At 38.5% G+C, this 68,663-nt stretch overlaps 2 protein-coding genes across 5 annotated transcripts; both read left to right on the top strand.

Moving 5' to 3' along the window:
* Positions 1-17,777: 17,777 nt before the first annotated feature.
* Positions 17,778-22,375, top strand: LOC113119573 (protein L-Myc-1b-like). Its single transcript, XM_026289150.1, has 3 exons — positions 17,778-18,116; positions 18,640-19,223; positions 20,223-22,375. Exons 2-3 carry the CDS (start codon positions 18,665-18,667, stop codon positions 20,867-20,869), a joined length of 1,206 nt encoding a protein of 401 aa, XP_026144935.1. The 5' UTR covers positions 17,778-18,116; positions 18,640-18,664; the 3' UTR covers positions 20,870-22,375.
* A 2,490-nt stretch (positions 22,376-24,865) lies between these two features.
* Positions 24,866-67,692, top strand: LOC113119571 (tRNA dimethylallyltransferase). 4 transcript variants are annotated; one of them, XM_026289148.1, is made up of 11 exons: positions 24,866-25,053; positions 40,398-40,490; positions 43,837-43,929; positions 44,751-44,899; positions 45,780-45,922; positions 46,001-46,112; positions 51,131-51,243; positions 57,908-57,985; positions 64,838-64,947; positions 66,367-66,484; positions 66,570-67,692. In XM_026289148.1, the coding sequence occupies exons 1-11, from the start codon at positions 24,907-24,909 to the stop codon at positions 66,695-66,697; spliced, it is 1,284 nt and encodes a 427-aa protein (XP_026144933.1). In that variant the 5' UTR covers positions 24,866-24,906; the 3' UTR covers positions 66,698-67,692. The 4 variants fall into 4 exon arrangements, with proteins under 4 accessions (XP_026144933.1, XP_026144932.1, XP_026144931.1 ...); XM_026289147.1 differs by having other exon boundaries at positions 40,398-40,538; positions 43,831-43,929; positions 44,754-44,899; XM_026289146.1 differs by having other exon boundaries at positions 40,398-40,538; positions 43,831-43,929.
* The last annotated feature ends 971 nt before the right edge of the window (positions 67,693-68,663 follow it).

Genomic DNA, 68,663 nt, shown 5'->3' with positions numbered 1-68,663 from the left:
GCACTTAATAAGTTTATATTGTGATACTGCAAATGATGCTGTGTTCAGCTTGACAAACTAAGAAATCTCTATTACAATGGTAACCAACTGAGTATCTGGTTACTTGCAGTTGCAGTATGTTGGAGCTGTTTGCAAACATCATGCCTGTTACCTGTGACTTTAAACACCTCCAATTCATCTCCTGTTACATCAACGGTATCTAGATGTGAGAAATGTCACAGCACTGAGAATAATGCAATCACAGTTGACATGCATCTTCTTAAATGGGTTCTAGAGACAGAAAAACACAGAGTCTCAAGCCACCCACTCCAGACCCTTCACACATATCAGTGCTGGAGAAATCAGTGCTTAGCAGCACAGATGGATCTTACACAACATACCCAGGAAATCAACTTTCAGAAGACTTCTGTCAAGAACTGAAAAACCCTACTTGTTTTTGGTTTATCAATAGACCTTAGTCAGGGTAAAGGCATATTTATTTTTTATATGTAAATATATATTATATTTTTGACAGTAATGAAAATGAGGTTGTGAGGGATAGAAGTACAGTGTGTTCATTGGATTGTATTATGCCGTTTGTTGCTGAAAACTCTTAATAAAACTTGTGAGTCATGGCATTTACGTGATCTAGGACCTTAATACAGTGTATGTCATTGTATAGACTAAATGTATTCCTCACAGCCTCATTTACATCTATATTAAATATGAAGTCTAACCTGACTGAAGTCTATTAAAGCATTCTGCCCTTCAGATCATTTTGTCTATTACATGGCTCTTGGAAATGTGTGGATCATTTGATTGTATTCTTACTTGACATAAAAGTTCTGATAAATGATGTATGTTATGAATGTTACATTAATGTTTAATAAATGTTGGTTACATGATTGTGTCGGACCCCACACAGAGTGAGAGTATAGGCTGGTTGTAAGGAAATCCTTAGGGGCTGAAGCAGAAGAAGCAGTTCTTTGATGAAAGCCTATGGACAGATGAGCAAGTCCAGCTGTCCAGAGCTGCTCGGCATCAGTTTACAGCAACCTTAGTGCCTCCCCAAGAGATCCCAGAGCAAATGGACCCACCACTACCCTTTACCATATCATATGGCACATACTGTCCTCATAAAAGCATGCTTTTCATGCAGGCACATATGCACACACGCAATTCTTAGAACAAACTGTTCTTTCTCCATGGAGTATCACTTTATTTTATTGCTTTTATGTCAGAAGTGCAGGGCAGTAAAAGCTCAAGCCCTCTCCGTAGACACTCAAACAAACGCATGCATGCTGCAACAGCTGATTCTCTCTCCTCCTCGGGGGGTCTCCGCCTGGTGCCATACCCGACGGCTGAATGTTGTAATACTGTTATTCTGTAGGACTTAAATGCCTCAGCTGTCGAAAAAATTCAACTCGCCTGCCAAACATCCTGGGCCTAGTTTGATCTTCAGGGATGTTTTGGTGGTGACCTCTACTGTCTTAACTGAGCTCTCTTTCTACAGAAAGGTCTACTAATTAATTTGCTCAATATCTCACTCAGCTACACGTAAGATAGTACAATCACAAATGATAAATGACTTATATAAAATCACAATTGTTTCTCCTAGACTGCATGTGGAGAGAGAAACAACAGTGAAACCCTGTTTCTCAAACTGTTTCTTTGATCTCATCAGTTCCTCAAAATGAAAGGAAAAAAAGGTTAATCCTCAGACTTCTGAAGAACTAGAATTTAACAGGGTAATAAGCAAATGATCTGTCATCTGACACACTCACAAGTATGTGAGTATATGGCCCGTTACAGCTGTGGGAGGTCAGGTTGTATAGTTCTTGTCATGGTTTCTAAGTGGACAGAAGGTCCTCTTCTCCACCTCACCCCTGCCCTCTTCCTGTGCCTGATGAATAATGCTTTGATCAGCTCGAGAGGGATGGATCAGTGTGTGTTTGACTGATAGAGACAGAAAGAGAGCAGGAAAAAGAAGCATCTCCAGATGTGTGTGTGTGAGGGTGGAAAGTTGCAGAAGGATCAATCACATCCGTTGACAGTTCTTATCTGGGATGGGGGCTCACCCAGGGATTCCCAAGAGACTCATACAGTGGTCCATCATGCTGCTGGCAGAAGGGGCTGATGGGATGCAGTGACCGTCCCATCTGTCAGGACATGGAAATCACACCTATGACCACACCTCCACTATCTATCTATCTATCTATCTATCTATCTATCTATCTATCTATCTATCTATCTATCTATCTATCTATCTATCTATCTATCTATCTATCTATCTATCTATCTATCTGTCTGTCTGTCTGTCTGTCTGTCTGTCTGTCTGTCTGTCTGTCTGTCTGTCTGTATTTTTATGCATTAAATATGTTTAAGTATTTAATTGGAAAAGATTACAACTGGACTTTCAGTTTCAACACTCACGGCAATTTGTGAATATTAAAATTTTTAAAGAATTGGTGGAGTATTCATTTGAATTCATATGATCTCAAATTCATACATTTTATACAATGGGTCAATCATCATATTCTTGTTTTTTTCTAGGAATTGTATGATTTCATACAAATTAAATCATACATTTATACAAGATCATCAACTCGTACAATAGTTATGAGATTTATTTATTTATTTATTTATAAATAGTTTTCTACCCCATAACAAAGCATTGACTTTGACATTACCAATATTACTGGGAATTCTTTGGTCAAAATATATGCAATGATGTCACTTCCTCACATATTATGTCAGGAAGTCATTATTTTTTACTGGTGGCTTTTTTAATATTCTTTGTAACTGATTACGTGTATTCAGTGGAATTGTGATAACAGACATGTAAACTGAAGTTTTTTCTTCGTGGTTTTTTTTTTCCGCATTACACATTTAAATTACAGATGAATCTATCAAAAATCTGATTATGCTCATTATCTCTGTATCATACTCTACAGTATGTTTTATAGTTTATAGTCTTTTATGACACATGACGGTAGGAGGAGAGACAGGACAATCTCTGTACGCGCGCACACACACAAACACACACACATCAGTAGTAGAATGGGAGACACAATTACACAGTTTCCTAAAATGACACATTGCTGAACATCAGCACTTTGATTCCTCTCTCTCTGTGTGTGTGTGTGTGTGTGTGTGTGTGTGTGTGTGTGTGTGTGTGTGCGCGCGCGCCCTTGCAGACAAAAGACAATATTTTTCATGTCTCATCCTTTTGATACATCTAAAAGCGTCCGATAACAACACATCAGAATTACTTTATGCAGAACCAATCCACTGGGCTGATTTGTTTCTGTGCTTATTTTAGCCTCATGGCATAAATTCTATATGGGTTGAACAAAGAAAGATTTACTGTCTTTGTGAGGACTGTTTCTGTAGAGTGCTTGCTCAGCATCTGCTCATTGCGTCTTCATTAAACACTGCTGCTGTGTATGGATATTCATTACAGTCAATTGAATGTTACTGATACTGGATTCAGCCAGTAAGCCATCAGGGCTGTGATTTATTGGTGCTTATTAGAGAGCATTGATCAGAATTGAGCTGAGAGCTGGTGGAGCCGCATGTAGCTGATTGATCATGCTAGCTGCTCTCCACAGCGGCCTGGGAGTCATTAGCAGTGCAATAATAATTTGCTTTCAATGAGTGTCTGTCTGAATCAAGACTTTTCCGTCAGCCTATAAAGAACTCATAGATTGAGCGTTGCTTTTTTGCATAATGATTGACAATCACACAAGTACACAGCAATTTACTGAATTATGTTACAGTAATAAAGCCATGAGCGATGCTGCTGAAGTGTGCATTTCTTTACAATTGAGTGGGTATTTTAGTTTTAATTTTAATGTTTTCTTGTGCTCACCAAGACTACATGTATTTGATTAAAATACTGTAAATATTGTAAAATATGTTTACCATTTGAAAGAAATGTGTTGTATTTAAATATATTTTGAAACTAAATTAATTTCTATGATGAAAAGCTATATTTTCACCATCATTACTCCAGTATTCAGTGTCACGTGATCCTGCAGAAATCTTTCTAATATGCAGATTTTCTGCTCAAGAAACATTTCATATTGCCATCAAAGTTGAAAATGGTTAAATATTTGGTGGAAACAATTTTCAAGATTCTTTGATGAGTAAAAAAGTCACAATTTCTTGTGATAAAATCAGGAACATTTCTTTTACAAAAGCCCTGATCTTCTTGAGTGGCGTTAGAAGGTTCCATCCATCCCCCTTTTTACAACACCACGTGCATTTATTGGGCTATTACCGAGTGATTGATTGGTGTCCCACAAGATGCATGACATCAGTCCTCCTGCATCATTGATGTACAGGGCCTCTGGCATGAAACGACGTTCCTGGAAAAGGCTGGTCTGAGTTTTTGGAGGAGGTGTAGGCTTGAGTGCTTCACTATGGGTCAAGAAGCTATTGGCTATTGGATGGTTTTTGAACTAAGAGAGCATTCTGGGACTGGGATCGATAGATCAATGCAGAGGATTGTGTGGATGTCTTGAATTCCTGTAGAGGGGTCTGCCCCATGGGCCCACCCTCTCCTGCTGAGGTGGCCCATCTCTCTGGGGTGACTGGCTGCTAATGTGCTAATGTGCCCTGCTTGACTTCTCCATAAAGCCAACAATGCCGTCTTCTCCTCACTGTTTCACAGACATATGCTGGAGAGACAATGAAGAAGTTTGTGTGGGTGGGTGGGTCGTGGAGGAGTTGAGGCATCTTCAGCTTGAGTTAACCTGGAGGGCTTTTGGGTGGGAAAGACAGTGTTGTCAGTGTTAACCATTGTTAGGACTCAAATGTGAATGTCGGGACTATGAAACAGAGGCAGGCCATGGGAGGAGAAGGAGAAGCTCCCCTGGTTGTCTGAGAGGCCAAAGGGCCCGTCATTCTCTCAGGCTATAATGAATATCACATAAGAGCAACAGATTGTGGGGTGTCTCCAAACCGGTGAGATTGTCACAGAAGAGCACAAAACACAATGCAGAAAGCTTCACTGACTCCACTATTCATGAGTTTATTCATCCTCTCAAGAGACCCGCATCACTCATGAATGTTAAAATGATGTTAATCAGACAATGATGTGTTAAGGAATGACTAGAGATTTAATAGTCACACATCTATCTATCTATCTATCTATCTACAGTTTTGTTTTGGAAGGTCTGTCTTAATTTTATTTGTCCACACTAATAACACCAAGGTCCAGAGCTGTTCTTAGCTGTTTAGAAGATAAGCCACTTCCAGTCAAGATCCGCCGCATGGCTAAATGTTTATAGCACAGCAATTTGGAACTATTTTGGTGTAATGTAGATTATCGTCATGACTTTGATCTTCCTTGGTAAAGTGCTTGCACACACATTTCCCTTATGTAAGGATTGAGTCTCTGGCAACCAAATAGTAATTTTATCCCCCTGTGAGTACAGACAGAGGAAGCAATAGTCTTTTGGCAAGCCACAAGCTGTTTTCTTTGGCCTTGTTGTGCTTGGGCTGTATAACAATGAAGGCAACCCTCTAACTTAAACAAATGGAGGGGTCAGGTGGAAGCTATTCTTATTCTAATATGAGGGGACAAAGCAATGCATGTGAAACACTGTGGAGAGGAGATTATAATGTTTCTTTCAACTGTAAAAATGTGTGTGCCCTTGTTGTTAAGGGCAAGAACTTGCGGTTACAGCTAAAGTGAGAGACCAGATTTACCGCTCTTTTCTTTCATGCAATTATTATTTGCAGTACTGGCAGACATTAATTTGATTTATTCATATTCTTTACTGTCTGTAAGAACACAGTGTTCAAGATATAAATATAAAATTCAGCTGCATGAGTAATACTCGGTACTGGTGGACCTTGTTTACTACAAATAATTTAGCATGCTTGTAAATTGCGAGCATAGCTCAAAATCTTTGCAAAACATCATTGATTTGTTCATAATTTTGAATCCATTTTAATTTAGGCTTAGTCATTAGTTTATACAACTCATTCTAGTTATTTTAACAAAACCTAATCACACTCAGTTTATTGACGTATGCACATCATTAGAGTTCACAAACGGCTGGGACATGAGAACAAAAACACTGGGCTTAAACTGGCTTAAAGCTCTTTCCAACTGGCCCCGGGCCAGCAGGACATCCTTATGTTGAGGGGTGTAAGTTAACAATTGCATATATACACTTTGTTTATAGAATGTTAACGTTTCTCAGGCAGTGCTTTGTTACAAACTGACATAGAGCTGATGTTTGTGGACACTGATGAAACTCTTTATGTCATTCAGAGGCCAGACTCCTCTGCCTTTGTGTGCAGCGTTGATGTACAAGGGTCCTGCTCTTTGATGAGGGCATCTCCATCTACAGGTCATGTTGGGTCAACACCAACATTGGGTCAACGCCGCTCTTTGTGAAGGCCTGCTAATCTTGATTTGAGCAGACTGCAGGCCGGGATGTGCAGCAGCTTCTCTGTTAACACCCGCTGCATTTGGGTATGCCACTGCTGAAAGACTATTCTGCTGAAATGGAGGCTATTTATCCAGTCAGCTGTAAAAAGAGACCACATGAGATGAGTAAATGGGAAATAAGAGGTTTAGAAATATTCTGGGATAAATTGCTTGTGATATTCCTCATATTCCTTAAGTGTCTGTTTAATGAGTGAATGGAAATAGGGGGCGAGTAAATGATGACAATGTTAATAATTTTAAGATTACTTGTTGTTTTTATGTCATTTTGAAGCCTGTATGAGTCATTAATGTGTTTACAGATTAAATTGTGAGGTTCTGGCCACTGGTTTGAGATCTCATAATATATAACCATGACCTTCACTCATATTACCATGTGTATGATTTCTGGACGCAGGGTTGTTAATGAAAGTTATTCTGACCTTAGTAGTTTTGTGGCTCTTCTGCAGGCAGTTTGATTAATTTTGTCAGGTCACATGAGGATCTCTGCAATCCATTTGTAAATGAACTGCGGTCTGTGTAATCAAACGAAGATGGCATCAAATCAATGATGTGATTATTCTTTCTGGATGCTGCATGGATTTCCAGGAATGCTGAAGAAATGACCAGGAGGAGGAAGATTCCTATCATGTACAGATGCACCAGGGGACGTCATTTAACCCAGTCTCTGTCTCAGATTCCTTCCTGTCCTTTTTTTTTTTTTTTGTTTGTTTTTTTACATTTAGAGCCTTATCATGTACAAACACATATAATGTAGTCTACACATTATTTGGGTGTTAAAAAAAAGAAAAAACTTATGAAAAAGAACTGTATACATAAACCAAAAAACAAACAAAAAACAAGTCTTGTGAAAAATAAAAAATAAAAAGAATAAGGAAAGGTGAATTAAAAATGGAGGTGCATAAACAAGAATAAATACATATACACTCACTGGCCACTTTATTAGGGTACACCTGTTCGATTGCTTGGTAGCACAAATTGCTAATCAGCCAATCACATGGCAGCAACTCAATGCATTTAGACATCAAGATGTGATGAAGTTGACTTTCTGAAGTTCCAACTGCGCATCAGAATGGGGAAGAAAGGGGATTTAAGTAACTTTGAACATGGAATGGTTGTTGGTGCCAGATGGGCTGATTTGCAGATTTCAAAAAGTGCTGTCTAATTTGATTTTCATGCACAACCAACTCTGGTCTGAATGACAGAAAATGGAGGCGACAATTCACACACAAAATTGGACAATAGAAGATAAGAAAAAAGTTGCATTGACTTATGGGTCTCAATTTCTGCTGCGACATTCAGACGGTAGGGTCAGAATTTGGCGTGGATCCATCCTGCCTTGTCTCAATGGTTCAGGCTGCTGCTGGTGGTGTAATGGTGTTGGGGATATTTTCTTGGCCCACTTTGGGCCCCTTAGTACCAACTGAGCATCATTTAAACACCACAGTCTACCTGAGTATTGTTGCTGAACATGTCCATCCCTTTAGAACTACAGTGTACCCATCTTCTGATGGCTACTTCCAGCAAAATAATACACCATGTCACAAAGCTCAAATCATCTCAGACTGGTTTCTTGTATATGACAATGATTTCACTTTACTCTCTCTCTGGCTGCCCCTTCCTGGTCAGGTCTTACAGGGGGCTGGCTATTGAGGAAAAGTTGGGGATAAAACATCGGTAATAGCCCGCCAACCCCAGAAAAGCATGTACCTTTTTTCCCAGTGGCATGATGAGTCCCCTTCCAATCCTGTATACCCGGTACTTGGCTTCAGTCAGGCCGAGATGGCATTTTCTGGTGTTGGCTGTGTGGCCAGCCCTTCTCAGTTCCATTAACACTCAACCGGGTTGAACCATCATCTTCGGCACCATGACAATGGGACTGGCCAAGGGGCTACGAAACGGCTCGATGATCCATAACTTCAGCATCTTTTGGACCTCCTCTTCTATAGCCGGCTGATGTGCCTTGGGGATCTGGTAAGCCCGCTGCTGCAACATAACTCCCAGCACAGTGTTAATTTCATGCTGTATTACCAAGGTCCGTCCTGGGGTTTCACTGAAGACATTTGAAAATGGACTGACCTAGACTTCCAGTTCTTTCTTCTGTGGCCCGGACAGCTGTGAGTTCATTTCTACAATGGGAGGCTGGTTTAGAGAGAAAGCAGCGAGCTGCTTAGAGCACAAAGCCCACTTTTTAAAGATGTTAATATGGTAAATTTGTTCCACCTTCCTCCGTCCCAGCTGTCTGACATGGTATGTGACCGGCCCCATCCGTTCAACAACTCTTTAAGTTCCCTGCCAGGTGGCCAGGAGCCTGGAGGCGTCAGATGGAACCAGGACCATGACCCGATCCCCGTGCTCGAATTCCCTTGCTTGAGTGGGCCAGTCATATATCCTCTGCTTGGCACGCTGCGCGGCCCCTTAATGTTCTCGAACTAGTGGCATGACCAGATTGATCCTCTCTCTCATTTCCCGTATGTGCTCGTTGGGGTAGCGATTTGGTGTATGCTGGGTTTCCCAAGCCTTGAGAGCTACATCCAGGAGCACTTGTGTTTGCCTTCCAAACAGCAGCTCTAACGGTGTGAACCCAGTGGATGCCTGAGGTATTTCCCAGACCCCGAGCAGCACGTAGGGAGGCATAATATCCCAGTCATCATCGGCTACTATCTCCAGCATCTGCTTCAGAGTCTTATTAAACCATTCCACTAATCTGTCCGTCTGAGGGTAATAAACAGGCAGACCGGCAGAGGTCAGTCATGATCCGGGACATGAAGGGGGTGCCTTGGTCAGTCAGGATCTCCTTGGGTACAATGTTCCTAGCCATGGCTTTGCAAAGGGGAATGGCCTCTGGGTACTGGGTGGTGTAGTGGACTATAACCATAATATGTTCGTGACCCCGGGCAGACTTTGGCAGCAGGCCAACCAGATCCATCAAGATCCACTCAAAGTGCACCTCAATGACAGTCAGCAGTATTAATGGGCTGGGGGGAGGGCGACGTGGAGCCATTTGCTAGCACATAGGGCAGCTTTGACAAAAGCATTTTACTTCTGCGTTCAAACCTGGCTAGTGGAAACAATCTCTTATCTGCTGGATAGTGTTTCAGCTCCCAGATAATCAACCATAGGATGAGAGTCTGCCAGCTCGATGTTTACCTCTGTCTTGGTTTTAGGTATCATCAGCAGTAGTTTTTCCTCCCACTGCCTGGGGGTGACGCAGTACAGCAGGCCCTTTTTTACAATTAAGTAAGGGAGGGGGTACGGCACTGGAAAGCATTCCTCATCTTCAATCTGCCAGACTTGTTCCCAGCAGTGGCAGAGCCGCTCATCCTCATGTTGTTCTCGGCCAAACAACCCCCCAGCTGTAGCCTGTTGGAACACGTCAAGAAAGACATTAGGCAAAAGGGAATTTTGAGACTCACCCTACCTTTCGCTGTCGGTGGCCAGCAAGATGGACTGTCTAGTGGGTGGTCCTCTGTGTCTCCTCCCTTGGGGCTCCTGGTTTGGGGTGGATGGCTGCATGGCTTTGGACAACAGCTGGTCAAACCTTGGCCAGTCTCCCCAGTTGGGAATGGCGCGATGATGTTAGCCCACTCTTCTTTTGCCCACCCCTCCCATGAAGCAACGACATCAAATGTATGGAGGTAAGCCTCAACATCATCCTGGTCTGTCAGTTTCAACAGGTACTGTTAGCTTTGCTGGCAGCGTCTGGGAGGGGAAAGCTAAACCGCTGCGCTGGCCTGTAGCTGCTCGATTACCCGGTCAGTATATTCTTACCACGCTGCCAGTCTCTACCTGAATTGCAGTTGGCAAGCTGAGAGCTAGGTGAGGCGGCAGATAATCTCCTCCAGAGAGAACAGCAACCCTACAGGCAAAAAAAAACATAGACATAAAATCTTGTGTTATCTTCTCATGTCTTCACCCTAATATGCCCGCATTCTCCACCATCTGTGGTGGGGTAAATGAGGACACCGACACAGAAGGCATAGGTGACAGCCAAAATATCCCCAGAGGGTAATTTATTTAAACAAAGAAGTGCAAATACGGTGCCTGTGAAGGTGCTCTGGTCCTGGCACCAGGAAGTGTCTGTGGTCCCTTGCAAGGTGGTGGAAATAGCCAGAAGCTCAGTCCATCTCTGGAAGAAAAATGGAAAGAAAATACACATTAGTCTCTCCTTTTCAGAGTTTGTTACTCCTTGAGTGTGTTTTCTCTTCCAGCTTTAAAGGCCACTTGAACGAGCTCCAGGTGCGCTGATCAGTACGCCCAGGTGTTCGTGGTTAGTGATTAGTGCAGTTGCGGCGTTTCCAGGGTGACATTGATCTGCCCTTGGAATACTCGTCACAATATATGTATATATACTGTACATACATACTTACACAAACACACACACACAAAATGTATATGATAATATATTATATCATATATCAGAAAATATTTGACAAATATATGATACAGAATACATATGACAAATTTAAGTTACCATCAATTTTGCGTGTGAGGAAAATTCCAAAATTGGAAATGTAATACTTCTTTTTATTAATTCTTTTAATCTGTTGTTTTTCACAGTTTCTACATTTGTTTTCCACAGAAAAAATGACAGCAAACAGGTCTGGAATGATACGAGGGTGAGTAAATACTGACAAAACATTCATTTTTGGCTGAACTGACCCTTTCAAATCAAAACAGTAATTTCACAGTCAAATTATACGGTATGTCTCCAATAAGCTGTGAGTATGTTCAAGGGCTTAATTTGTACATGTAAATCCGTATGTGTAAGCAGGTGTGTGGGTAACTGTCTGGCACACTGCAAAGACCAAGATTGCAGAGCCAGCAGAAGATCTCCGAGATGAGTGGGTGGGGATCAGCCTGAAGACCAGCCTGAACCAGGATATGCAGGAAAGGGCTTTGGAATCATGCCGTACTGTATACTGTTACAAACACGGTCAATTATACATGGAAATAATCCTATTTCTTAAGGCTTGGATACACTACACTAGTTTTAAAATCTGAACAGAAGCATAATAAACTGAATAACTGAGCATCACACACTACCAGACTTCCAAGTTCGAACTAGGAGATGGGTGACAAATGAAAACATTATGTTTGATATCCTCCGACTTGATGGAACCATAGTCTGAATCTAAAGAGTCTGTGACCATCATACACTATGTGATTTTCTATGAAATCTGTCAACTCAAATCTGCAGACTGGCTTAGACTTTTGGCAACTAGCATCAACTTTTCAGTCAAGTCAAGAGTATCCTATAGGCATTACAAGCATGAACATGCACAACCTTAGAAAGTTGTTGTATGAGCAAACTCTCCCAGTCGCAAGTGTTGATTCAGATGCAGATGGTGGGTGTTGTTGACTACAGAATTGAAACACAAAAGAAAAACAAAGTATGCCTAGAGACAAATACAAGAAAAGACTGGACGAGGAAAGGCTGTATATGTGAAGGGTTTAAATTAAAAATGCATTATACAAATAAAACAAAAATGCACTAAAATAATGACAACAAAATATGTGTTGACAGAATTAAAGTCTATGGGTCATTCATAGAACATTTGATGACTTCTGCCAACACATATTTATGTCTTTATAATACAACTCATTCATTCATTCATTTACTTTTTATGTATTATGTTTTATTTAGTGGTAGCATTTGCTTATGGTGGACACTTTGCATTGACTAATGCGATCTTATAATTATTTATATTTTTTATATCCCCAACCCTGTATGTTTAGCTGTAACATAAACCTTTTATCTTCATTAGGACAATTTTAGTATATTTATTGTTTATTAAGATGTTTTCCTTATGGGAACTGTTGGCCTGGTCTCCACAACATAATGTAGGTTTTTTACTATCCTTGTCGGGATATTTCATCTGCAAAATGTAGTCAAAACCTGAGCCATGAACACACACGTTAAAAACAAGGTTATGAATAATGAATATGATACTGTGTTTCCTCTTTTGTTTTTTATATGGTGGAAAGAAGATGTTTATATTGACCATAACAGAAACGAATCCTGTCTCAACTGTTTAAACACCATCCCATCACATTCACAAGAAGATCTAAATGGTATGTTGAGAAATATCCTGAATGATTTGTATCTAAATAACCCAGGCAGACCCTCACGTTTGTCTCAGATCATGTGTTCCCATGCAAATATCAGTTTTGTAGCTAATATTATGTAATTGAAAAATTGACATGCAGTGCAAGTTTTCAGTATCTCTGCATCTGCTCATATGCAAATACGTATTTCAGTGGAACAACATGCAAAGCTGCAATGAACGGTCAAATAACTGCTGCTCACTTTGTTTATTTAGAAGCGTTTGCATTTCTCTCATTGCCAGATAGTGGTTATGAAATCTTTTCACTCTGTGGCTGTTGTTGTGAAATGCAGCACCTCTCTCTCTCCATCTCCAGCTACCCTCTCTCTCTCTCTCTCTCTCTCTCTCTCTCTCTCTCCCACCCGATTTCTGCTGCCAATGTGCAGTTTGCAACAAGTACATGCCGTACCCAGAACTGAGCTGACAGCCGGCTTTCTCTCAGGGCTGAGTTTCAGAAGAACGCAGTAAAAAATCCCACCCTTTCCAATTATTGAGCATCTATCAATCAAAGGGACCACGTGACCCTCCCACTCACATTCATCCCTGCTGGTCAATAGTTACCGCTGGACAAAACCTCTGTGCCAGGACCTTTCGTTTAGCTGCTTATATATTCATGAGAAGCATGGGATTGTTTCAGCATTTCAGTCTTTTTTAGTGGAAAAAAATCACAAAGTATAATAGAAAAGAAAGGGTTTAAAAGGAATGGTGGTACATTTGTGATTTACATACAGATGCTATATAGACAACACTAAATGTTCCTGCACTATCAATGGCGGTTTTGTTCTCAGATGCTGGTGAATAATAGTAAGCCGTGACTATTTCTGAAGTCACTGATCACTTTAAAAGAATGGTTCACCAAAATATTTTATTTACTTATCCTCAAGTTATCCAAGATGCAGATGAGTTTGTTTCTTAATTGAAAAAGATTTGAAGAAAGTTATCATTACATGACTTGTTCACCAATGCATCTGAATGAGAGGCCATACATTACAATAATCCACACAACTTCAGTCCATCCATGGTTTAATGAAGGATTTGTTTCTTACAAACATGCTTTTCCCTTCAAAAGAAGTTAACTGATTTTGTGTTTGGATTACTGTGATGTTTTTATCAGCGGTTTGGGCTCTCGTTCTGATGGCACCCATTCACTGCAGAGGATCCATTGATGAGCAAATGATATAATGCTTCTCTAAATCTGTTCTGATGAAGAAACAAACGCGTTATGGCCTGAGTTATGAGTATATTGTCAACAAAGTTTCTTTTTTGGGTGAACTTCCTTTAATGTTTCTTCTGCAAGTATCATGCAAGCACATGTCCATAAACATCTGTGCATTTGCTGTAAAGTGCTAAGTAATTCAAAAGCATACGCAATCCAACAATCATTTCCATATGTATCTCACACATTCATCTTCATGTATCACCCTCTGAATCATGCAAATGTGAACTAGCACCTATTAAATTATGAGCTATTAATCACAAACGCGGGGTAGGAAAAATATAGCTTAATTTATGTATAATTGTATTACAGGCTACTTAAAATTCCAGTGGAATGTATAATGCATAAAGACTAGAACCTTGTCATTAAAACGACTTAATTTACATATGGTACAAATAAAGAATATTAAAACATATAACTGTTTACTACCAGAATCTGCTTTCAAGCTGAGAAATCTGCTTAGTCTTGGCTCTCACTTGTGCTCTGACATCAATCTCACATACATTACAGAGTGATGTCAACTCACCCACAAGCACCTCATTGGCATATGAGCACAGCAGGCGACGGATTGGCTGGGATTGGCTTGCGCATTTTTTAAAATCCAACAACTGGGAAACAACAAAGAGTCACCAGGAGATCTATTTCACCTCAAACTCTGATTCACACACTCCCTTGTGGGCCCTTCCTGGACAAGCGATTTGGGCATAGGCCTATATAATGACATTTTTTAATGCACTCATATCAAGTTATAAACATGTTTCCTTCAATCAATATTTTTGAATAAAGTATTTAATAGGAAAAGACTGTAACCCTCCCACCCCCTCAAAAAATAAAATAATACTTTTTAAATGTTAAATACTTTTAAATACAAGCTTTTTTAATTATACAATCATTTTAAAATATGTATAATATTTATTTTATCAGTGTTCCTGTAGCTCAATTGGTAGAGCATTGTGCTATCAAGCGTAAGGTTGGGGGTTTGATTCCTGGGGAACACATGATAGGTAAAAATTGATAGCCTGAATGTACCTTAAGTCGCTTTGAATAAAAGCGTCTGCTAAATGTATACATTTAATTTACATTTACATATACAATATTTAACATATATATGAATATTTAAATAATATTAGAATTATATTTTTAGTAAGTTAAAAATATGAATTATATTTTTTATTTTATATGAATTATATTACATGAACCTTAAAATTTCTTCAGGAAGATTTAACCCTAGAATTCCCTCACATTTCTGGATACTATGTCTTTTTTTTCTTTTCTTTTTTTACATGCTAATAAGTCATATCTCGTCTATACATTGTTATTGTCCAGTGCAGTTTTTTGGGCTTGTCTGTTGCTGCCAGTTGTTCAGATTTAATTATAGTATTCTGGGTGGTGCAAAGCGTGCAAGATACTAATAGATCTAAGGGACAGGTCTCCACCCATTTTTGTGCATAGTGGTCAAGAAGATCCCGGGACCTTGACCTTTCATTAGACGTTTAGGGATAGATACTCCCTTCCTCATCTGATTAGAAAGACATCAGATATTATTCAACCTGCTCAGTCAACCCATTCCCTCAAGGGTCAGGCTACTGGGAATTCATGATACCCGCCTTAGATATATTCACTTCAGTAAGTAACAAATAGGTTTAGATATCCAGAGAATATTGGAAGACATGATTGCATTTTTTTGTATTTATCTCATCCTTTGTAACATATTAAACCCAGCACATTTCTCACAGTTTGCTCTCCACAGCAGGATTTTGTTCATTGACTTCTCGGTTCAGTTTTTATGCCAATAAACCTTCATAACCTGAAAAAACAAAAGCGCTGTCATGGAAACAAGAACTCTCACATCATTCACACCAAAGACATCTGCTGATGATGTAGATTCTGCTGTACGTCATCAGATCTAACAGTACAGCAGCTGTAGGAAAAAAAGAAAAAGCTTTTAAGCGAGAGCAATTACACTAGCCCTATAAAAATAAACCTCAAATAACTTCAAAACAAAGGTACAGTTGCTGCTTTGAATTTTGAAAGTATAATCAAACTGCCTGTACAAGACATTTAAACTCATTTAATAAATTCTTGTCTTGCTGAATCCTGTATAACTTATCTGGTTAAATTATTTTGATGAGTAAAGTAATAGAAAACATATGTTGCCATGACTTATTGATCATTTTTTTACAGCATACATTCCGCCCTGTTTGGCTATGAATTGTCAGAGAAACTTTAAAGTTTCTGAAAGTTTGTTTCAGAAAGCATATTTGTGTATGTTCATGTAAAACATGTCAAAAGAACAAGAAATGGCCTGGGTCTCTCATTCAGTGTACATTCCATTTTATGTCCCACAGAAAAAAGAAAAAATGTTACAAAAATTAGTGTTACAAAAACTTTTTATTTCTAATTTTCTACTTTTCCAGTGCTCAGCTTTGAAGGCAGACTTCGTAATTAGCACCTATATGATAACAGCATGCTAATGTTCAAAAACCTTGTTTACACACACTCACAAACCTCTTCAAGTATTGTGCCCCAGTGCCACATCCAATGCTTTTCAGTTCATCCGTTAATATATAGCTACTGAATTGAGGAGGATTCATTAATCCAATCCACAAACCAATCAAACTCACTCAGCCTGGTGTCACTGACCAGCCTCCTACAAACCCTTGAACATTTGTATGGGACAACTGGATATAAAGGTTGGGTCAAAAAAGCAAAGCAAATTTATAAAAAGACCATAAAGCCATAGAAAGAAAGACACATCTCTCCAGGGAGATTCGTCAATCACTGTGGGAAGAGCTTTTGTTCTAAAGTCAAGGTTTTAAAAGAAAGGAGAGGATAGACACTGAACTGAGATACTTGTCAGCTAATACTTACTTCCTAATGCACAGATTTGCCATATGGGACATTGTTGGAAATGAGGACATGTGGTATATCCATAAGAAACACTATTGTCACAAGTAAAGCTTGTGCACTGCCAGCAATTCATTGAGCTGTCTGGCATTTATTATCATCTTGAGCTAAATTAACACAGACAAGATGTATACTATAGTCTGGATATGACTTGCTCTTTCACTCACAATAATAATAAAACAGTGTGTAGTTTAACATGAATACAGTGTATGTATGTAGGCAAATGCACAATAATTCGCTAACATTTTGCATTGTGAGACGTTATTATTATTATAAATATTTTATTATTGGACAAAATCTGCTCCCTGCTATTAGCTTTCTTGGCTTTTTATTTTATTTTTATAAAACTTTTTTTTTTTTTACCAAAAATCAAAAACTAATTACCATTTATTTATTTATTGATAAACATTCTTAAACCAAGATATTTTTATATTACCATTTTATTTATTGCAACATTATATAATATAATTTAAATACATTATTAAATGCACTTTGGTAGCTATTATTATTTGCATATATATATATATATATATATATATGTGTGTGTGTGTGTGTGTGTGTGTGTGTGTGTGTGTGTGTGTGTGTGTGTGTGTGTGTGTTTATGTATGTATGTATGCATTGTGTGTGTGTGTAGTTTTGAAGTGTATTTCATTAAATTAATCTTGTTTTAAGGGATGTTTAGATGTTTGTGTAAATATATTTATGTTCAAAAATTCCGTTTTTTGCAGATTAAATAATAAGCAGAACATTACAAAACAGTGATCTACATTTACATTAACGGATATCTTAAATATCTGGAACATCTATGTCAATTTATGGGGCTTGTTTGTATGAGCCATTCTGACAATGGTATAACATAAAATGCATCTTCATATTAAATTCTTGCGTATGTTAATTGGTTGTTGAGATGATAAAGAGTATATCGTCTTAAAAGTGTCTCCCACTCTGAAACAGCAAAACATTTTTTCTCAATCATCATCCAAATTTATCTAAACCATCTACACATCTACACCAGACCCTGTCGCTTTAAGCGGTGGGCGTGTCAGCCGACTGCACCTCCCCTTCTATGCAAATCCTGCCACTACTTTGGCTGGGTAATATAGTGCGGTACTCGATTCAGGTGTCCATAGTGAGCGCGAGCCGCGGTTTGAGAAGGGATAGCACGAGCGCTATTTAAGCGAAGTTCTCAAGAAAAAGCGGACTACAAATTAGCAAACATCCTCGCAACTCAGCTTATTAACAACAGCCGGATAACACAAAACCACACTCCAGAAACCCAACACAAGACAGGATTATTCAACACACAGCTGACGACGCTTTTCTTCACTTGTTGACATGAAAGCTTTTTGTGCAAAACATTTAGCTCGAGCTCACCGGTGAACCGCAACACCTTATTTTCGCGTCTCAAATGACATGCAGCGCTGTCTCCCGGCTCTGTATTACGGTAAGTGAAGAGCGCCTCATTTATTTGGTTTTTCTTAATCGTTTTTTTTTTGGGGGGGGGAGTAAGACATTTTTCGACAAATAGAGCAATTCTTTGAGACAGTATTAAATCGTTTTAGCATATGCACTTACATGAAGCATGTTGCGTTATGTAATAAAGTAGCCTATGTTGCGAAACTTTTAAGTTTTGTACTGTATAGTGGAAGTGCATGCAGGCCAAATACTCTATAGTAGCGTGTTATCTGTTAGGCGTCTGTAATACATTTGCATGCATATTTGAATAATTAATTAATTGATTCATAATTTCTTTCATTTGGGATAATTGATATTCAATTTATTTCTTAAAATTTCTGCAGGGGTACAAAAACATTAAACTGTGATTTTTTTTTTTTTTATATATATATATATATATATATATAATATATATACCCGAAGTTAATTGAAAATAAAAATGAAGTGCTTTACATTTTTTAGCAACCTTAAGATCGGATTGTTGTTAAAAGAGGATCACTTGTGGTTTTCAGATCTTGATCTCTGAGGAAGACACTGATGCCAGGAATTATTGCAAACGCAACGCGAAATAAGAAGTGGGAGATGGAGGAATACGACCAGTATCAGCACTATTTCTACGATGACCTCAACTTGGACGAGGACTTCTTTTTCAAATCGACCGCACCAAGTGAGGACATTTGGAAGAAATTCGAGCTCGTGCCAACCCCGCCCATGTCGCCCGTCAGGACGCTGGAAGGGACCGGTCCATCTCCAGGGGACAGACTAGAGTGGATGTCCCAGTTCTTGGGGCAGGACGACGAGCAGGAGGGACCGTGCAAACTGAATGCGGAGGAGACTCTGGAGAACTTGAGCTCCATCATTATTCAGGACTGTATGTGGAGCGGTTTCTCCTCCAGTCAGCATCTGGAGAAAGTTGTGAGCGAGCGCTTGTCCTGCTCGGCGCAGTCGAAGCTCTCCAGCAAGGCGCAGTGCGTCTCTGCGGACAACGGCTTGGCGACTGATTGCGTGGATCCAGCAGCTGTCCTTACCTTCCCCCTGAGCAGCAGCTGCAAGAAACAGGTGTCATCCGGGTCAGAATCTCGCACCGACTCCTCTGGTAAGCTCGAGCACGTTGACTTTTTAAAAGCGACAGAGCGCTAAAACTCACTTAATTGCTTAACCGTGCAGTGCAAGCTGTGCTGACGCCTCCTTTGACACCTGACGGATCTCAGTGTCTAGGGTCGTACAGTGCTGTAGTCACCATTCATTTGTGCGTTAAGTAGAACTAAGTTAGAATCTGGCATACCTGAATAGAAAATTGCATTGGTGCCATGGGATTTAGGTTGGCGTTTCATCTAGATTAATATGTTTGGAATGTAATGGTGAGCTGAGCTTCCACATTCCTCAAGTGGAACAAAAGGAGAAATTGTTTTATTGTGGGTGGTGCCAGCAGCATAAGGATGCTTGAATCCTGAAGTGTCCAGGGCCACTCAGTTGTCCACGAATGAACGGTTAGTATCCAAAGCTGCCACTGGCATTGTAAGGGCACTTGCAACTTTTACCCAAAATGAAAATTCTGTTTCATTCTTGCCATTCCAGACCTTTTATATTTTAATTTCTTCTGCAGGATACAGAATATATTTTTTAGAATATTGATGAAAGTCAAAGGTGTCCAAAACAACAATAGATCCCATTGACTTTTAATTGAGATATATCTTTTTTTTTCTTTTTTTTTTTTACTTAAATATTATGTTTAATTGTGAATTTCTGGTATTGTGAAAAAATGTGCATTGTGCTGTATGATTAAAGTACTAGCATAGTGAAATCAGAGCAGACTTGAACTCGGATCAGATGCTTCTCTTATCAAAATGCACATCAGAGGTGACTCCAAGTTCATTATTGCAGTTCAAAGCCTCATCTACTCTCCTCTTGCTGAGAATAGGGAACTAATAGAAACCTAATATTCATCTTGTAGTTTTAGGACCCATCTAATTAGGTCTTCCATTCTGAGTGGCGTTTCTAACATGATGGGATGTGTGAATGGAATGGTGTTGGAGTTGGCGTTACACAACATATGCCTACATTCAATCTACATTTCTTTTTGTTCTCCTTTCAGATGATGAAGAGATTGATGTTGTGACAGTGGAACATAAGCAGAACAAGTCACGTTTGGTGAACGCCCGTAAACCGGTGACCATCACGGTTCGTGCAGATCACTATGACCCTTGCATGAAGCGTTTCCACATCTCCATTCACCAGCAACAGCACAACTACGCTGCCCGCTCTCCCGACAGCTATCCTGAAGAGGAGCCGCCTCGCAAGAAGATCAGGCAAGAGACCTTGCAGCCACGACTGGGTTCCACAGCCCAAACCCCAGAAAGAAAAAGCCCCTTACCTTCCCCCTCAGTCCCCAGCCCATCACCGACTATCTCCGCTTCTCCAACACACACATCCTACCACCTCAATTCCCAGCCATCCAGCCCTCAGAGTTCAGACTGTGAAGACACTGACAAGCGTAAGACACACAACTTCTTGGAACGGAAGAGACGCAATGACCTACGCTCCCGATTTCTGGCCCTACGGGATGAGATCCCAGGCCTGGTTGACTGTCCAAAGACACCAAAAGTTGTGATCTTGACCAAGGCCACAGAATACCTCCATACACTTCATGTCCGCGACAAACAGAAGAACCAGGAGAAGAAACAGCTGAAAAAGAGGCAACAGCAGTTACTGCGGAGACTCGCTGAACTGAAACGAGCTTAAACCTTCATAGTCCAGACATATTTTCATGTAGAACTGTGTCTTTATTATTATTATTATTATTTTTTTTTTTCAAAAGTGGGATATTTAATGGAACGGACTCTATATTTTGAGATTTAGTTCTTCAGTTTTTGTTTTTTTGCACACTTTGCCTTCGCAACAGGGGGAGACGAACTGGTGGAAGCTGTGGAACTGGTTCAAACATTTTCCAAAGAGGGTCATTATTTCTGGTTTTCATTTGAAATTTGAAGATTTAAACAATGACTGCGTGCTATCTTAAACTCTTTCGTGAAAGCTGTAGTATTTGGGCGGGGGAAGTATTACTTGTATCATTGAATAAGCATGCCAAATTAGGCATTATTTGAAATGTAGCAATTTATATGCATGTGTAATTGATCTTCTAAATTATCAAGCCCTGTTTTTGTGGCGGAATCTTGAATTTATCTGGGTAAATATATTTAAGGGTCTTAAATGATCAATGTGACTGCTCCATTAATAGTGCTTCATCTAAATTAACCTAAATTTAAGGAGAGCTGTGTGCCCCCATTGCCACACGTTGACAGTGTAAGTTTAACAGACAGGAAGTTGCATCACTGTTCCTTTGTTGCATTGTGTTCCATCTTTTTTTTTTTGTTATTGTATATTGTTGTTATCTTGAACATCCAGGACCGGGTCGAGCACAGCCTTTCAGTGTATATAAACTGTGGCATATTCTTTGGACATATGTACATAATTTTAGTGGTGTACAGGACATTGTGTAATAATACATGCTTTGTGTTTTGAATATGAAAATCAGCACTGTTTATAGACTTTATTTTCTATTTTTCTGTTGTTTGTCCTTGGTTGGCCCACCAGCCTTCCCTGGAGATCTCAAAGTTTCTATTTTTGTTAAGAAAAGTTGAAAAAAAAAAAATCAAAAAGTTAAATAAAACAACACTATCGACATTTCATTTTCATCACTAGCCACTTTATGCTGTTTTCACTGCCTATTCCTTTTGTGTTCGGAAATTTCTTTGGTTTTTTGCTTTTGTGGCAGAAAGAAATTGTTGAAAAAATTTTGTACTAATTATATTTTCTTACAGAATTAATTGTATCATTGTTTGATTTCTATTTAAATATAAAGTTGTACTGGTGGCATATGCATACCTATCTCCAAATATGACCAGTTAATTTAAAGTTTATGCACATGGTCATTTGTAATGCAATTATTTGTAAAATAAATAAAATACAAATAAAGGCCATGTGCGCACAGCAATCACCAATGATTGATTGAGGTGACTTTTGTTTGTCCATTCAGCTTCGAAATTGGCCAAAAGGGTAAAATATGCATATGCCATCAGTAACCTGTTGTTGTTGTTTTTTTCACTTTTGTCCCTTGTTATCAGGTGTCGTAACTGGAGGAGAATGGCAGCAGCATTGTCTAAGCACTTTTGAGTTCTGTACCTCATAAGCCTATATACATAAACTCAAAGTTGGGTAAACAATAAAATAAATTCAGTTCAAATCATGTCAGCATGCTTGTCTGTCTTTGTTAATTAGCATTTTAGAAAATAATTTTAAGCAAATAAATATTCTGTCATCATTTACTCACCCTCATGTTGTACCAAACAAGTATGATTCAGTCAACATTCAACTTCTTTGTATAAAAAAGATGCAATGAAAGTGAATGGTGACTGAAGCCATGGTCACCCTAGTCTTTGAGCTTGTGAAGTTTCTTCATTCACTGTCATAATATGACCTCAAGCCCTGCAGTATCTTTTTAAAAACGTAAATCCAACACAAACAAATGTAAAAAAAACAAAACAAAAAAAAAAAACAGTTCATCTACTCCACTTTCCTTAAGCACTACACTTTTACATTTTTGTTCTTCTGAAGCTTATTGATCTGTCAATAAGTAATTTCTGGATTAGAGGGGCAATGACTGGTTATGAAATGCACCATAACTGTTTAAACAGTATTATCCTTTCTCAGCTATGCCAGCAAATAGGGCAAGGTTTTACTATGTGTGGCATAAGAGCTATTTCACCCCATCAACACCTGTACAAGTGTGTGTGAACTCGATTTGATCGTTTCATTAGCGAGAGCCACTTTTAGTTGACACGTTGTAGTGGCCTTCTTTGTCATGGTTTTCCCTGGCGCAGAACGCTCAGTTGCCATGGAGATCGAGGAGAGCTATTCATACCCGTGTTCTTCCTGAAAGTGCTCAAGTCGACCGGCTAAAGTCAACAGTGTTGTCAAAGCAAAAAATGGAACAATTAAAAACTGTGCTAACAGAGCTGAGTAGATTACTTACAAATTGTAGTCCATTACTGATTACAGATTACATTATGAAAACTGTAGTGAGTTTAGGTAAAGTATTCTTCACTACATCCTAGATTACGTTTAAACTACTTTTGTGATCTAACTTGTTTTAAACTTAGAATTAAACAAACCGTACTGATATAAAAAAGCAAAGAGAAAAAATATAACTATATATATATATATATATATATATATATATATATATATATATATATATATATATATATACAAGGATTTCACAAACTGGGCTTTGTGAGTTGATAATAAGCTAATTATTAATTAAATCATAAAAAAAAAACTTTAAACCTTTGAACACTAAAACTAGAAATATTTAATTTGTTTACCTGCACTCCATGTGACCATTTAGTGAAATCAAACTGTAAACATGCAAATGTTTGATTAAATTATTAAAACACAAACTTCCTCTGAGATATTTCAAGTAAATCTGTCATGTCAAAGGAGTATGCTTTTTCACCCAAATCTAGAAGCAGTGTACTTACCATTTTATACTATGAATATAGTGAACGCTAAATGGTATGAATTTTAGAGAGAACATTTTAAAAGAGAAAAAAGAAGAATCAGGGGTTAATCAATAAATTATGAATGAGTTACTGCCATTGAGTGAATAATAATCATGTAATCCATAAAAAGTAGCTGTAAACTGAGTATAAGCATTATAAAATGTAATATACACTAATTACGAGTACTTGATTTTTGGAATCTATTTACGTAATCCTGATTACATGTAATCAATTACTATTCAGCTCTGTGTGCCAGCTCATCAGATATGTGAGTGAATCTCAAAGCTCTCATTATTGCATTTAAGAATACAGATAAGATACTAATCTCACCATATTACTAGTAACTCAGTAATGGGTGACTACTTGCAAATTGTAGTCTGTTATTCAATTCAATTCAAGTTTATTTGTATAGCGCTTTTTACGATACAAATCATTGCAAAGCAACTTTACAGAAAATTACGTTTATACAATATTTTTATTGTCATATGTCACATGTCATATGCACTGATTATGTGCATATGAAAGGATTTTTCAGAAAAATTAATACAAGACGTAGTCAACCAGATGATGAAAACTATTAACAGCAATTATTATATGATCAGACTAATAGCAATATTTGTTAGTTCTGTTTGTTGTTTCAGGATTACAGTCTGTTACTGATTACAAATTACACAATGAAGATTAGAGTTAAGGTGGGAATAATTTAGGGAGAAATAATAAATTATGAATAATTTAATGCCATTGTGAGGATAATATGTAGTTATGTAAATCGTAAAAAGTAACTGTAACCTTATTATGAGCATTTAAAAATGTAATATAATCTAACTACAAGTAAATGAATGAATAAATTAATACATTTTTGGAATCTGGTTACATTATACAGCACAATGTTATTAAAGCTAACAGGATTTTGTATGAATGTGATGAAAACCTGAACATTTTTAAACGTATTTACTAGCTTCTTCCATGTTTGAAACGAGCAGTGCTTTTTATTGTCCATATATATTACAATTCCTGTTTTCCAAGCACTTTTGTTCGACTGTTGAACTTAGTCCTCTTTCTGAATGAGACACCCTTGCTTTGCCGTATCTTCTAGCATCGAATCCTGCAATCACGTTTCTATGGAAACAGTTTTAGTTGCTTGGATACAGTTCCCGCCTCCGTCGCGGAATCACGGCGCGTGCTCAGATCGCTCTACAGCCCTGAGAGCTTGCTGTCATGGCGGCCGCCACGCGTGTGCTCCAGAGAGCCATCAGTCCGTCTTTAGTGGTGATTTTAGGAGCTACGGGAACGGGCAAATCCAAACTGGCTATCGAGATCGGGAAAAGACTTAATGGGGAAATTATAAGCGCCGATTCCATGCAGGTGAGTCGAGCGATCCGCTGATTTATCTGTCAAACAGCGGCGCACGTGAAAGGGCATTGCGATTAATAAACGAAAGGTCATTTTAAAACTGCAGTCCTGTGGAAGTAAATATGTTATGCTTTATACTAGAACAGGCTGATTTGTCTGAAAGCCTTGTTTTGGTGTAGAATTAAAAGCAGCAAGTTTTATATTACATTAAACTAAAGCACCAGTAGGCCAAAAGCATTTGGACTCCAAAATATGACTAGTAACGTTAACTTAATTCGTTTCCATCTCTAAAATATTTAGGAGCAAAGGTTGTTTAACGGTTTTGCATAGCGCATCGTATAAGTTTGAGTTTTTAGAGTTATTTTATTTCCTCGTGTCCAGCATTGGTCGCCATTTTTGACAATGCTCCACACGAATTCATAAATTTGACTTCACGTTAAAGCTAAGATTAAAGTCGTGTCTCTGACCTCTGAAGCTGTGTGTAATAATTGGTTTCATATTTTAGTTGATTCGGTAATTGCATTATATGCATAGATAATCTAAAAGTGATCATTGCTCCGTTTTTTGACTTGATTAATTTAGATTGGTTTCATTAAATGGATAGAAGTCACCATGTGCAGTATAGCTTGTAAGTCTTTGGTCATGTATGGATATTTCTGAGCAAAGTTGGAGATATCTTAAGCATGACAGGGCATGTTGCATAACAGTATGAACGGTGTCTTATAAAATACCTGTCCACCTTCTGGTGCCAATTCTATATCAAGGTCTATATAATATTTGGAGAAAGCTGTCCATTAGGATTCCTGTGAATCCTAGGGACATTTACTAACTGGCACAAATAACCTAGTGAAGTAACGTTACACGATCAGAAAGTCTGCCATCTTTGCTGGTTGCATGTGCACTTTGCCAGGTTGTACTGAGCAGTTCACTGTGAACTCAAAAGCAGCAAATAGACAAAATATATTTTGGTATTTATAGAGAACCTCGAAAAAAAGACCTGAAATCTTATGTTAGTAGCAATGTAGTGAAATATGTAATTAAATGTTGCATGCAAAATGTTCTCCATCAGATTACACATATTTTGAGTGACAAACAGTGGAGAACTTGTTTTTTAATCCCACCAGGAATTAACAATTTTTGATTGATTTTGTGGTGGTAATTTTCAGACCTCTGTGGAAAATAGTGACGTTAACTAACTAAGTTGTTATTAAAAGCTGTTCTTCCGGAAGATGCACCAGCAAATTAAATGATTTAAACTGTGCCAGCTCATCAGATATGTGAGTGTATCTCAAAGCTTTCATTATTTCATTCAAGGAAACAGATAGGCTATTAGTTTCACCATATTACTAGTAACTGTAGCACTCAGTGCTGGGTGGATTGCTTGCAAATTGTAGTCTGTTACTGATTTACACAATGAAGATACATAGCTGGTAACAATCTATTGGATCATTAATTTTAAGTAATGTATTTTGATTTTTGATTACTTTTAGATGAATTTACACCTAACTCGTTCCCAATTTGGGATTATTGTGTGCCATATTGAGATTTAAACGTAATCTGATTATGAATAGGGCTGCTCCGATCACGATCGGCCGATCATTAATGCGCATCTCGTCAGTAAAGCCAGTTCTCTAATCAGCGGTAAATTCCATCAGGTGTGTGATTTCACACAGAGCCGTTGTTAACTGAGAAGATGCGCAAATAAACGCTGAAAATGAATGTGGATTTGCGCATCTTCTCAGTTAACAGCTGCTCTATGTGAAATCACGCACCTGATGGAATTTACCACTGATTAGAGAACTGGCTTAACTGAAGAGATGCACATAACGATAGACCGATCGTGATCGGAGCAGCCCTAATTATGAACATTTTGAAAGGTAATGTAAAGTAATTACAAGTGAATAAATTCTTTTTTTTATGTTTTATTTGATTAGGCCAATACAATAGGTTTGGGCTGATAGACAATGAAGGGAAGAAATATGAGATGGGAGCAAAAATATACATTTAAATATATTTCGATACTTTAGCTCGCAATTATATTGTTCAGTAATTATACTACTGTACATACATTTTGGGCATCAGGGAGCTGCTATTTCAAGCATTATAATTACTTTTGAATGCACACACTTTTTACTTTAGTAAATAACCCCCCCGTAGTACTCTATACGGGGTGGCAGTACTTACCACACACTGTTCTAGATTAAATGTTTGTCAGTGGTGCTACATGAGACTTATTCGCGATCACAAAAGTATTTCCACGTGCTTTAAAGCTTTGCCGGTTAAACGTTTCATTTGCGTGTTGTTCTAACATTCAGAGCGCATACACCCGAAGCGTCCATACACTAAAAGACACGCTGAACACAAAAGAAGATATTTTGGAGAATGTGGGGACCAACAGTGACCAGAAAAGTTACTTGGGACCAGCAACTGTTTAGTAGAGGTCTTCACGGGTTCAAAAATTTTTGCCCGACCCCGAAAGAGACCCGTAATGTACTACACAGAACCGACCCGGATCCGTCTATTATTTCAAAAGCTGGACCCGGACCCGTGTAGATCCGAGAAATGCCTACCCGGACCCGTATATTATTTGAAAGCTGGACACAAACAGCTGTGCACATGTACATTCTGACTCGAGTTAACTCGCATAATAACTTAGACTGTTCGCTCTTTTGAACTATAATAATGCCACTGACATTATTTATTTGCTATCATCTCTGTGCTCTCTGCTCTGCGTCCAGCCTGAATCTGACCAATATAACTTTAAGATTAAACGGTTTAATTATATTATTATAAAAATGGGAGAAAATGTAAAGCACGGTTTGGCGGTCGAAGTGTCTCTCACTGGTTGTCATAGAAACATGAAACATGCTGGAGACTGCACATGTGTGCTAGCTGGATCAACCTAAAATAGGTTTAACCCAATTTGAGCGTCATAGAAAACATTCTTGTGACAGTTCACCTTAGATTGTGTTGCTGATTTGAAATATATTAAATATAAGTGTGTCAAACCTGCAAGCATTATTACCGTGCGGGCACTTGCATTAACTCTGAGTCTGCGCGCTCCGCTTCTAACGTTAGAGAGAGAGAGTGAGAGAGATTGCTTTTTTTGGGCTCACACTTTTCTTTTCCTAATTTTACAAGTTGCAAGTTACAAAAAACACAAGCAGTGCCTGATCACGGCCAGGTGTTCTCCGAGTCCGATGTCTCATGTGCACTGTGAAGACCTCTAATGTTTAGTTTTCCACATTCTTCAAAATAATTTTTGAAACTCATTCAGGTTTAAAACAACTTGAGTAAATGATGTCAAATTTTAATTGAACTAATCCTTTAATGTTAATAAACTAAAACAGAGAGAAAAATATCACTCAATGCACTTGATTGAAGAACTTTAATACAGTTGCTAAAGTTCTGCATTAATAAAATATCTTTTTAAAATTTTCAGCAACTTTCCACTTCATATTTTTTTTTCACCAAATTGTATTGATAACAGTATTGATAAGTATCAATATCGATAGAATGTTAATGATACCCATCCCTAGTACTGGTGTAGGATAACAATCTACATTTTTAATATGTGAAATATGAGGTTTGAATCATATTTGAATATGACTGTAGCTTTTAAGTTCCTCCGTGTGCCGATAGTCAGTAACAGATGAAAAAACCTTGGCTGCATGGACCCCATTTGTGCTCCCAGGGCCCTGGGAAAAAAGTCCTGGGAACTCAGGGGGTTGGCTTAGTGAAGGTTTGGTACTGCATTTGCATATAGGCTTTCCTATTATTCTCTGTAGAAAGGGACTTTCCTGCTGTTGAATTTGGGTCAGTTTTATCGTACATTAAAGCCCCATTCAGGATGTGAACATTTGGCCCAATCCAGCACATAGATTACATCATTGGAAAAGTATTCTTATGTCGATTGCTTTATGTAATTTTCCTTAGAAATTTGAAGTCTATCCTTAGAAATGTGTCTAGCATTTTTGTATAAGTTTCTTTATAAGCATTTTTGTATATACTTTATTAGTTGTGTTTGCCAAGCATCTATGCTGTTATTGCACACTCCTTAATCCTTAAAGGGTTAGTTCACCCATAAATCAAAATTATGTGATTAATGACTCACCCTCATGTCGTTCCAAACCCGTGAGACCTCTATTCATCTTTGGAACACAGTATAAGATATTTTAGATTTAGTCCGAGAGTTCTCAGTCCCTCCATTGAAACTATGTGTATGGTATACTGTCCATGTCCAGAAAGGTAAGAAAAACATCATCAAAGTAGTCCATGTGACATCAGAGGGTCAGTTAGAATTTTTTGAAGCATCGAAAATACATTTTGGTCCAAAAATAGCAAAAACTTCTTAGTCCCATAAGTGAATGATTTACTCACAATGTAGAAGGCTGTTCAAGGAGAGACCGAAGCCATATCTAGGAACAAGAATATCATTGAGATTTGGGTACAGTACTCAGTATGTTTTACTAAATACCGTATTTTCTGGACTACAAGTCACACTTTTTTTTCATAGTTTGGCTGGTCCTGCGACTTATAGTCAGGTGCGACTTATTTATCAAAAGGAATTTGAAATGAACCAAGAGACAACATTACAGTCTACAGTCTGCTTTAAGCATTCCATTGACTCCCATTTATTTTGGCGTCACTTTGATAGCGAATAACTTTACATCTGAGGCATTTAAAGTCTTAATTTGTCCATTCATTATTTCTAAAGAAACATGAAAATGTATAAAATACCCCATGGGCTAGGTGCACAAGATGGTGCGGTGAGCTTAAGCGACGCAAGTGTGTGCATACTTATTTCCTGTCTTGCGATGCTCGCATTGACTGTAAGGGAAACTTACATGCGAAACTTGGCTAGATGTTATAATTAATGATTCCCTGTCAAGGGAACTTCGAACTGCGTCCTCTGAAGGGACACTATGGGGAACACCTCGTCGTGACCCGTGTCTGAAGCATACTTTGAAAAACGCCAATGTGTTGGCCGGCGACAGCCTCTGACGTCGCTACCGGCGCGACTATAAATACGCGCCCGTAGGACCCGTCACTCATCTTCTTCGTCTTCATTGACTGTTTTGTTTGAAGCGTGCATCTATTCTTCTCTTGATTATGTGGATCAGCATCAGGTCAGGTCCACAGGGATTTCTTCTTTCAAACACAAACCACTCAAATATGCAATACTTTTCATTTTCGAAGAGCTGGTTTTGTTCTGACTGTTATGTAAGATCAATGTTTCTGATTGGCAAACAAAATGCACAGAGATTTCTGATAAAGCATGTTTTATTAACTTTATCTGATAACATAATTTATAACTGTTCAATTAAACGTAATATGGTAGGTTTGCATTAAATAAAAGATCGCTGTTTGCATTAATGTGTTTTCTATGTTTATTTGTTTTGTGAAAGATCTGCAGCATAAATCATTATCTGTCTATGAGCAGCCATGTTTATTGTTATTCTTCTGCATTAATTATCAGATTAAACAGATATTAAAATTAGTCATGTATTTTTTTCTGTGTAAAATAATAAAATATGTTGTGAAAATAACGATGAAACAGACTGATGTATGTAAACAATTGAGAAATGGATATACTTCTGAAGATAAATCGCAGCCCACGTCTCATGAGGTAAATATTTAATATATAAAAAATAATAATGCAAACGTTTTCGAGGAATAAGTAATTCGTACATTTACATATAAATTACAAAATACATTATATAGCTGTGTATACACACCATGAGTTAAACTTTCATCTCGTGAACATTAGTGTATTTAATTCATTCGCCAGACCCAAACATACGATATTCAAATCCACTGGCTCAAATAACATTTATAGTATAGTGATAATAGCAGTTTATATCTTATTTGCATTGAAGTGATATTATAAATCCTGTAAACATATAGAAGGTAATATTTGGACTTCTCCGGTTCTCTGCACTGACGTTTAGCACAACCGGAAATATCTACGCACACACTCGCAAGACCAAAAATCCAAAATGGCGGAGATATGCAACTAGCCCATTACCTTGTATCTTGCATAGTGGCCCCGTAGAAGCAGTTTTTATAAAAATAGGCTAACGATTGCATCATAAACTGCAACTCTCTGTCGCACAGTAGAGAAATTACCATATGGACAGGAGGAGAAGCTCGCATGCAATCTTTTACTGTCTATGAGGCAGTCGTGGGGGCGTTGAGACATGAAGCCCATAGAGAGTAGATAGAAGCAACGGGACAAAATTGTTCAACAACGTTTGCAAGATTCGGTGGGTGATTCAGATTTCTCCTGGCACAGCTATTAGAAGACTTAAAATTGTCCGACAGGTTGCTCACGTGACCTCTACGTCTTCAAGCTCAGTTTGTGTCTGCGCAATACACTCGACCCCCAGAAAGTGCCTGCTTCTAATTGATTTTACTTGTCTCCGTTGAATCCAATAGGGTCGCTGTGTCCATTTTTTTTACTGTCTATGAGTGCTCCTGTAGCCTACCACTGAAAATATAGATCACCCTCTCGTGGGTGTAGACGGTAATGTTTTCTCTTGGTTATAAATAAATGCGACTTATAGTTCAGTGCGACTTGTTTTTTTTCCTCATCATGACGTATTTTTGGACTGATGTTTAGGTGCGACTTATAGTCCGAAAAATACGGTAATAATAATAACATGATTTGATGATGATGATGATGATAATAATAATAATAATTATTATTATTACAAAATGAACAGATCTGAAACATTACTAATTTAATATTTTACTGTTAAATAAATAAATTGCATTTACATTATATGGTAATAAAAATAATGATAATAAACAGCACAACTTTCAAATTCAAATTCTTATATTCTAATAAATTCTTAATTTTCAAACTTTAAACTATTAAGCTTTCATTTTGATGAATACCACAACCACACTACAAGGAGCATCTAAAATTTGTATTTTATTAACTTTTTTTTATTTTATTGACCTTAAAGCACTTCTAATTCCAAGTTTGGGAAGGTGATTGATGCCCAAATACACAGAAACCATCCTCAAAAACCATGTGTGGCTGAGTAACTGTGAACAGAGCCATTCTGAGATACTGAAAACACTGGATCATAAATGGATAAACAAACACAGTGCTGTGTTTCACTCTAAAACATACAGAACAAATTTAGTTTTAATTACATTTCAGCATTTATTTTATAAACTTATTTTGAATGCTTTAGAATACTCTAGCAATGCCCCTTGGCGACTTTTGTAATTTCAACGGTTACTCATATTTTCCATAGAAAATTAGAGCCTTTCGTTGTCCTTCCCTCATGAGGCCTCCTTGGGGATGTATTGCTCTATTGAGAGTGGCATGGCTGTCACCTGGTGCAGTTAATTGGGTTACACTAATAAAATTCCTCCCCTTGTGCTGCACTGCAGTCCCATCCACTGCTTACACACTGAGCTGCAAGCTGGCTCCTCCAAGACCCCTCACTGGTGTAACGCTTCATGAGAGAGACATAATGAGAGCTTTGGATTGACCCAGCAGAAGTAAATGTGTGCTTGGTTTATCTGTAGACCTATATGGAAGAGTATTGCATTTTTTCATGGATAGTAAATGCATGTTTGTGCAAGAGTGAGTTGTGTTTTCTTTTTTTGTTGAGTTCTGCTCCGGGCAGGCTACTGGGAAGCCGTTATTGAAGTGCTGAATTGGTGCCTCCACGCCTATTATGCTTTCATTGGACATTCAGCAGCCATCCGGCTTACACAGAAGACTATTTACATTTTGAATGGCAGTACTGTACGGAGGGCTAGAATGGGACTAAGCCGAGAGAGCGACTGATTGTTCTTGTGGTCAGGTTAGGATTGAATATTTGAATAATGGTTTGTTGATGTCTGGTACCAGAATTCTTGCTGTTGGAGCAAGCTGTGACATGAAGGGTCAAAGAGGGCAGGGTTCAATGGACCTTGGGTTGACAAACTGCTCATGGGAACCCCGGCCAAGGTCACTAAGGCTGTAACTGGAGAAAAGTAAGAAGGGATTTTAGATGCTCAGGGCATCCTGCCTTTCACACGAGGTCTTCAAGATCCCAGCAGTCTTTTTAATGGGCCATTCACAAGAGTGAAAGACCAGGAGACCCTAACGCAAACGGTTATTAATGGCCTTTAGTGTGTGTTTGTGTCCACTGATGCGGAACCAATTCATATTACTCTTTGCTGGTGTCAGCTTTTGATCAGTATAAAAGCAATCCAAAGGGTTTAAGGGTAACGTGGATAACAGAAAAATGAGACACCCCGCAACAACCTGTACAAACACCCATGCCATCTATTTGAGCTTCAATGACCTGCTAAATGACTTTAGCCCAGTTATAATGAATGGTAACTAATAACACCGTGCAGCCGTTGGATCTCTATAATGCGGTGATGTTAGTTAATAAAAGGGAGATTATATATTGGTACAATGCAAAGCTCTTTCTTATTCGGTCAGTTGACGGCACAAATTCAGCATATGACAGAGTACAAGATGTTTGGCTGTTTTGGGGCTTTTTTTCTCTCTGATTTTTGACACCGCAATTGGAAGATTGTCTGAGAAACAAAAATATACGCAATATGAATGTTTTAATATTCTATATCAATGTCAATCTTTCTGTCTTTACACATCTGCTAAAATGTGGGGGAGCCACTTAAAAAATTCAAAGAGACCTAATCATTCAGGATCATAGGCACAGTATCAGACGTTTCTCAGACTGGTTCTCAAGAACTTTAGCACTTCTAATAATTGGACCTTTGCTCACAGTGTAATGCTCCAAAACTGTGGCCCATGAACCCAGGTAATGTGTGAGTAGTTTCTTATGACTTTTTAAAACTGGAATAGACTGACGTTGAGATGCACTTAAGAGTTTTTATCCTAATTTTGCTTTTAATTAGATTTTTCATAATCAAAATTCTCTTTTGCAAATGTTTCATTATCAGTAGAATCCAGCAGACATTTGCCCTTTAGGAAATGCAGTTTGACTCAGAAGCGTTTTCTTTTCTCTTGATCTCCATTTTTCTCCTGGTGACCAGTTTCAACCGACTCTCAGCTGAGAGCAAGAGCCTTGAATGTCCATTCACATACTCAATAACTATTTACCTGAAATTTGTTTAACGTTATGACATGATGTGAAGGCTTTCAAAGGCAATGGACTCAAAAAATGTTCTGCCTCTCTCTCTTCCACTAACTTTCCCCACATGACAAATGACAGGCCTTGACTTATCCGTGCTCTCCTGTTTCACGGGATAACCGTAATTCAAAGAGAATCATTTATCAACCTGATCTGAATACTCTGCTGGCCTCATGATCTGCTCCGTTTTTCCTGAGCTTTTTGATAAGGTGTTGTACCTATTGTACCCTAGTACTTCTTAGTAAAGTTTAAGTTTGTTGGTTAATATTTTCTCTGTTTATTTAATATTTCTATTTAATTTTGTTGAGATTTCTTTTGAGCTATTTTTAATTTAGATTTTTGACATTTCATTTTTAATAGTTTTGGCAAAATACTAACAAGTTTAGTTTCTCTATTTGTTATTGGCTCTTATAGCTGACATATATTTATAGGCTCCTTATTTCTTCTGTAGAACGTAACTTGAAGAATGTTTATGCAGCTCTATTCCATTCAACATAAGTTCTTAGTGACCAGGTTCACCATAAAAGCATGGTGTCAAATAGTAAATAATGACAAAAAAATCTTGGTTCTCTATCAAAAAATAAAATAAATAATTGGTTCCACAGCCAAAAATCAACAGCATTCAGGTTTGAAACAACATGATTATATAGTGACATAATTGTTATTTTTGTCAGAACTATCACTGTAAACATCTGTCAAATGATTTATAACCTTATTTAAGGATATAGACAAGGGAAGGGTTAATGTGGCCTTTTTTGCTTTGAAGGGGCGAGTCAGTTTGTCTGCGTTTGCTCAGGCGCTAAATGCTTTTGGTAGGAACCATTTCCCCCCTTTTGCCAAACACACCAGAAGCTAAATTCAATTTGGGCTGAATGAATGAAAATCCAATTGTGTCAGTCTGTCTGGCTGCCTAGGACTGGCGGCAAAACACATGCCCGCTGTGACGTCTGCATTCATCCTGAGAAACCTTGACAGAGCTCAAGATCGGCCTGATGTCCAGTTAAACTCCCGCTCTGGTCTCTTGGTGCAGACTGAAGCGAGAAATAGAAGTGATGTCTCTCATTTATTCCCCATTGATCATCTCCTCTGGCGCCGTGTTCGGTCCTCCTAGAAAAGCCTAAAACGAGGTGCGGAAATGGGTTAGTTGTGGGTGGGGTGTTGAGTGCGGCACGATTCAGAAAGCCTCCCCAAATGATGACTTCACGATAGCACTAAAACGATGACAAAGAGTGACATCGTGAATGATTTATTAGCTTGGCTTCACGAACTCATTCCTGGAGGAGAGGAGGAACGGTTTGGAAAGATGCAGGAGAGTGGGGCAGCGTGAATGACTCCACGATTGGGGCTTTAAAGATGTGTAGTGGGAGGTACACTGTTGGAGAAACTCAGTTTGCAGTTTCCACCTCGAATACAGATGCAGGCTTCTCATTTGTTCTAATTGCCATCAACATGTCATAGATCCGTACATTTATTTATTTTTTTTTTTAAATATAGACTTTGTTTACTAGTCTTATATATGAGATTTTACAATATTTATTATACTATATAACCAAAGTAGATTTCTCCCTCTTTGTTTATTTAGGTAGCTTGCATTTAATTGCTTTGTGTAGTAGCTCAACACACTCTTTGCCGATTTGACATCAAATGAGGTACTTATTCAGGCAGTATGTGATTCTGGATTCCAGCTTTTATCATAATCAAAAGTGTTACTTGGTATTTAGTTAATTGTCTTGACTTGCTGTTGGTGGTACTGTCACTTCTCCCCGTCCCTCCCCCTGTATGAATAGTGGGGAGCAGCTGTCTCGTGCGTGGCCTGAGGTGCTGTGTGGATCAGCCGTGGCCGGCTCTAACAGCTCAACAACACTAAAACCATTGTCTGGGGACTCGTCTGAGTGTTTGCGGTTTGGGTCACTGGATTCACTACACCCTTTTTGCTCATTCACCCCCTTTTCCCTTTGCTTTCTGTCCTTCTCTTTTTTTTGGGTCTCATATATACACACTCTCTTCACACACAAAGAAAAATGGTCCCCGCCCCGTTGGGCTGTGGTCAACAACACACAAGACTGTGTCAGCCGTCTCTTGCTCAGTTCTTGTGTATGCTGAGCGCTTGGATTCTCTCACCCTGCCGCAACTCTTACTACCTCATAAATGCTGTTATTGTCTTTTTTTACAATTGGAAAATGTGAAATTGTCCTGTTCCTGTTTCCACTCCTCTTTTTCTATCTCCCACTCTGTGGACCATTTGTCCTCATTAATAATGAGTTTCAATTAGACACTCTGGCTCTCTAGGACACACACACACACACACACACACATATAGGCAGCTGCATGGGATTAGATGCCTGCTATTCAAGTTATGGAAGGGCATGAGACCAAACAGCAGGACTTCAGCACTGCGACGTCAACCAGACAAAACGCGGCAAGCGCAACAAAGTCTAATCATAAAAACGAAACTTCAATGGCTTAATCAGTCAAATTGAACATGTCTATATGAAGAGATAAAAGTCAGTGAAACTTTAAATCTTTCCCCAGATTTTCCGTTGACAAAAAATCTCATCCAGTTTGAACTGTTTGTTTGTGGGAAATTTTGTCAAAGAAAGTTTGTGCCAAGTGTTGGCAATAATTTTATTTACACATTTTATATGCTCCTTAATAATCGACAGAACATTGAGGTGTTTCTCCCCTTATTTATTTTAACAGAATATTCCAGTTCCAGTGTTCCTTCTGTAAAATGATTGAAACAACACATCGAACAAACTGTACTTTCATTAAAGTTGGTCGCACAAAAAAATGTTGCGTGAAACATGGGGCATTTTTTTACATTATTTTTTAAGCGAAATTCTGGTTCTGAATGAGATTTAGTTTTTGCAAGAAACTTGCCAACAATATCCTAACATGCAGGGTTGTGACCATGTGCATTAAACGATAGCCGGTTACAGATGTTTCCCCATAAAACAGTCTTTTATATTTGGCATTTAAAATGACTCCACAGATTTTCAGTGGACAAAATATTCCAGTTTCATTTGTAAAATGATTGACACCAAGTTATACACCAGCATGACACATTGAACTTCCGTCCCTCACAGCCACGTATGCATTTGTGCCAGATTAAATATGCCTTCAATTAAACCACTAGAGCGAATAAGGGGCGCACTGGTCATTTGAAGCCTGGAGCGCAGGGTGGGCTCTGTATCAGTAGCTATCTTTCCATCCAAAGATTCAAATTAATATGCGCAAAACTGGAATATTACATAAAACATAGGCGAATAAAGCACAGTTTCCATCCAAAGAGTCAAAGAGAACAAAATTGCCTCTTCCTGATAAACTGTGGAGAAGCCACTGTATATAATAATTTTCATATATGATATAAATTACTTGCACCTCAGAGCGAGCAGACGAAGCACAAATGCTGTCAGTGCTTTCGGAGGTGGATGCCGCTGTTGGGAATGCAGTTGTCAAAGACAGTTATACAAAAATACTTTGATGAAATAATGACCATAACAATATATAGATGCTGTGAACAAGATCTGCCTCATAGCGCAGAGTCACGTGATTTTTTTTTTTTCGATGTGCATAGAGGAATTTATTTGGATAATGTGTTTCCATCGTAGTTTATGCACATTTTTTCTTATCGGATAAGAAGTTCATCCTACACAGATGTGCGCATAAGTTTTTCTTTATGCATATTTTTTGAATTTATGAGCATATTTGTGTTTCCATCCAGTGTTTTATGCGATATTCTAAAATGTGGATAAAAATAGGTGGATGGAAATGCAGCTAATGAGAGGCTTGTGCGGAGCCTAATTAAAGAGGGTAACAAACGGGTGTAGAGAACAAAACCTGCTAATGCCTGCAGCACTTAAGAAACATGGCCCCAAATTAGAGCCACATGACCAGGGTCTGCATTCACAGGGCCTTCTCTCATACTTTGCCACACACATGCACCCCCACCTCCTATTTATTATCTCTTTTATGTAATTTTAGTCCTATCCTGGAGGGTAGCTCATATATGCTAGGGGCCCTATATAACCTCTCAGAAGAACACATGCATTTTTTGTTTTTGTTTTCTGTGGTAGTTGCAAGGTTTCTTGGTTTTTGGTTATATGACATTTTAGTTTTGTCAAATTCAATGTTTTTCTCTCAGATCTAACCTTGATGGTACGTGTTGCATCCTTTATGTATATTGAGATTCTTTATCTCCCCACCTCTTTATTGCAACTGTATGCATTTCCTACTGTGGAAAATAATGAGGGGAATGAGGCAATAAACAAACACTGATTGGTTTCCCTCATGTTAACTGTTTCAATAATTAAAATTACATTCTGAAACCATAATTTGGTGCATATTCTTACTAAACATTTCACATGTTTTGCCAAAAAAGCAAGAGGATCTGTTAAGATCCCAACTCAGTCTACCTACTGTTAAAATGAACTTTGTGGTAGATTTTCATCTATCTCTCATCTGTTGATGCTTTTATGTAAAAGGGATAATTCACTCCAAAATTAATATTATGTCATTAATTAATCTCCCTCATGTCATTTCCAAACCTGTAAGATTTTTGTTCATCTTCGGAACACAAATTAAGATATTTTTGATTAAATCTGAGAGCTTTCTGACCCTGTATAGACAGCCACACAACTGACATGCTAAAGGACCAGATACGTAGTAAGGACGTCATTAAAATAGTCGACATCAGTTCAACCTTACTTTTATGAAGCTACAATAATTCTCGCACTCGCTGTGCACAAAGAAAACAAAAATAATGACTTCATTCAACAATTTCTTCAACGTCAGTAGCACAGTTAGTGTTCTTTTCTGTCTTTTTTTTTTAATGAATATTTAAAATTTCCACCCACCATATCGGGTGCCATTTCCATCATCTGTAGAACTTGTCACCATCCTCATTTGTTTGTCTGTCACCTGACCTGAAATGCCCTCGCTACAGAGCTGTGGAGTTCCCAGCATGCTGCTATCTCAGGCCATGTGATTTGCTGTATCGATCCCTCATAATGCTACATTATTAGCTGAGTATCTGCAGTCTCAGATTCAGTCGTCGTTTTTCTAGTGCTCTTTTCATAGGTAACTCATGAGGATTTGATGCGAAATTAACATATGAACACCTACCTTTACTAATAAACGTATTGTCCGGACTTGATGAACTTCAGTTTCCCCACATTGTTTTTTGGCAACAGTGTTACAGTTACCAAAAATGTTGTGTTTTGTACTCGGGCTCTGCATTTGTGAAAGTTTTATGTGGTTTTTGGTAAAGTCCTTGCTATGTTAGTCTATCTTAACAAGCTTAGCGACCCAACTCTGTGTTTTCGTTTTATTTCAAGATCGAAAAACAGCTGTTATTGATTCCAAGATTTCACAGAGTTAGAGGCCTGTAAATTCGCAGTATTGAAGTTCAAGAGGACTGGCTCCAAAAAACAGGCATTTTACTAGGGCAGTAAAAAACAGAACGGCAGTACCTTGCCAAGTACTGAGGCAATTGTTAAGACCTTCTGCGCCCATTTATTAGTGTTTCCCATTCTGCTCTGGAAAGAATGGACTGAATTCCTGTCTCTCCTCCTATGCTGTTCTCCCCGTTCACCTCACCAAGATTTCGCTGGCAGGGATGTCCTGTGGAGAGCACAGGGGAAAAGATCTTAATAATTCAGGAGCATTTCTTCCTAACTTGCCGAAATCGGCACGCAAGGGCAGAGGAGTTACGGTACGCTGTTCTGAATTTAGCCACAGTGATGCATGCATGCCCTTGATCTTGAAACCCTGCTGACACCCCTGACGTGTTCCTTGAATGACCACAACACTTTATGGTGTCTACTTATAGACCGATGGCACATAACTGGGGTTGAAAATTCAGATACATTGTATACTGGAATCCAATGTTTTCATTGAGGCTCATCAAATATAATACATCTTTCTGTTGGGGTCCACACACATGTCTTTTTGCTGCTACACAATAGTCACACAAACACTACAATCCTCACAAAGAATCATGACAATAGTTATTTAGGACGGAGTGAAAAAGTGCTTGTGACCTGTTTTGCTTGTCTCACCAGGATTCCCTTTAAGGATTCATGTAGTTATCATGTCACGTTGAATTAAGCAAAACAGTAATGTGGTGTATGAAGCACGCAAACTTTACTGCATTCCTCCATACTACTGTGCATAAATGTATTCTTGCTGCTTTGTTTATTATATCTCGTTTGTTTCTCACTGCAGGTGTACAAAGGGCTGGACATCATCACCAATAAGGTTACAGAGGAGGAGCAAGCCCAGTGTCCCCATCACATGATCAGCTTTGTGGATCCATTGGTTAGTGGATATACTGTGGTGGACTTCAGGAACAAGGCTCTGTCTCTAATATCCTTTATGAAATGTCCGACCCTTCATAGTGAAATTCCTGACTACTCCAGGTCGAATTAAATTATTTAAGGCATTTTTCCATGTCTGTGTTTGATTCATGAGCAAGTGACTCTTATAAACATTTTTTAATGGGTCAGTCACAAGATTCACACAGCTGTCTCAAACCTCGCTTGTGTCTCAAGGCTTGTTCACTCCAAGGATAGTAGCGCTAATATATATATATATATATATATATATATATATATATATATATATATATATATATATATATATATATGAACTATTTACTACTTCTGTCTACTATATAAATATAACTAATTAAATATTTATTTATTTCTTTAAATAAGGCCTTTGATACCAAAATTTGATAGAAAATAAAACTGTAAATTAAATCTACATGTTGTCTTATTAAATTTGCAATAGTGATTTAGTCAAGAGCAGTGAGAGATTTTCTGTCTTTTTAACATGAATGACAGATAGCAGGAATATTAGACTGCTGTCACTTTAAGAGCTGCCAGGATCATGTGTTTTTACACGTTTTCTTTTCCAGCTGTTTGCTTTCACTTAAGACCTAAATTACTGTGTTTACAAGGATACTTGCAAAGATGGCCATTTTGAAACATACAAGTGTGTATTTAAGCATTCCAGGCATATAAATGGGAAAAAAATTAAATACTCCCACACTCTGTGAAATTGAGTCAGAATTAGTTCTCTTATGCAGCTGATTGCTTTTCAACCACTTAAAATCACTTGTTTTTAAACAGCAATGCTTAAAAAAGCATTCGGATGGTAAGTTTTCATGACCACGTCACACAGCAGCATCTTTATTGGTTGACATTTCTAACAGTTATTCGGGTCAACAGATATTTCGCCCACCTATGCTATATAGTTATTGTTTTGTTATCTTTCTCCATGTGAATGGGTCTTTATCTGTTTGAATCATGGTAATTAAGTTTACAATTGACTATCTTACTGAACAGCGAGTAATTTCATGATTATTTTGTCATTTGAGGAGCCAATTACTCCTTAGTCCCCTCTTAGGGCTGCAGCTATCGATTATTTTAGTAATCGAGTATTCTACAGATTATTCCATCGAGTAATCAGATAAGTAATTGTTCTTAATTAAACAGCAATGCTAAATATACAAGAGTTTCCTTTTTAGAAAAATGAAAATTTTTGTTGCTGAAATTGCATTGATTAATAACTGGGAAAGCTAAACCTATTTAATGCATTTAATTGGCAAGGTATACTCAAAATACAAATACAAATATCAATATATATTTTAAAAAGGTAAACGATACAAACTAAAACTAAGGCATAAGTCTAAATAATATTAATAAAAAATAATAATACCTAAACATGGCATTTGTTTTTGATGTCTTTCATATTCTGTGTTCTGGTCAGTTCACATCAGTTATAGAAATTAATCTGTTCTAATAAGTAAATTTCTTTTTGTGGTATTTTTTTTTTGTATGGGGAATGTGTGTGTGTGTGTGTCACAGAGAACATGAAAATCAACATGGATGACGCTTAGTCTTTCACAAAACATAGCTAATGTAGGGACATCATAACTAGCCATCATATTTATTCATCAGATTTATGGTCTTAATTATGTCCAGTGCTTTTTTTTTTATACAGTCTATGGTCCAGTGTTTATCGGGTTGTGTGTCGGGAATAATAATAAACACTGTGTTCCGTGTGTAGTTACAGTAAATGGACTAAATGAAGCCTCGAGGCAGATCATTTGCCTCAACGATTTTTTTGTGTTAGACTTACCCAAGGTATTTGAGGAATCGTTTCAGCCGTAGTCTCCTCAATAGTCTGAAACCTTGTGACTAGGTGACTGGGTGACTAGTTGGACACTTTTGCCCAATCTGTACTCCCCATAATTAACAGCTGCAGAGATCAATTTAGTCAACATGTTTAGTTGATAGGCCCTTCTAAATATAAATTCTTTATATTTTGTCTCTGCAGATGAAATTAATGGGCCATTACTCAGCCTTTTAAGATATCATCTGCAAACTTCTTAATAATCGTTCAGAGTAATTGTTCTTTTAAAATGTCATCGCCTCCCTGACATCAGTGACACTGCTTTTGAGAGACGGTGCCTTGTTTGAATGCAAATCCCAATATTTTAATTTCTCGTCTTTTGTGGAATGTGGCATTTCCCAGCGAGCCACATGAATGGCTGTGGCATTTTCTGAGTGGGTGCTGGGTTGTACTCCCTCGGCATGCTCTTTCAGTAAATGCAAAGGCATAACTGGAAATGCATGTACCAGAGACGGAGAGCGAGACGCGTCGCTGTCCTCGTTTTCCCCGCCCGCCTTCTGCAGATGTTTGCTGAGAGATGAGGAGGATATTAATAGCTGAGGGAGATGCTGTGAGGAGGTGGGGTGGATCTCAGTGTCTAGAGGAGCGATGCCGCAGACACCTCAGACACTCACGCACAAGAAATAAGGAGTGGCAGGTGATGAGCCATCTACATAGAGCTTTTTCTATCAAGATAGGATATTAGATAAATAATGTCGTCCCCACCCCTTTCCTGCTTCTTGCTCTTCTCTCTTCCTTTCTTTCATTTTCTCCACCTCCCTCCCGAGGGATCACATACTGATGTGGGTGGGGTGGACAGTGTATGGCCAGGCTGCTTTGATTTTGATGCATGTGACCTGGAAGTGTTTCCGGGAGTGTGTTTGTCCGTCTTGATCGAGGGGGAGTGCTGATGCTCCTTTTCTTATTGAAGCAGTTATTGAATTGCTCCATGGAGGCATTCTTGGATGCCTTTTATTACAATCTTTGTTGCAATTGCTAGAGCTGCTATAGATCTAGGAATATGATATGCAATGTTTACTGCATTAAAAAAATAACAATAAAGTAGCCTTAGTGAGCATAAGAGGCTTAAAAAGGAAGGGGGTGGGAGGCCTTGAGAAATGGGGGTTTTCTGACAGAAAAAGTTTGGGAATCACTGGCCATCTCAAATACACACACTGGAAATACAATGGCACAATAATAATAAAAAAGACTGTCTATGTCCAAGCCCTCACTTTTTCTAGTTATATAAGGTTAAAATATTTTGCATGTAATTTCTTTTCCCCCTCATATCGCAATATAATATCGATATCGCCTGGACAGTGTAAAATATCATATGAATTTAAGCTCATATCGCCCACCCCAACAATGTGGTTTCACAAATATGATCATTGTGCATAATTTATTTCTTGCTTTTAACTATACTGTCCTAATCTGAAGAATTATTTCATTGTCTGGGAGTTTGACTTCCTTAATATCACACATACAGGATATGCATCATCGGCAAAAGCTGCCCATCATTGTCGGAGGCACAAACTACTACATTGAGTCCATTTTATGGAATGTGCTCATCAACTCTGGGGTAAATGTGAATTTTACTGTTTTATGAGTGTAAACAATTGCTCTGTTCCATAATCTATTGTGCTGCCTACGTGGGCAGGATTTTGAAGTGACAATGACAGTACGAAAGTAGTGACCAGTCTTTTCTTCTGACATACAGGTTATATGCATTATCGAAAAAGAACAAAAATTATGTGGGAACTGTGTATTGGTTGATTCGCATCGAGGCAGATATAGACTTGAACTTGCAGTCCATTGTAAAAAAGGATGGGATTTTAAAGAAACTGATTGACATACGTCACCAGAATACAAATTTTGATTTCTTTTGAGTAAAAATGAGATGTTCATCCATTGAATTATTCGCAAGAAGATCAGTAACATTCATTTAAATAGAAATGGTCAGTTTCATGCCATATGCGTGCCTTTCACAGGAAGCCTGTTTCATTAGGTAGGAAACCTAATTATTTTGCCTTTTAAGATAACTTAAGAGAGAAGACAATTCCAGAATGCATTTTTATGGTATTTGATCAACGTTTTTTAAATACTCTTTTTATTAAAATATAATGCTGTTAGCTTAGCAACATGCTAATTGAAAACTATTGGAACCAATTGTTGGTCTCACTATTTGTGTGGCACACCGGGTTGCTGCCTATATTGAGCTTTTTAAATTGGTCTCTTATGACATTCTGTGATATTTTGAGTGCTGCTTTAAAAGGCAGTAGACAATGTGGCAGCTCACTACATTTTGAAACAGCGCTAGCAAGTCTGAATTATATTAAAAGGTGTTCTATGCATCTGTTGGCAGATCTATTCTAATCGAGTCCTCCTCTGTCTGCCCTACAGCAGGGGAGTGAGTCAGAAAAGGGCGTGGCTTCTGAATCCAAGACAGAGCTTGAGAAACTGGGTGGTCCTGAGCTTCACAGATGGTTGAAGGAGGTGGATCCTGACATGGCAGCCATATTGCACCCTCATGATGCACGCAAGATTGCAAGGTAATTTAGTGGTAGCACAAAACATGGAGACAAAGCTTGTCCCAGTCACAGGAAAAACGACATTATATTTCCATTTAGTAATTATTTCTACCTTTATCACAGATCAGCATGGGATAATTTAAAAGTATTTGCTAGAATTCAGTGTCTCTGAAAATAGTATACAAAGTAGTCCAGTTTTCGAAAGTAATACTGCAATAAATTCAGTGTTTAAGTTACTTATTTTCTTAATTTGTACTTATTTTGGGGCATTAAAATTCAAACTATCGCGTTAAGTTCCTTAAATGCACAATGGTGAAAGTTAATTGGGCTTTTTAGATACCAGTCACTCTATTTCTTTACCATTTATTCTTCTTTCAGTGAATGCCGTTTTTTGTTATACTTATGTTTTTTTCTCCCTTGTGCATTGTTAGAAAAGGAGCGGAGTTGACTTGAACTTGGGTAGAAACCTTATCGTATTGTCATGCCATGTTACATTTTGGCATTTGTTGGGCATCTATTTTTGCATTTATTTTTTTGCACTTGTGTGGGAGAACTGCTGATGGCTCAGGATTCCTAGCGTGTTACACTCCAGATTTCACATGCCTCAATTGGTGTTTGATTGGTATCAAGGGGCCGATAAGCACCTCTTCTGAGCACTGTTCTCGCGTAATTGATGCCAGCCTGTGTGCCACTGCGCCTGCAGTGTTGCTCTGGTGGAAGAGATCCTATCCCACAGTTCGCAGTGCTGCTGATATCATTTCATTTCACACATTTCACAGTGCTCCTGATATCAGCTCCTTTTGAGGAACTGACGAGCTTGAAAAATCCCATGCACCTCTGTAACTTCATTGTTCAACCTTTGTTGTTTGTCACAAGTTGATGGTAAGTTGATTGATTACAGGAGTCTGCAGGTGTTTATGGACACTGGAGTTCCACACAGTTGTCTTTTGGAGGAGCAGCGAGGACAGGATGGAGGAGGTTGTCTTGGTGGTCCCTTGCGCTTCCAGAACCCTTGCATCTTCTGGCTCCACTGCAAAACGAATGGTAGCTTCATTGTAGATTGGTACTTTAAAATGTATGCAGTATCTTTTATTCAATTTCCTCATTCATCCTCTCCTCTAGCTCTAGATGAGAGGTTGGACAAGCGTGTGGATCAGATGTTGTCGCTTGGGCTGATTGACGAGCTCAAAGATTTTCACCAACGCTTCAATGAGAAGAAGATCAAAGAGAACAGGTAGATTTCACTGTTGTGAATCAGAATTAAAAAAAAAAAAAATTCAGTGAATGATTTTTGGAACTGAACACTTTTCTGACAACAAATTATGGCTGGCATTTATATAGAGTTTGTACGATATATATATCAATATTTTCTTTATAAGCAATTTGGTATGAGGCAGTACAGTTTATATCGATATACAGTCGCTGATAACGAGCACAACTGAAAATAAAAGCAGTGGACACAGACTGATCTGCTGCCGAGAAAGTGCTTAAAGGCTGCATGTGCCACTGACAGAGACAACAGGCTACTCGTGCTGTTTAATGTGTTTGAGATATGCGGGCTTCCTGAATGTGTAACTTACATTTCACAGGGTTATTCTCCATATGTAAATTTTGCAATGGAAATATTTTTAGTTGGACAAGGAATGTGGCATGTACAATTTTAAACTTACAAATAGCCTAAGTCTATTTTTTTATGATGGCACTGACTGTGCAGTGACTGTAATGAGGTAATCAAAGTAGCCTAACACAACTCTGCTTTTGTTTTCATTTATTCAAATTTTTCAATGTTCAAAAGGTTTCAAGGTTCACATTATACAGGTTCACACGTACTCCATCCGAAGTGCATATACAGTATGTGTATGCGGTGCAGAAGCAACAGCGAGAGCACATTATTGTAGTTAAAATAATGCACAAGCATGAATCTCTCCACTTGCACACAGATTTCCTTTGCTCTGTCACAAAACCAGACACGTGTGCTCATATACACGCTGCTCTCGCCCGGAGAGAGAGTGCGCACTTAAAATATGCTCATGTGCTAGGTATTAATTATTTTGCACCTTTCTATTTCTAACCTTTTCTGTTCACATTTTTCACATCTTTTACCATGTGCAGTGTGAACGCTTTGATCTGTTAACATGGGCTCTGAAAAAATACTCCTCACAGACAGTGTGTGTGAACCTGGAGTAACGCATTTGCCCGGTCTGTTCGGTTTTGTTTTCACATTACATTTAGGCACGCTGCATTCTGATTGGATCAGATAGCATTCTGCAGCAGGTCTGGCCGCGAAAAATCGTGCTATAAAGCAATTTAGAAATCGCGCACACTCAAATCATGAATTTATGACCATTTCGATTAATTGCACATCCCCTAAATATATATATATATATATATATATATATAAAATACAGATTTTTTTAAAATAAAAAATGAAAATACAGAGACGAATTATACCGTATATCGCAAATTGGCCAAAAAATTCAGAGATATGAATTTTTGCCCATATAGCTCAGTAACCTATCTATTGTATACCTCTATTTTTGAGATCCTCTGTTTAGTTTTGGAACGAGGTCAGATTTCTGTATTCATAATCCTTGGTTTACCTTTGAATGAACCATGTGAAACTTTTCACACAAGCTGCCTGGTACAAAAGCTGCACAGCTGTCTTTTCTTTTCCTCAACTGTCAAAGAAATACAAGAAAGCGAAGTTTCACCAGCTGAACCTGTTCTGCAGATCAGACCTCAAGTTAACAAGTACTAGCATGTTTATCACCTGCTGTTCTTGTCAGGAGGGGGTTCTGGTCTTCAGCCATGGTGGCAATCCAGGGCTTTGACAAGTGAAACTTTTTCAATAACTGACATCGATGTCAGTTAAATTAGCAATGTGACTAAGCCGGTCGAATGACTCGGATGTGTTTTATTAATGTCAAGAGTACATGAAGTTATGAGAGGTTGCATTAATACGTGTATGACTTTGAATTAACATGAAATTTATTGGTCTGTACTACTGCTTAACATTTGATGTTGCCATGACATTAGCATTAGATTGTGATTCAGGGCCATTTCATTGAGTGTCCTGTATTTATGAAGACTAACTATCTCAACCTTGTGTATATATCCTTTTATATGACATTAAAATGACCTGGCCATTACAGCTTATCTTTTATATATACTTCTCAAAGCCAAGCATCAACATTAATGATGTTTTTGCTTATGTTAGGTTTATACAACTCTTTCGTAATAAGCTTTGAGACATAACTTATCCCACACCTTTTGAGATTCAGACAATTGGGAATTATTGTATGAAACCCTGGCATGTGCTCATGACACCCAAACACGAATGTGTAGAAACACTTTGGAAACCACTCTTTAACAGCCTAATAGCAAGCACTTAAAAAAACTCTAACATGCCCATGCAACCTCTCATAACATCCTAAAGGCCGGGACACTCGCCGGCTCTGGTCGGGCTCATGTCGGCAGCAGTTTGCGCAATTAAACATTGAATCGTGTCGGTGTGAATGAGAACACTGATTGGATGTTCAGTTTTGTGAACGAGTCCGTGCAGGAGAATTAAAGCGAAAGTGATGAAAACTAAGTAAATAAAAGTATTAAATAGAAGGCTGTTCTGATGTTAGGTCATCTTACCTAAGCATTTCAATATGACAATGTTTTCATAACCTGAAATGCTGAAATTCATTAACTTCACTGATGTAAAAAAAAGCTGCAAGTATAGACATAGCTAATTCTTCTCACACAGGCAGGGAGCGCATGTGTTAGTCTGCATACAGCTGTGGTCTGTTGATCTGGTGTTATCAAGTGCAGCTTTTTGGTCCAGACGCTGCCGTTGTGAGGTGACTACATTGTCAGTTTTCATTGCTGCTAGTTCTTTGAAGTTGGCTTGTTGTGTCCCGATCTTAACAATCACATGGAAACACCCTGGCAACAACTCGTAACAGCCTAGGAATGACATGGAAATGCCCATTCAACCCCTAATAAGACCCTATTAATAATAAGGAAACACCCTGGTTAACACTATAACACCCTTATAATCGCATGGAAATGCCCATGCAACCACATATAACATCCAAGGAATCACATAGAAACCCCCTGGCAACCACTCATAATAATTTAACTTAGGGTGCGTCTCAATCAGCTCCCTAGCTTCCGAGCTTGTGAATCAGTAGATTGTGTACACTAGTGCGGTCAGTGGTAAGTTCCCTGACTCACTGCATGTTGGGATAGTGATCACTCGAATTCCAGTGACATGATTACGTACAGCATCACTGGAATTAATAAACAATATGGGCTGGACCCATCTTTTTAATTTGATATTGTATACCCTTTTAACACATCGTTTGGTTACATGTTCTTACAACATTTCGGCTGAATATTAGTTATAAAAGTTAATTAAATGTGTTCATTACTTGTCCGGAGATGTGTGTTTATGTTAAAATTTACTACAAAACGGTTTGTCTTTTCAAATCCTCTATCATATATCAATTATATTTATCGAGTTGGCTCATGTGGTTTGTTTTGGGCTTCTTAAATGTGACTTTATTTCCGGTAAAGGAGTGTAGTGAGCACCAGCATCCACCAATGACACAGTAGTCTAGTAGCGGTGATTTCTGCAAAGACATGCTTCGTGCAGTGGCGCAGTGCCTGTTAGTGCATTAGCCAATTAGGCTATAGATATGACAAAGCAGATCACGCCGTAATCTTTGGATCTTGGAGCGATTCGAACATCAGCGAAGCCCATGATGCTGTGTCCTGTGATTTCGTCTGTATTTACTGATGCACTAACAATATTTGTTAGGAAAGGTGATTAATTATTGATTGTTAGTGCTGTCACATGCTCTGTTGTGCAGGGATATTGGCGGACGGACTGCACTGCGGTGTGTCTGTGTGTGTGGATGTTGATGACACAGCAGTGTCTGGGTGTCTTTGGGTGTGGCTTCTTCTGATTACTGGCCGAACGCCTGGCGCTCTGTCCAGCCGATCGCACCCCACCTCCCCTCTCAGACATCTTCATTGGCAAACATGCAACCCAAGCACTTTTCTCCTCTTTCCTCACGTCATCCCACTCTCTTCCTCCCCCATTTCCTCCTCTTTTTGTCTGCATCTGCCGCCCTTCCGTCAGCCCTCTCACCTTACACAGAGAGCAGTCACAAGCCAGCAAGGTCAGACTCTGCCTGTCTCTCCTTTCCATTCCCTCTCGCTCGGTCCAGTCAATAGACCCCCTCCCCCTCGGCCCGTCTGCACTGTCTGTGTCCCTGTGACCGGCTGATCTGTTTTTTGAGCTGTATGACGACTCATTTTTACCCCAGGGGCTGGTGCTCTGATGCACCCAGTGACCGCTTTTCCATCTAAAATTGGGTCCCATTTAACATTGGATGTGATTTCACCCTCGAGTCTGCTCAGAAGGCCTAATACTTATAATATTGCTATTTAAATTATTCTGTAACCAATCAATAACATAGATTCAAATTTTTAATAGAAATTGCTTTGTCATTTAATTACAATAGCGTTTGGTATATTTGTATTATGAAATGAATTTGAAAATTATAGCTGAAACCATGGGAGCACTTTAAACTATTTAAAGAACTAAAGAAGTATGTTGTTTCATCAGAGCTGTATATGATATATATTTGCAGCTGTGAAGTGTTTCAAATTCAAGCTCTTAAAATACATAATTGAACATAAACCAAAACTAATTTGTTATACATCAAATAAAGGTCATATTTAAATTAATTGAATTGAATTGCTGTTAAATAAAATAAATGCTCTTGAGCCCTTTGTCAATTTAATCAGACTGAATAAGCTTCTTTTTGCACTAAAAATCATTTATCTGCACTGTGCCTTGCACTGCTTTATTTAACTTTATTTTAAATTTTATTATGTCTCTTTTACACATTCCCTTATTGTATAGTTGTATCAACATTTTATATTGGATCTAGATTTTTAGGCTTTAATGTTAATGTTATCTGTATGCACCGGGGGTCTGAGAGTAACGCAATTTCGATTCTCTGTAGGTATGTACTGTACATGTGGAAGAATTGACAATAAAGCAGACTTGACTTGACTTGCTTAGCAACACCCTGGTGAAAACCCTGAGCATTCTAGCGTTGTGGTGCTGTTGTGGACAAAAAACACTTACATTTACTTTAGCAAAAATCTAGTATTGTTCTTCAGCTTTGTGCATGAATAATGGTAATTTGGTATACATAAGGTATTTAGTTTTCTCCTCCGTGTTTGCAGTCAGGACTATCAGCATGGCATATTCCAGTCTATTGGCTTTAAAGAGTTTCACGAGTACCTAACAGCAAGTGAGAACATCAGTCAGGAAGAACGTGACAAACTGAAGATTAAAGGTAAGCATTCATTCACCTCATTTTGCTTGAGCTCGAATGTCTTCAGTCTTTTGTTGTTAAACTGTAAACAGCTGTCAGTTCAGGCCTTGAGCATGAACACGGAGTGAGAATGTTGATGTTCTTGAAATATCTGTTTGAGAACAGTTATGAAACCTTTGCTGACTTCACAAAAGAGAGCAAACTAACTCAGACCATCATTCTGAAAGCATTTTTATGCTCTTCCAGGAAGAACACATTTGAAGCAAAAACAGCTTCAGCAGGGATCAAAATTATCATTACATTATCATTTTAATACAAAAATATAACTACCACAATCAGATACGTTTATGGTAAATGTCCATTATTAATAGCTGGTGATTAATTCTCATTACAGTATTGATTGCGTGCCAATGTGGTTAATGCATGTGTAAACAAACCTATTAAAATAGTACAGAGGGGGACACAAAGTATTTGACTCGTCTTCAATTTGGAACATTTTTCTTTAAATACCAATATGTGAATTATTTGATTAACCAGCATTACTAATTCACGTAAAACTGGTAATAGCTTGACAGTCCTGTTATTTAGCAAATAGGGGTTGTCTTCTGATTTTCAGTAGGGGATTGATCGCTGCAGTGGTGTTGAACTGTGATCAGATGTCTAAAACATTCAGTGTTTAAGACAGAACGCTCTCAGTCTCTGTTAACAGCTGCTGGGGGGCTGTAGAGAGGGAGACGTCTCTTTCTCTCTCTCTCTGTGTGTGTCAGTCAGTTGGATTGGTGTCAAGATCAATTAGCGGCATGCTAAGCATGAAAGCTGCAGCACTCATAACGGTGCTCATGTCTGCTGAGAGCTCATAAGTGCAGATTGCTTGTGTTGAGTGCTGAGCATTACTGACTTGTCAATAGACCGTGAAGTCAACAATGCTGCTCTTAGATTGGTTAGTTTGCTCTGAGGTTTATGTGATAGATTGTGAATTGTATTAATGTTTTTTAGGGATGCTGCTGTCTGTGTGATAGTACTTCAGTGTATGTTTGCACTGTTTGTTGTTTGTTTTGGGATCTGAGAGAGTTTGGACCTGCATTTGGATTCTGGTAAAGAAGAGAAGAAAGTCACGGTTTTTACAAAAATATTTAGCAGCAACTGTTTTCAACATTTCTTGAGAAGCAAATCACTATATGTGACCATGGATCACAAAACCAGTCATCTGGGTCAATTATACTGGATAAATAAGCTTTGCATTGATGTGTGGTTTGTTAGGATCGGACAATATTTGGCCTAGATACAACTATTTGAAAATCTGGAATCTGAGGGTGCAAAATTCTTTTTCTAAATATTGAGAAAAATCGCCTGTAAAGTTGTGCAAATGAAGTTCTCAGCAATGCATATAACTAATCAAAATTAAATTTACAAAACATCTTCGTGGAACATGATCTTAACTTAATAACCTAATGATTTTGGCATAAAAGAAAAATTAATAATTTTGACCCATACAGTGTTTTTTGGGCTATTTTTAGAAATTAAGAGCTTGGTCCAGGTTCACATTTTAGAATGATTTCTGAAGGATTATCTGAAACTGAAGACTGGAGTAATGATTCTGAAATGTCAACTTTGTCATCACAGGAATAAATAATATTTTACGATATTCTAAATTAGAAAATGGTCAATGTAGTCTGCATTTTCTCTTTGCCTCAAACTGAAGGGGTGGCGCTCTGTTCTGTTGTTGACTGCACATACTTCAAACACACGAGGGGCTCGTGATGCAATCATTTCAGCTTTTGGTGCCACAGGTTACTGTAAAATTTAACATGGCATGATGAGACAGTTGTGTAGATAGTTGGATATTTAATTTGGAACGAGGAGCTCAATAAGAAAGTTGTACACAAGTGCAGATGTTTGTCAAAATAAAAGCTTAAGGGTTTATCTGGACCACGTAGCAATGCTGTTTTTAAATGAAATGAATACAAATGTATTAATATTGCATGATAAAACTACTTTTTGCCCTGGCAGTGAAACATTAAAAGGATATTTCACACAAAGAAGAGATAATTTACTCACCATCATGTTAATTCAACCAAATCTTTCATGCATCAAAAAGTACAAAGAGCTCAGAAATATCTGAAGCTCAAACATGTTCCATGTATGTGTGGTGATCAGTGTTTATATGTAAATAAATCTGTTTAAATCAAATAAAGCAACTTGTATCACTTTAGGAGACAGGAATTAAACCCCTTGATTTAAATGCATTACAAGGTTTTTGTTGTTTTTGATAGTTGAAAGTTTTGCTGGTGTCGACTTTGAAAGGAAACACTTTTTATATATATTTTTGTATATTGAGTGAATGTTTTAGACCAACATTTACATTTAACAGTAACCATTTAAATCCCAATGTTTGTTAAAAAATCATAAATTTGCCCATTTTAGTGAAAATCATACATTTGACAATATTGTGTAGTCTTGGTTAAGGGTGCTCCGATTGATCGGCTACCGATCACTATTGGCCAATAATCACATTTGTATGATTGATTGACGGTCTCTAAAACCGATCTCAAGCTGATGACGCTGCCGTGAGAGGTTTGGTGTGACATGCAGTGGCACCATTGCAGTTTCTGTTTGCCGTGGGTGAAATAATTATAATGCTACAGGTGCATCTCAATAAATTACAATGTTGTGGCAAAGTTAATTTATTTCAGTAAATCAACTCAAATTGTGAAATTTGTGTATTAAAAAAATTCTGTGCACACAGACTGAAGTAGTTTAAGTCTTTTGGTTATTTTAATTGTGATGATTTTGGCTCACATTTAACAAAAAAAACACCAATTCTCTATATCAACAAATTAGAATATGGTGACATGTCAATCAGCTAATCAACTCAAAACACCTGCAAAGGTTTCCTGAGCCTTCAAAATGGTCTCTCAGTTTGGTTCACTAGGATACTCAATCATGGGGAAGACTGCTGATCTGACAGTTGTCCAGAAGACAATCACAAGGAGGGTAAGCCATAAACATTCATTGCCAAAGAAGCTGGCCTTTCACAGAGTGCTATATCCAAGCATGTAAACAAATTTGAGTGGAAGGAAAAAGTGTGGGGAAAAAAGATGCACAACCAACTGAGAGAAGTGCAGCCTTATGAGGATTGTCAAGCAAAATTACCTGGGCTAAGGAGAAGAAGAACTGGACTGTTACCCAGTGGTCCCAAGTCCTCTTTTCAGATTAGAGCAAGTTTTGTATTTCATTTGGAAACCAAGGTCCTAGAGTCTGGAGGAAGGGAGGAGAAGCTTCCACTTCAACGTGTTAAGTTTCCACAGTCTGTGATGATTTGGGGTGCAATGTCATCTGCTGGTGTTGGTCCATTGTGTTTTTTGAGAACCAAAGTCACTGCACCCGTTTACCATAACATTTTGGAGTACTTCATTTGGAGCTGATTTCATTTTCCTTCAGGATTTGGCACCTGCCCACACTGCCAAAAGCACCAAAAGTTGGTTAATAGACCATGGTGTTGGTGTGCTTGACTGGCCAGTAGGGCTGTCAAAATAGCTGAAAAACTAAATTTGAATTTTGTACTTAAATATGATCAAAATTCAAATTATATTCAAATTTAAAATGCATAATTTCAGTTAGGCCATCCTTAAAAATATTCTTGTTTGCCGTAACCTGACCGACTCAATTTTTATACATTTATTTTGCTTTTAGTCCGACCGACTTGCCGGTTGTACATTTGCGTTAAGACCGACCAATTATAATTATTTCTTTTTACTCTTCAAACAACTAATACAAAAGCAATAAAATAACATATTTTAGTAAGTATTGTAAATATCTAAATTGCCTAGGCCTACATACAAAGACTACATTCTTTAAAAAAAAAAAAAAAACAGTGACGTCAACCAACACAAGTTTCAAAAACGAAAATAGGAAATTGATTTTAACGGCCCTCCCTCGGAGTGCGTTCTGTTTTTTCTTTTTTTTTCTTTTTTTTTTATATACACGCGTCACACAGCAACTGCAGCTTCGGACACACATTCATAACAGCAAATAATACTTCTGCACAATGTTTCTCTTTTTATAACAGAAATGTGAATTCTGCCGGTATTCAGACAGTACAGATATAGATTCGGGCTAGAATTGCCTAAGTATGCGATTTTTGTGTTGTTGACATTCCTAATCGTAAACAGCCACGTTGAAGCCTGCAGTAAATGTTTTTCATTATGGCAGTCCACTCTGTTTATTGTTTTTCGAGAATGTTGCATTACGTGGATAATTTGTCATTGTCCACATAACTTCACGCCAATAAATCATCAGAAATATTGGTCTTTACCAATATATTGAATCTTTACATTCGTCCTGCTTGTTGTCTGTGGATTTACCCTTTATTTGGTGTTATTTGCGATTGAAACTTATTTAGACATGCAAAATCGATTTTACAATCGATTCAATTAACACTTGTCACTCAAATCAAACAGGATTTTTTTCAAAGTGACAACCCAAGAAAGCAAAGTAAACGGTCTCTCATTTGTAGGTTGCATTGACACCTAGTGGTGGATGCAAGTAAAATAGTATAACAGTAACTCATTTGTTTTCTTCTCACCTGAAATTCATGCAATAAACATGTTTTTGACAAAGATTTCAATTTGTTTGTGGTCTACATAGCCTGCATCAAAATGAGGTTTGCAATGATGCGCCCGATGACACGGGTTGAAGACCCAGGCAGTGACGTCACGATATGTTAATTTGTTTAAATTCATACCTACGTAATCACCATCACCAAAATTGTACTTCTTTTTTTTTTACTTTGAAACTTAAACAAATATAGACCTACCTACTGACCCTTTAAAAAAAAAATTACTGTTACTGCAAACCAAACTATTTTTAAGGATGGCCTTAGGGTGAAGAAAAGCTTTTGGCTTTTCTCCTGGGACCACAAGAGGGCGCTTTGAGCAAAATAATACTAATGAACGTTTATTCAAAGCATAAGAAAACATGGCTGTGGAAGAAAAATACGTAATATTTAAAATAACGTTTATAAACCAATTTTAATTAAGTTGCTTAAACAACTATAAACAAAACCGCGTCATGTATGCATGCATAGTTAAATACAAAGGGCGGAAAGCCAGTCTCACAGAATAAATGTTGTTGTTTTTTTATTTAAAAACATGATGCAGTGGAATGGGGAATACAAACCCACCATAAAGTCTCGAGATATGTTTTTAAAAAGTTAAACTTGCATTAATTTTACATGGCTTTCTAAACATGCAGCTCTCTTGTGCGAGACGCGAGTCCTACGTGTCCCTCTAGAAAATGTGCGAAATATGTGTTCTGTATGAACGGTTTTGATGTAAACAAGATCTTCTCTACATTCTTTATTTTCTAGTGGCTTCAACTGGATAGGCTGACAAAAATGTTGCGCGTATGCGAGGTGAATGATGAGACAGAAGTGGTGCTGCATGTTGAGCTCATCCCCCTTTGAAAGTTGTGTGGAAGCTGTTTGCGTGAGATGGAACAGAACACGTAATGTGAAGTATACCTGGAGCTTATAAGGCAGGCTTTTTAATGCACACCTAAAATTCGAATGCAACGAATATTCAAAACTCACCATACCTGAAGCCCACAGACAATATATGGGTATGGTCAAGTGCAAAATGAGAAACAAGAGACCAAACAATGCAGATGAGCTGAAGGCCACTGTCAAAGAAACCTGGGCTTCCAGACCACCTCAGCAATGCCACAAACTGATCACCTCCATGCCACACTGAATTGAGGCAGAAATTAAAGCTAAAGGAGCCCCTACCAAGTACTAGTACAGTACATGTACAGATAAACAAGACAATAAGATGCCACTCGAGGAAGTAAAAAAATCAATGTTCTTTATGAAAGGCAGGATTGCTTGTAATAGTAAAGGAAAGGCAGTAGAGCCGATTAATTCTGTCAATGGTAAGCTTGTGATAGCGTAAGAAAAGTGGTTTAAATGTTTTGCCACTTTCTTGAGCAGATTAATATATAAAACTAGAAGTAAATGTAAAAGTAAAAGCATTAAATAATTTGTTGTGTATATTTATTGTATAAACATGTCTGTTAAAGATTTTATTACTGCACTGTGTAAAACATAATTGCAATGCTGAAAAAAACATTTTCAGTGACCGTGATGTTTAAAATTGAAATAATGGATAAATGATGTGTTTGTTCCTTTGTGGTAAACAGCTGGGGATCAGTAGTGAACTCTTCTGTGAAAGCACAGTCTGCTTCCCCTCTCACAAGAGTCACCTAAGAGGGGAATTCCACCATTTTCAAAAATGAAATTCAGGCCCTGAATAAATTTCTAAAAATGCTTATTGGAGTATCACTGTGTGTCGTTATAAATTATAAAAAGAAGGCTTTAAAAAGATTGGTATCGGTATTGGCAGATATTGCTTTCTGTGATCGGTGCACAGACACAGTCCAATGTGCTCTGGCACCAGTGGTAAGAGGATATACTGAAGGGGAAGTGGATTGAGAGAGGGGGCGTCTGAGGGTTTTAATGAAACTGCCTCTTCCTCTTCCCCTCCTCCTCCAGGTTTTGCTATTTAGCACTTAAAATTGTGTTCGTAAACCCATCGTGCATGACTTTTTTACTTTATATCTCCCACAAACATATCGCATAGTATTTGTTGTGACCATCAGATATTGGTGACATTATTTTCTCCTCTCACAGGGATCGAGTCTCTCAAGCAGGTGACCCGCCGCTACGCCCGAAAACAGAACAAATGGGTCCGCAACCGATTCCTCAAGAGTAAGTCTCACTGAATACACTTCCACACTTTTTCTAAGTTTGGGTGCTGGTATGGTGTAGTGGTCAAGTTCTGAAGGCAGCTTATTTGATCCCCAGAAGGTACCAAACTGCAGGTAATTCCAGCCATAATACTCCTGGAATAAATTCATGCATGAATCCTTTTAATGCGAGTCTCCCTTTCCTTTCCATCCTGTTGTTTGTGTTTGAGAGTTTAATGGTCTGTGAGGTACAGTCTCCGCTGCTGGATGCTAAGTAACACCACAGCTGTGCTAGTTCAGTGTATTGTAGCCACTGGCTTTAATTTGGATAACATTTGCTCTCAAGGGAAATGTAGCCGCAGTTCACTCATTTCAGTTCTGAATTCATTGGTGTGTATTATATGTTGGCTTTACTCGTGGCTTGTCTATTGTATATTGGCTTCAGTTGCCCTCAGAGGTTACTGGAGCTGTGTGTGTGTCTTTTTGTTCCGCTTCCTTCTGTACGGTCCAATGGTCAGGTAATCACAGCCGTTTTTAACGAGATGGACTTCACACAGACCATTAAACACACAAACAGTTGTGTAGAAATACTATGTGTGTGTGTTTGAAGGCTACCCCTCCCTTACAGACAGCCTCAAAATTCCAAGGCTCAGGGTTCAGTGTTTACTGGCCTTGGGTTGATAAAAGATCAAATGCTTGTAAAGCTTGGGTGTAACAGTATGTACTTTTACTTACAGACAACAGTGAATTCGCAAACCCTTCAATGGATGAACAGCTGTGTGTGTGTGTGTGTGTGTGTGTGTGTGTGTGCTGGTGACGTCAGGGTGTGACGTTTTTCTAGAGAAAGGAAGTGAAGGACTCTTTATAGAATGAATATGTATAAAATATTTTAAAGAAATAATTTTCCCAAAAATGTTGGTCCAAACATTTTTCACTAAACTAGTCTTTGGCCTTCACTGCTTGTGCTGTTCCTCACAACATTATCCAGTCATTCCCTTTGGAGTCTGACCTCAGTTTCTGAGGATCCTGGACTGGATTACCCCTTGCTCCCCATCCCTACAGAGGCTACCAACAATCCTGTTAGCCCTAATGAGATTAGGCAGAGACAGTGGCTAGCCCTCATTAAGAGTAGTTTTGTGTCTCGCCATATGCAGCCAGATCCTAAACATAAGGGCAGCTGGCTTTAGGTGAGGTGTCTGTGAACGTGGCCTTCCTCTACGGCCTCTCTTCATCCCTTGAGTTATATGAAGAGCCTCATATTTAACACATGGTCTGTTGCTTTGATAAGTGATCAGTCCTGTAGTGTGGAATATGTAATTTTGCCATCCTAATTACATTAGACAGTAATTGCATAATAAGCAAGCTAAATTCATCTCTACATTTCCTCTTTTAACAGCCCTGTTAGCCAGTTGGTCTCAAGTTCAAGAACATTTTTTTTAAATAACTAGTCGAGACTAGTTCTTCAGGGTTCAAGTCCATGCCAAGTCCTAATGCTCCTGAAAATATGGTCTTGAACTGGAACTTGAGACAGATTTGAGTCAGAGTCTAGTCTTGTCTGGAGTTAGAGTGCTACATCGCTGCTATTAGATTTCTAAGACGCAGCTAAACTCTTGGGTCAACTTTTACTGTTGCCTTACTTCCCAGGTTCACCAGGCCAGTGGACCTCAAGTCATTGCATCTCAAGGTTGTTTTGTCCTTGTTTGAACCCCTTGCATCCATCCCCACCACTCTCCCACCCATTTAGCTGGACTCTGACCTGCTTTTGGTCTGGTTAAGCTCCTGTGGCTGCCTGTCAGTGGCCTAACTGATCCCTCCCTCCACACCCCTCGCATCCCAGGGCCTCATGGGGCCCTCAGCTGACCGGTCTAATCCTGCAGGCATTAGTGTACTCCTTGGAATTCAGATTGGTGGCAGGAGGTTGGAGTCCGTGGTGTGGCCTCTTGGGATAAGGACTGTGGGGTCATTGAGGGCAAAATTGTGTTCATTGTCCTCCTGGCCTCTACAAGGTGATCAACAATTCATCATTCCTTTTTTTTTTTTCATTTGTTGGTTATTTGTGAATTAAGCTCTAAGATGATAGGTATGGGCCAGTTTGGTATAGTGATCTTGTTGGCCAAGGAAGGGAATATCACTCTTAGAGCAGTCAAAAATTCTTTGGAAAAGCCATTCTTGTGATATGCCACCCTTATTAAAATCAACTGATTTGCTGCCAGTTCAAATTGTCAGCATGCTTCCTTGTAGAGCTTTGTCCATTTGAACCCTACTGTTGACAGTGTAACAGCTGAATTTGGGATTAGGGTGAACCTGAGCGCCGTTTCCGTCTGTGCTTCCCCAGGGAGATTGGGCCGAGTGACTGGAAGATAACTGTGACAACGGCTCAGTTGATGGATCTGGGAGGCAATGTGAGCATTAAATAACAGTCTCTTGTCTTTTGTCAACGATAGAGGAAACCTGAGTGGGATGCGCAACAGGTGCGACATAGAAAAGTGTCCCCTTACACTCTGCACACCTCAGGACACGCCCCATACTCCCAAAATACATTCCCGCTGGAAGACTGCTGCCAGCTGCTTGCATACAGGCCTTTGTGTGTATTAAATGTGTGTTGATGAGCTTGTGAGAGGACGTACAGAGAAATACTGTGGATGGGCCACGTAATTTATTAGCAAATGAGATTAAGGGATGATAGACGCAAAACACAGCTGTTGAGGTGTTCAGCATCCTACAGCTGGAACTCTGATGGCTACAGCTGTCGGCCAGTCAATCTCTTAGCCCTCAGTTCCTGTTCGGAATATCCAAAATTTACTGACAAAGTCCTACAGCTGTCCAACAGGTGTCCTGTTCTGAAATCCATATCAACTCCATCTTTCATTCCTGCCCTAGGCTCTCTTATTTCACAAACAGCAGCAGGTGTGACCGCTCGGTGTGTTTTCTGATGCCCATGTCTTCAGAGACTCTAGTTGGTGAGCGAGGAGTATTTTCACATTTTAAAAGACGGCAGCCATGTGGCTATCTGGTGCGGGTGTGCTGGAGAGGTGCCGCCTCATTGAGGCAGATATTTGAGATCTCTGTGGTTAGAGACCCTTGTTCTCTCGTCTTTTCCACCATTCAGGCCCGGCAAGATTACTTGACTTAAATTTCACTGAGATTTTAATTTTGGGTGGGAGGGAGAGACCCCCATTCAGCATCTGTTTACCCCCAGATGGCCATCGTTGCCCTGTTCCTTCTAATTTCTATCCTCCCGAGAGTGAAGTTTAAAGAGGTACAAAAAAGAAAGTCCTCCACTCCCCACATGGCTCAGGTAGGCCAGGTGTCTCTGTGCAGGCCCACCTGCTGCCGCTCTTTTCTGACGAGCACAATAGCAGACATAAAGACTGTAGAACTTTCTTTGATTAGGAGCGACTGCAAGCAAGAGGCAACAATGTTTGATTGGGCTAAAGAGATGTTTTACGTCAGCTAAGTGGGACGCTGGGTGGTTTGTGTGAAGGAACACCTGTGTGTTTGATGCTAATGCAAAACATGTACAGGCAAATTTGGTCCTATAAAGATGTTTGTATCTCATTTAGAGCATGAAACATCTTTATTATCATCCATTCTTTCAGTCTTTTGCTGGATAATGGATTCTATATTTGGATTTTTCAAAATTATTATTTGGTGTGTTTAAGCCACTATGCCTATATAATAGTGCAGTTAAAAAAAAAATTGATACAGCAGGTGTTTGAAGTATATTTAAATCTCATTTTAATGCATTTTATGATATGTTATAGCCACATTTTAATATTTCTTTGCCATTTAGGTTTAGAATTCTTTATTATTATATTGTCTTGTGTTTCAGGATTATGTAAGACTTATTGGTGTCATCTGGGTCTGCTCTAATTGTAAACAAACACAGGGTGAAAAGGAAGTACCTGCATTTGGAGTCAGTCCAGTGGTTGGCTGAGGGTCAAATTAGAAACTGTTAGTTCCTTTTTGCCAGACGTTGAGGAACTGTTTGACAAAGAATTTGATTTTCTGAGATAAGCTTTTAAACTACGGTTACAAATGATCTTCAGCATTTGTGTACTTTGCATTTTATGCAAATGTTTTTGCATAGTAATTATTTAAGACCCTTATTGCATTTTTAAGAAGTGTTTAAGCATGTTTCTCCTTGTAAGTTGTGCAACATTCACCTCCGGCAAACTGGTGTGAAGGCTGGATAATATTATCAGCAGTATCTTTGTGATTCGGTGGCTCCTCTAAATTCTCTATTACGTCAGTCATTCTTCTTTTGAGCTGAGCTCCTTGTAATCTCTTAAGAGGGTTTCAACAGCAAAAATTATAATACAGTTGTAACTGTAAAGCAGTTTTGTAAAAACAAGAAATCATGTTTGTTATAGAAGGGCTTAGTGTTACTTTGCTGACTTTGTGTCCCCAGTAGTTTGTCAAAATGCATTCTGCTCATTGCAAGAGGTCAGGTTGTTTCCTTATAAAAAAAAATGTAAGAAGCAATGTGTCTACCCATCACTTTCTTCTTGGATGCAAACACTCCATTTTTATAGCACCATTGTGCAATTCAGTAATAAGAATTTACAAACCGGCTGCACATCTTGAGAGCTTTTCCATATTCGGTGTGCATTTGTCAGCTTTACTAGCATTTCCTCAAGAAAAACTAACATTTGAATGTACAACACGTCATTTCAAGTAGTTTGAGAGTTCTACTAGTCAGCTTGTGAAAATAGCTCTAAAAATATCACAGCAGACAGATGCTTTGAAACTGGTAATCACCGCAGGAAATTTTACCTTCTCATGTCTTCATCAGGACAAACCCCTGCAATTGGTCATAGTGGCATTTCAATGTCCAAAGTTAGTTTTCTTGGATCAAATCAAATTGCATTAGTTATTTGCTGAGCAAGTTGTTTTCTCCACTTAAAAGGCTAGAAATGTACTATTTACGTGCTATGGCATACCATATGATGATCAGTTTGTTTTACCATTTTAAACATGGTGCCATCACAGTACTGCATGTAGAAGGGATCGGAAAGCACATACAGGAGGTGAATAATAGCCTTTTTTAACTGGTTAATTTTCCCGCTTTATTGCACATTTTACAATTATGAATCGTCATAATATAATCTGTTCCCCCACAGTTTTGTAATGAACACTAATCGAACAGAAAATAAAATCATGATATAGTAGTGTGATTATCATTTGGCAAAGGTTGGTTGCTGTGGGATTCCAATCAAAGCGCAGAGTTCATGCTCGCAGCTGATGATTTACGTCTCCAGTCCATTCACTCTCAGTAAATACCACATGTGCTGTGAGTTTAACCTGCTTGTTTTACAATGCCTCCATATTCAGTTCAAGTTGCATACATTTTGTTCTTGCATTGATTATACATTTGTAGCAATTTTGCACTTTCACAGTCAGTTTGAGATATTGTAACTAACTATATTTTACTATTGTGCGTATAGGATAGTTTACAAAATCAAATGATTGGGATAATTTATGCAATTGAAGTGACTTGGAAAATGAGTCCCAAGCCACCTGAATTCACCATACTCTTTGAAATCATGATTGCATTTCAGTATGTTATTTTAAACCCCAAATATCTTACTTATAACTTCATTAACAATTCAGTTATTTGCATTGTTAAATGTAAAAAAAAAAGAAAAAAAAAAGAAAAAAAAAAGTAGTTTTTATATACTTTTTCAGAAGGGTAGCTTGAATGTAGCTTAACTACTTTAATTTATTAATTTATGAGTAACTTGTTGCTGGTCAAGATACGGTTTCAGAGTAGCTTCCCCAACACTGCTGGCCATTGTCTAATTACAGAAGTTGAAGGATTTGAGTAAAGCTTGACAGCAGGTCATGACCTCTCATTTGAAGGAAAAGATGAGATTTTTTTAATTATGAAAAAAGGTTGTTTCTGTTTCCCAGATGGCAAGTTTACAAATGTATGACTGTATCTCAAAGGCATTTGTTAAAAGTATTTTAAGTTTTCTCAACATTTCAGAATGCGTGTTCAGTGTTTTTGTAACAAGCACATAGTGTTTCTTGCTAAGCCAAGCATTGGGCCGGGCTATTGTACAGCCAACAACAACCCTAAATGTTGAACTTCGGGACCTTACTTGCCCTGCATCATATGTGTTGCTGACATGAATGATGCATCAAATTATGAGAAGAGATTGACTGAAATTGGGATCATAATATTTTGTCTAGATCCCAAATATCATCTAGGGACCAAAATAACAGAGACATGGAGCCAGAATACTCTAATAAACGGAATATTTTCTGTTTTATGTGTATGAGACAGTTTTTTTTCTTTCTTCTGCATGTTTAACATACGGGCCTCTCATTATCTGTGCACCTCTGCTGTATTGTGCATGGATCAATAGCGTTGAGCGAGGTAGAGTGAGGTCGTCTCTGCTGACAGTGTCAGAATGCTGTTTGAGATTATCGAGCGGCAGTGATTCAGCAGGTTCCTGCTGCTGCAGGCCCTCCCTGCTTCTCCATACTGATTGCCTGCACCACACCATACCACCAGACATATTCTGTACCTTTCTTCCCCTTCACCTTTTAACATTTTTAATAGTTAGATTAAGAAGTTTAAAGATCCTTTCATCGTTTTTTGACTTTACCTACTAGTGTGTTAGCTTTTTCCTCCATAACCAGCAAATCATGGTCATTGTTTTCCCCCATGCACCCATGCACAAGTAATTTATTCATTAAGGCTCCTAAGATTTAACATTAACTTTTCTCAATTAGATTTAGTCAAGAACATCAGCTGGGGAACACGGTGTTCACACCATTAGATTGCACCATGATTATTCTGCAAAGTTTAATCAAGATGCTATTTCATCAGTGTCGTCTTTTGTCAATTTGTCTTCTGAATTTTCAGGACCTGCTAGCAATGTGCCCCCAGTTTACTGTCTGGATGTGACAGATGTGACCAATTGGGAGACTACTGTACTTACTCCTGCCTTAGAGATCCTGGACTGCATCCAAAAGGTTTGACTTGTTTTCTTGTTGGCAAATAATTTCTCCTTTAAACCCCACTGATCATCATTTGTTTTGTGAACCCAACCATGGTGGGTCTGCATAATAGTTTGCGTTGCGATATATATATATATATATATATATATATATATATATATATATATATATATATATATACACACACTCACCTTAAGGATTATTAGGAACACCTGTTCAATTTCTCATTAATGCAATTATCTAATCAACCAATCACATGGCGGTTGCTTCAGTGGATTTAGGGGTGTTGTCCTGGTCAAGACAATCTCCTGAACTCCAAACTGAATGTCAGAATGGGAAAGAAAGATGACTTGAGCAATTTTTTGCATGACATGGTTGTTGGTGCCAGACGGGCCGGTCTGAGTATTTCACAATCTGCTCAGTTACTGGGATTTTAACACGCAACAATTTCTAGGGTTTACAAAGAATTGTGTGAAAAGGGAAAAACATCCAGTATGCCACAGACTTGTGGGCGAAAATGCCTTGTTTGACGCTAGAGGTCAGAGGAGAATGGGCCGACTGATTCAAGCTGATAGAAGAGCAACTTTGACTGAAATAGCCAGTCGTTACAACCGAGGTATGCAGCAAAGCATTTGTGAATCCACAACACGCACAACCTTGAGGCAGATGGGCTACAACAGCAGAAGACCCCACCGGGTACCACTTATCTCCACTACAAATAGGAAAAGCGTCTACAATTTGCACGAGATCCGCAAAATTGGACTGTTGAAGACTGGAAAAATGTTGCCTGGTCTGATGAGTCTCTGTTGAGACATTCAGATGGTAGAGTCAGAATTTTGCCTAAACAGAACGAGAACATGAATGTATCATGCTTTGTTACCACCCTGCCGGCCCGGGCCTACCTGAGCATTGTTTCTGACCATGTCCATCCCTTTATGACCACCATGTACCCATCAACTGATGCCTACTTCCAGAAGGATAATGCACCATGTCACAAAGATCGAATCATTTCAAATTGGTTTCTTGAACATGACAATGAGTTCACGGTACTAAAATGGCCCCCACAGTCACCAGATCTCAACCTAATAGAGCATCTTTGGGATGTGGTGGAACGGGAGCTGGATGTGCATCCCACAAATCTCATCAACTGCAAGATGCTATCCTATCAATATGGGCCAACATTTCTAAAGAATGCTTTCAGCACCTTTTTGAATCAATACTACCTAGAATTAAGGCAGTTCTGAAGGCGAAAGGGGGTCAAACACAGTATTAGTATGATGTTCCTAATAATCCTTTAGGTGAGTGTGTGTGTGTGTATTGTTTGTATGTATGTAGTATTTGACCATCATAATTTCTAAAGATTTTTTTTTTTTCGTGTCAATAATTTATCCCCAACAACTCTCACAAACACCTCTTGTTTTAAAACCATTTCAGGGAGAGCAGCCATCTGTCCAGCCAATCAGAGCAGATGGGCTGGATCCTCGCAACAAGAGGAGTCACCACATGTGTGACCATTGCGATAAGGTGATCATTGGTGACTTGGAATGGACGGGTGAGTTTTTGCTCTGGTCAAATCAATGCATTTTCAAATGTCTTACAAAGACAGACTTTAATATTTGAACTATTCTGTTCTCCAGCACACCAGAAGTCCAAAAACCATCTTTATCAGGTCCGCAAGAGGAGAAAAGCTGAGCAAGCCTCAGATCAGGGCCCAAACACTACCGAACATAAAAATGTCAGTGACAGGCAGGTACCTGTACTATAGCTCTGTTGGGGTTGAGCTCACAGATGGACCAAAGAAATAAAGTGGCCATAATGTATTTTTTAGATGTAATATATGAAGGTACTTTCAGATTGATTTGGTTTGCAGTGGACCGCAGCGATACCTCAACTCTCCCTGTGGAGTGGCAGAACGCACTTCAGGGTCTGTGATGTTTGGACACCCAGATTTGTTGGTTTTTCCCATCTGCCACAGACCAAAGGTTACGACTAATATCTGGATTTGGATTCATGCGCTGGACAGATGTCTTCCCTGCTGCTGTTTGTCTGAGCGGTGCACTTTTCAACCACACTTTTCGTCTACTGCTCTTTTAAACCACGCTGCGGTGAGCTGTGCTAACCTCTTTGGCTGCTCTGACCGAATTCCAAATACATCACTGCTGATGTTGGATTACTGGATCACATTTTTCTCTGCTGATCAAGAATGGAAGGTTATTTTTTGATTATTAAATCTGATGCCTGGCTTTATTTGGAAGTCTTAAATTTATGTAATCGTCTGATGGTATTGGGTCAGAATATAACTAGGACTTCAAGCAAATGTGGACATTCTTTCCTCAGGATCCCCAGTGCCTTTTTCTGTGATGTCATCCAACCAAAAACTTATTTTATTCACTCTCATGCCATTCTAAAACCATTCATTCTTTCCTGGAACACAAAAGATGACTTGATTTTGAAGAATGTCCACGCTGCTCATCTCCATAAAGTGACTAAATTATAAAATACAACATTAGAAAACTTGACACTTAAATCTTATTGGCTACTTTAGTGTTTTTGTCCCCATTGGAGCTTGCATGGAAAAGAGCAGCATGAACATTCTTCAAAACATGAAACAATATGACTTAATCCTTTACATTTTAAGACTTAACTGCATTTGCTTTGTGGTTGGGGTGTTTTTATTTCTTGACTTTTACAGAATGATTTGTCTATCCCTGCATACATTATGTAAATGTAATTAAAGAGTTGTTTATCATTTTTATAACATCTTATCCGAACAGATCTGTGTTTGTTATCTAATCAAATGAGTCTTTTAGCATGAAGTCATCAGAGTTGCTTAAGCGATGAGCCACCAGTACCTGCTCACACCGGCTCACAACTTCGTAATCCTTGGCTGAGAGCCACAAGCTACCTCATTTTTCTTTCTTTTGATCCCAGCTCCGCGTCGATGTATGTGCTCCAGTGTGGAAATTCAGCAGGTTCACAGCATAACACTCATTAGCCTCCCTGTCCAGGCTAAATATGCATCACACATACAATAGCTGGAAGGGAGAGTGTTTACATAGTGCCTGAAAGTGGCTGTCCCACATTTAAACTGATGTGGGTCACTGATTTGAACTGTGCGGGTGCCGGTGATTCCGGTGTAAGGGGTGATGGGCAGTCTCTCATTCTTGTGTGTTATTTGTGATTTTTATTTTAGCTCCCTGAGAGTCCAAGCCTTGGCGGGAAAGTCTTAGTGGGTCAGCTGAGCTTCCTCTTGACGGATAATAGCTTGTTTAGATCAGGGAGTTCTCAAGGATGGAAGTGAATGGAAAAAGAACAAAGGCAAACCGCAGTCAGCTGGCATTTGTTGACCTAGCAATTTGTTGTTGAAGGCCTATGTTTATTTCAAGAAATGGTAGGGCTTAACACTGTACTTTGACCACTGCTTTTAAGAACCTTTAGCATTATTTTTCTGTTTTGTCGTTTCAAACCCATTTGATTTTCTTCTGTGCAATGCAACAGAAGTTGTGAAGAATGTGCTGGTCGCTCATTTCCATGCATTGATGATTAGAGCGAAGACTTTCAGTCTTCAAGGATATAAAAACTCATATGACTCCAAAGCATAAATGTGGTTAATTAACGTTTGTGCTACAATCGCTTTGTCCAAAACTATCGTGTAATTGCCTGAAGCTTAATTGTCTGTAAAGTGACTACCAAAGTCAAAATTGATCTTAAGTCATATGGGTTTAAAACAA

The sequence above is a fragment of the Carassius auratus genome, chromosome 19, assembly GCF_003368295.1.
Source record: "Carassius auratus strain Wakin chromosome 19, ASM336829v1, whole genome shotgun sequence".
In the NCBI taxonomy this organism is placed as follows: Eukaryota; Metazoa; Chordata; class Actinopteri; order Cypriniformes; family Cyprinidae; genus Carassius; species Carassius auratus.
This window is presented reverse-complemented; position numbering and strand designations above follow the sequence as displayed.

Coding starts and splice junctions, on each gene's coding strand:
- LOC113119571 (XM_026289146.1), top strand. CDS start 24,907: ATGGCGGCCGCCACGCGTGTGCTCCAGAGAGCCATCAGTCCGTCTTTA. Junction 45,923..46,000: donor GCTCCACTGCAAAACGAATG/GTAGCTTCATTG, acceptor CCTCTCCTCTAG/CTCTAGATGAGAGGTTGGAC. Junction 51,244..57,907: donor TGACAAACTGAAGATTAAAG/GTAAGCATTCAT, acceptor CTCCTCTCACAG/GGATCGAGTCTCTCAAGCAG.
- LOC113119573 (XM_026289150.1), top strand. CDS start 18,665: ATGCCAGGAATTATTGCAAACGCAACGCGAAATAAGAAGTGGGAGATG. Junction 19,224..20,222: donor ATCTCGCACCGACTCCTCTG/GTAAGCTCGAGC, acceptor TTCTCCTTTCAG/ATGATGAAGAGATTGATGTT.